The sequence below is a fragment of the Brachypodium distachyon genome, chromosome 5 (assembly GCF_000005505.3).
Source record: "Brachypodium distachyon strain Bd21 chromosome 5, Brachypodium_distachyon_v3.0, whole genome shotgun sequence".
NCBI lineage: Eukaryota > Viridiplantae > Streptophyta > Magnoliopsida > Poales > Poaceae > Brachypodium > Brachypodium distachyon.
The window spans coordinates 27,480,911-27,548,222 of NC_016135.3; the positions used below are offsets into that span (position 1 = coordinate 27,480,911).

Below are 67,312 nucleotides of genomic sequence, written 5' to 3' on the forward strand. Positions count from 1 at the left end.
AAGCCCGTCGGGCTTCCGGTGCCGGCCCGGCCCGATAGTGCTTTGGTGCTGTGCCTGGGCCTCCAGGTGGCCACTTGGGGCCGACCCGGCACGGCCCCTTTATTGTCGGGCTTCGGGGGCCCGGGCTAGGCCCGTTTAATTTGTGCCGGGCCGGCCCGATAGCCACCTATAGTGGGGATTGAGAGATGGACACCTCGTCCGGTCGGCCCAGTTGATCTATGAAGCCCACATGGCCCGATTAACGTGAGGTTTTCAAATTTTTTTCTAAGAGCAGCAGCTCTATAGAACAAAACCAAATAAATTACAGAAACCACCACATTAGAGATTATATTATAAAAAAAACCACACTAGAGATTAGGGTTTCACATAGCGTAACCTCCCTCTTGCTAGCGTCTAAGCCCGTTTCTGACAGGTATGGCCCACTGTCGGGTCAGCGTGTCCAGCTCGGCCTCCAGCGTGTTCTTTTTTTTTCTTGCTCCCTACCCAGCCTCCTTCTCTGGCGAGGATGCCGAGCTCGAGCCGCCTCCTCCCTCGCCCCATCGTTCCGGCCCTAAGCACCTCCGCGTAGCCCCGCCTCTAGCCCTCTACAGCGCCTCCTCCTCCCTGCTCCCCGCGCGCTGTTGCTCCGCGCGCCGCTGTTCGCCCACGCGCCACTGCTCCGCTAGCCCACCGCTCCGCGTGCCACAGCTCCTCGCGTGCCGCCACTCGCGCCGCGCGCCACTGCTCTGCTAGCCCGCAGCTTCGCGCGCCGCTCGTGCCGCTGCTCCCTGCGCGTGACTGCTCTGCCGCTCCTTCGCTGCTCTCCGACGGCCATGGCAGTGAGAGCCCATCGACCTTCAGATTGGAAAGAGAGAGAGAGAGAGTGCAGTGAGGAAGAAGAGATAGTTGCCACTTTGGCTTGACAGGTGGACCCGCCTCATTAGAAAGGGGCTTAGACGCTAGCGATCAAGGGGTTAGGCTAATCCAGTGGTTTTTAGAAACTAAAACGTAAACCGGTACCTATGTGAAACCCTAGCCCCTAATGTGGTGGTTTTTTGTAATTTACTCGACAAAAGCTCACAAACGAACGGCCAGATTTCGTCCAATATATAGATTCGATGGCCGAGATCGTTTATGGCGTGAGAGGGCTGGAGAGGGGCTCAATTTTATTGTCCTAAATTAGTATACTTCCTGCTATGGAGAGTATAGCAAACCAATCAATCAATCAAAACCCCATAGAGCTGTTGGAATTTAGGACAAGGCCCAAGGCTCAAACTAAATTAAATTCCTGGAAAATCTCAAAAGCCCATTATTGATTAAATATTGATCGAAAATCCCAAGGCCCAACGTTGGTTAAATATTGATCGAAAATACCTAATTATTCAACAATCCAAAAACCTTATACGTGTAGGCAATTTTGATGGCTCAATTTGTTGCTGCGTTGAAACCACCTGTGTTTACTGGACCGCACTTTAAGAGGTGGCAGTATAAATGTCATATGTGGCTCGTGGCTATGGGCACATATTGGACGGTTGAAAGGGCATTTCTCTCTTAAGTGGTTTTGGTGGGGATGACAACGTGTTTTGTTATCTAATCGTGTGCTAAGCATTTCAGAGTTTATAAAGAACTTGGCACAAGATGATTCGTGGACCCTCTAAAAGGAAAGAAGCTTAATGGTGTTTGCGGCTTTTTCGGTTGATTTGAGTCGTAGGACATCCGTAATATTAAGAGGGAATCCACAAGGGAAGGTAACGGGTGAATCAATTTCACATACACATCTACACAAAATTGCACCCACTAAAAAGCCTACCCAAAAAGTGAGGGGAGAATCCAAACCTAAAAAACCTGGTCTGAGTGCCAGAACTTCCCAGGTGGCGGAAGTTCCGCCAGAACTTCCGGCGGAACCTCCGGGTGTGCTCTCGGGTAGGAAAATCCGAAATTGTGGAAGTTCCGGCTATTTTGCGGAACTTCCGGTCTGGTGGAAGTTCCGGTGTTCCACCGGAAGTTCCAGCCTGACACAGCCCAATGCATAACGGCTCGATTTTGGAGACCACATATTTATACCACTTCGTCCCCAACGAGCCAAAAGACCGAGCAAGCAGCCAAGAACACCACCTCTCACCCCAAGAACACCAAAAGCCTAAATCTCCAAGATCTCCCTCCCTAGCCACTCTCAACTCTTGATTCTTTGAGGATTGGAGGAGAAGATCTTGATCTAGGGTTTCACCAAGCCAAAAGTTGATTCCGCTTGTTTCGTTTGTGGATTTCATTTCTCTTAGGCATTTGGGAGCCCTAGACGGAAGCAGTCACCTTGAGCTCTCCGTTGGTGTGAGGAACTCGGGGATTGGATTGGGAGCCTCCAATTGAGTTGTAGAGCTAGCCCCAGTCAAGTTTGTAAGGGTTTGAACTTCGCCCCCAAGGAAGCCACTAGTAGAGTTCACCTCACCTTTGTGGTGTTGTGAGAGGAGAATAGAGTGAACCTTTGTGGCGCTTCTATCTTTGTGGTAGGGCACTCCTCCAAACGGAGACGTACACCTACCCCAATTGGTGGAACTTCGGTGAAAATCTTCGTCTATCGTGTGGTATCATTTTTACCCTTTACATTCTTACTATCCTCTTGGTTCGGCTATTGCACTTCACACTAGAGTTGCATTACCTTTAGAGAATCTAGCAAACCCTAGGATTAAGTGTTTGTATCTTTTTAGAAAAGAAAAGGTAAAAGTAAAATTTGCTAGTCGCCTATTCACCCCCCCCCCCTCTAGCCGACCATACCGATCTTTCAGCGGTGCAACACGGGAAGACTCAAACAGTTGCTCCTCGGCAGTTGTATAATGAGGCTTGTGTTGTAGTCGTCGGTGCGATCATAAGTGTGTTGGGAGATAAGCTCGTTGATACTTATCTGCACATTCAGGATCCCAAAGAGTTTTGGGATGTGCTCGATGCAAAACTCGGCGCATCTGACGCTGGCAGTGAGGGTTGCAAACCGATCTGTAGTCGAACAAACTCATGAGCTACTGATTATGGTTTGAGCAATTCAAGTGCCCACTACCCGACAAATTTATTGCCGGGGGCATCATCGCCAAGCTTCCTCCCTCGTGGGGGAACTTTGCTACTTCTCTGAAACACGAGAGACATGAAATCTCTGTGGAGAACCTGATTGGGGCTCTTGATGTTGAGAAGAAGGCGAGAGCAAAAGATGCTGGCCCCAAAAGTAACTCCGGAGAGGGTACGTCCACTGCCAAGATGGTTCAGAGGAACAACCACAACCACAACAACAGTAACAACAAGGGAAAGGGATTCAGCATTGGTGGTCGCAAGAACACTACCACTTTCAAGAAGAAGAAGAAAGGTGGCAACAAGGACAAGTATCTTTGCTTTGTGTACGGAGGACTCTGCCACTAGGCGAGTAACTGTAAGGATCGCAAAGGAGGACAGATACGGCAAAAGTTTGCCAATCTGACTGTTAGCAACAATGATAATGCAGGCGGGTACGGTAATTTATTTACTGTATTTTCTATATGTCAATCCACCGACTGGTGGGTTGATACGGTGCAACTAATCATGTGTGTGTGCTGATATTTCCTTGTTTTCTTCGTAACAGGCCATCAGATCCTCAGTGATGATGGGGAACGGCACCCATGCTTCTGTTCATGGTGTTGGCTCGGTGGATCTGAAATTTACTTCGGGAAAGATCGTGCAGCTGAGAAGAATCTTGTTAGTGGATCCCTCCTTTGCAATGACGGATTTAAGTTAGTGTTTGAGTCCAATAAAGTTATTGTGTCTAAGTATGGACAATTTATTGGTAAAGGTTATGAGTGCGGAGGCTTGTTCCGCTTATCCATTTAGGATTTTTGTAATAAGATCGTGAACAACGTCAATTCTTTTAATAATGAGTCTAATGTTTGGCATTCACGACTTTGTCACATTAATTTTGGTTGCATGACGTGGTTAGCAAATCTGTGTTTAATCTCTAACATCACGGTGGCTTAAGGTTCGAAGTGCCAAGCTTGTGTGCAAGCGAAGCAGCCTCGCAAGCCTCGCAAGGCTGCGGAGGAGAGGAACCTAGTACCGTTATAGCTCCTATATTTTGATCTTTGCGAGATCAACGGTGTATTAACCAAAGGTGGAAAACGTTACTTCATGACTTTCATTGATGATGCGACTAGATTTTGCTATGTGTATTTATTAATATCAAAAGATGAAGCATTGCATTATTTTAAGATCAATAAAGCTTACGTTCCGCGGTGGAGAATATTTCTCCAGTGAGTTTAATTCATTTTGTGAGGAACATGGAATCGTACATGAGAGGACGCCTTCCTATTCGCCCCAGTCAAACGGGGTTGCTGAGAAAAAAAACCGCACACTGACTAACTTGGTTAACGCCATGTTAGACACCGCGGGTTTATCCAAGACATGGTGGGGGAGGCTCTATTGACTTCGTGTCATGTCCTAAATCATGTTCCCACAAAACATAAAGAGATTACCCCATACGAGCTATGGGAAAAGAAGAGACTCACACTTTTTTACTTACAGACTTAGGATTGTTCGGCGAAAGTCAATGTGTCAATCACCAAGAAACGTAAGCTTGGACCAAAAACCGTTGATTGTGTATTTCTTGGCTACGCTCTTCGAAGTGTCGGGTATACATTCTTGGTTGTAAATTCTGGACTTCTGTCCTCGGCCTTTTGGTTCAAGTCAAGGAGCATTCTCATCTTCCCCATATATATCATGCCCTTCGTTTCGGCCGTTTTGGTTCGAATTGAGTAATCTATTTACTTTCTTTATGATATCACGCCCTTAGGTTCGACCTTTTGGTTCGGATCAAGGAAATTTGCATAGTCTCATGTCATATATTTTTGGATACCTTTGTTTTGGCCTTCGCGGTTCAGAACAAGGATAATACATTTTGCATACCTTCGTTTTGGCCTTCATGGTTCAGAACAAGGATCATACATTTCCCATACCTTCGTTTTGGCCTTCGCGGTTCAGAACAAGGATAATGTTCGGGGAAACACCTAAATTAATATGTTAAACAAAAATCTTAATATACGCTCTGCACATGGATTTTTCATGAATTCCATGATATGAGCCATTAAAATCTTGAAATTACAAGTCGAAACTCTGCGCATGGGTTCTTCACGAATTCCATGATATGAGCCATTAAAATCCTAAAATTATAAATCGAAACTCTGCGCATGGGTCTTCGCGAATTCCATGATATGAGACATAAAAATCCTAAAATTATAACTCGATGCTCTTCGCATGCGTTCTCAACAAGCATTACATGATACGAGCTTTAAATTGCCACAATAATAAATCATGTCCTTATAGCCAAGGATGATCAAGTTATCCTCGGCTTCAAAACTGCAATGTGCAAATTAATTATATTAGCGTGGGTTTTAGTCCGGGCGATATACCTAATAGGATTGCATATAGTCTGTTTGGGCTTAAATATAGCTAGCCTCAACCTGATCATTACTAAACATGATGCATGCGAATTCATTTGCACCTCGTCCAAATTAAATTATATGCCTCTTTCATTTGGGCGCACGTATGATAAAAATGAATTGCAATTAGGAACATAACCTATGTCGCTTGCACCAACAATTACATAGTGCATTTAATAGTTTATTTCACATACTCGTGCCCTGCGCATGGGTTGCCGTCGAAATTCCATGATATGAGGCCGATGCTAAATTATAAGTTACGCTCTACGCGTGGCTTTTCCAAGAAGTAAAATGAATAAAGAAAGTCAGCAAAATATATATTATAAGATACCAAATATATTGATTAAAATATATCTCATAAACCATCACTTTGATTATGATACTCGTAGGCATCATAGCGATACATGTGTCACTAAGCTATGTCAAATATGCATACCCAATATCTACATCTACATCTACACCTAATAATAAAGAGAGGAGTGTTTCCTTGGTCGTCATCCGTGAGGCATATTTACGTTTTGCCCCTTCCGTTCTTCAAGATTCAACTCCCAACGCTAGCCGCCGCCTCCCCCCGGCCTAACTGCACCCCCCCCCCCCCCACTCCCCACCCACACGCCGCATCGTCTTTGTCCTCCTTTCTCAGCCCCCCCCCCCCCCCCGCTCCCAGCTCCCCGACGCAGAGGGGATTGAACTCCTGGACCTCCCCTCGAGGCCTCGACCTCTTGTACCTCCCGTGGACCTCCCCTCGACAACCAGCCGGACTCGCGACGGGTTGGAGGAACTAAGTGGCTGCGGCGGCATGGGGGCGGGCTCAGCGGCAGTGGCCGCACATGTGGTCGCGCGGCAGTGGTGCAAGGCGTCGGTGCTACAGGCAGTGACGTGTGCATGGGCAGAGGAGGAGATCGTTAGGTAGAGATTTTTTCTGCTTATTATTGTAAGTTCTACGCAGTCAAAATACGTTCGGGGAAATTATGATTTCAGTAATATAATAAAAGGAACCCGTCGCGACTCGGCGTGCTGGGTACTCCCTCCGTCCAATTTTAGGCATAGATCTATTACATATATCGCTAGACGCTTTTTAGGCATAGATACATCAATATTTGAGCAAATTTGAGTCACTTAATATGGGACGGATGGAGTACTATTATATAAATATAGGGTTAACATCGTGAGCTCCAGACTTAGCCAAAAATATAAATTCGCACTTGATATCATACTGCAAATGAAATACAGAAATAAGTTCCATAATACAAATATATGTTCCAAAATTTTAAACACAATCACATGAACAAAACTTCAAGTTTCCCCCAACAGGCGTCTGAGGAGGGCTCAATTTTTTATTTTTTTGTAATAGTCATAGCCATGTGTTCTAATCCTTTAGAAATGTTGGAATTCTTAATCAGGGGTTTTCTTGCAAGAGATGTAATTAACATAGTTTTTATGTAAATGTAAGAATTCTGGAAGTAAGGAGCCTGCAATGTTTGATATTATTTGTCTCATTTTACATTCATGCATTTTATATTTATTTTTATTCAATCTGTATCTATAAGGTGGACTCGTAGTATTTCCTCGTCCTATTTTCCCGTCATCAAGCCCCTAGATGGGCATGGGCAATTTCAGGAAGCGGCTGGCCGAGTTGTACATGGAGGTGGCCCGGATCCTAGACTCCACATTCGAGTACGGATTAGAATCAGAAACGAAAATAATTGAAGAAGATCCGTTTCCTGATGATGATAAGAAGGAGATGAACAGGGGTAAATCAGCCGAGCAAGTAGCTGAAGAGGAGAAGGAGATGGCCGCCGAAGAGGAGCTCTTCAATTCGTACCGTGGATACTGGCAATCTTCATGGGGAGGCAGTAGCCAGTGCGGATCTTTCACAGATATGAGTGAGTAGTAAACATGCATGCTTACTAGTCAAGCTTACTTTGATTAATTTGTCACATGTTAGATTCCTAATGCAAACTTCACTTTGGTGCCCACTGCAGCGCAGGTGAGTCCCATGTACTTTACGCACTTGACACCTGAATGCATCCCAGAGATCGCTGGCGCGATCGCCTCAGCCACCTTGCAGATCTTCAACATCAAACTTGCAGAAATAAAAGGTGGACTCCAATGGCCATTGTCTCTCTATGGCGTGGTTGCTGTGCGAGGCTCCGTGGATCACAATCGTAACCTTCTCTTCTCCTGTGGTAGGTATATATGCTAGTATGTTAATTTGTACTGCATTATTCTTTTGGGATCTTACTGCACAAACACTAGCATGTCAGTAGTTATATTTATCTGAGAATCATTCTATCCTAGATTTTTGTTATGTTCTTCATGTGGTAGCATTGTGTCGATCTTTCCCCCTAGAATTAGAGTATTTTTAAATTCTTCCAGGATTTCTGGTAGTAACGGGGTTAACACTTGCAGGATCGAGTTTTGTGCTTGACTGGCCCATCTCGTGCAATCGTCATTACGGAACCTGTTGAACTTGAAATCCAACTAATAGTGAAAGGTAGAACAATGTCTCAAGATAGAGCACTGATCAGGCGTATGTACTGTTGCAGAGGAGGACCTGAGTCTGGTGTATTTACCATTTCCCTTGAGAACTGCTTCTGCAAAACAGAGTTATGCATGGAGCAAGTTGAAGAAACTGTCCAGGCCACTATTGTGGGTATCCATGTCAAAAATGGGTCATGGCCTTTTGAATATGGTGGTCAAGTGGCTTGCTCCTCACCTTCACGGACACCCATGTTCGTTGGTGATGAAGTCACTTATATTACTGATGATTCCCCATCTGTGAAAGTTGTGTTGCTTGCATCTCGCGGTGGAACATTGCCCAAGAATTCAGCCGGTTACCTTTGTCTGTCAAGGCATGTCGTTTCTGTAGAAATTAAAGGAAGCCTGAAATTTTTCATAGAAGCTTACACACAATCCGGTGATACCGCCGCATGTGGTGAGGTTTGCTTCACGCCCAAAGCTCACGGTATAAGCCGGTGTACATGTTTCCTTGGTTAGAGAGGGGTGGAGGTGGAGATCACTGTTGCTTGGTCTCTTCTTGTTTCAAGTAAGCAGTATATTGCGGCACAGGGAAGTGTCTTTGAATGTTCTGATGCTGTGGAACGATCGCTCGCTCGGATGGGACGGTGAATTTGTTATGAAGCTGATGCTACAAAGAGAGGCGCAACAAGCCATCTCTTTTGTTTTATTTATTTATTTATCTACCATTTGGTTTAGTATAAGCTATTGTCAGGGGCAACTATTTGTGCATGGACTTTAATATATAAGTGATGTTATTATACAGGAATTTCTAAGTTATGGTTGTCTCTCTTGTGACGAGTGTTTTCTTTTCTTTCATCATCTATCATATTTTGTGTCGACTTTGTTCTGCTACTCTGGTAGCATGCAAGTAGACAAGCCAGCAGTGAGATGGATTTGCTGGTTACATTTGGAGCTTGGTTCTTCTTCTTCCTCTATCTGTTCATTGTCATGTCATACAGGCTTCTCAAACGCCGACCGTTTCCAATGGAAGCACTAGTTTGGGGATATCATATCTTTTGAGTAAATTTCGCAAAACTACGGTTTTTTGGGTAGTTGTGTCGCTGAAACGAAAAATCTTTCGCAGAACCACACTTTTTGAGTCAAAAAGTTTTCTCAGTCGGCCCGAAACCGGATGGTTTCGCGGTTTTGCTTGATTTTTTTGAGTGCATAATTGGTTTGAGGACAGGTAACTTGTCTTAACATGACAAGCCAGAGTATATGAAATCATTCCGTTCTCTAAAAGCATTGTATAACTTTGACAAATTTGCTTTTTCTTTTTGCTTTCTTTGAGGCATGCAATGCGCTTAAGACTATAGGCATAGACCAGCTTGTATTGAAATTTGAAAGCCACAACAGAACTTGTCAAAATCGCAGTTCCAGTGAGACTAAAATGGGTGAATCCACACTGTCAAAAACATTACTGCAGTTGGTTCAGATCACTCGACGAAACACCAAATGCAGAACCTCACTGGAGATCAATCACTGGCCCTTCCAGTGAGCCAAATGCAGAACCTCTTCTTGGTCATTGAGCGAAGCTCCAACGATGTAACACTCTGGTGCTCTAGATGCTCCTCTGCCCCTTCCAGAACTCTTCTGAACGACTGGGCCATTATGCTTGGTCACCTTGCCTCTCGTATGTAATTTTCTGCTGCTTCTCCGTCTCGCTTGTAATTAAGGGGGGTATGTTTCCCCCACTCTCCTTATTGTACAGTTTGGTTTTTCAATAAAGTTGTGCAGGCTGGCTATAGCCCGCCGTAGTTCGGGTAAAAAAAAATCAATCATTGGCCACCACGGCAGTAGAATGGAGGGTGAACGCATCGCGTAGGGGACAGAAGATCCCGTGATGTCGATTGTCCAAAAGTGCCTCCAGAAATATCCCCACGCGTCGCGTCTCATAGAAGAGACAGACACGTCCCAAAAAATTCAAATGTACTGGAAATGCAGCATGGAGATTTGAATTGACACCGTCGGTTGTATTTTTGCTGTCCTATGAGGCATTCATGGTGATCGAGACTCGATCGGAGGGGCGGATCGATGCACAGGTAGGGCCTACCTCAAGGCCGGCTCAGGAAACCGCCAGAGCCACCACCCCGCAACTTAATTTGATGATATATTCATGTTGTTGCATGCAGACGGGGAAGCTGGCGACGTACGTACGGTGCCATCGAAGCAGAGGACGCCGCGGTGTTCCAGGTTGCGTCGTCCACGGGCCACCTGGCAACTCGACGGTGAAGCTAGCAGTTGTGCAAGAACACCGTCATGACCTGATGACCATCTGGCACTGCCAGGTCGTCGACGTTCAAACGCCTCGCCCGTTCGGAACGAAACCGTCATGATGCTCGGCAGGGCAGGTGATTTATCATCGATCCCTCATGTTTGCTCCTTGCCATCTTTGAACATGTCATGCATAGTGGTAGGTAGTGGGGAGACCATCCTTAAAATGTTTAGGCTTTTAGCCAGGTGATTTATATATCATCAATCCCTCCCCCTCATGCTGACATGGTCGCGCCTGGGGTAGGTAGGGATTGACGACACTGGTGGCGACACGCAAGGGACAGTGGCGGCACCACACCAAGTTGCTTATCTATCTGAATACATCAACCCGCGGTACGTCCATGGATTTCTTACATACATTGATCGATCGGCAAAGTTGTGGGTTAATTAGGGTTATACCTTCTTGGGGACGGAGAGAGTATAAGGGACGATGAGCTCCGAGTGTCAGTAGCTAGCTTGCAGCTGGGACTACAGTTCAGCCAGCGGGCTCGAGCCTGTACTGCTGTGTACTGTGTTGGTCTACTTTTCGAGTGAGCTCGGGGTATTTATACACGGGACAGTGAGGTTCTGCATTTGGTGTTTCGTCGTGCTTTTAAAAAAAAAAATGCAAACTTGCGTTAACTAGTAGACGAAGCCATATCGCTTGCCACCAAAGAGATTACATCAGCATGGGCACCCTTTACAAGTAGAAAGGTTCCCGGGGTAAGAGATCTGCCAACATTGACTAGTTTGTGGGCAACACTATTACAAGTTCTACTACACGAGCTAACAGAGACAATGGTAAAGTGGTTTCGAAGAAGATGTTTGGTTTCTTCAATGATCAGAGCTGTAGCAGATAAATTAGCTGTGCGAGACAGCAAAGCATCCTTCGGCAGAGTGCAGTCAATCTCCAGAATCACCTTGTGGAAACCTTTCGAGATGGCCATCCTAATGGCCCCCATCGCTGCAGCAGCCTCCTCCATGAATGGATTCAACGCAAATGACGAATTTTTCACTGGACTTGAGACTACTGTACATAAATAGCCTCACTTCATCCTCTCACATTAAGATGCCGCAACGGCTGAATCGAAGAGGATCAGGATTTTGATTTTCAAAATAGCACCGGAATTTGGAAATTTATCTAAACTGTTTTGATCCTTACAAATGCATAACCTATTGTACAGTATTAGGAACCTTTGCAGATGTAAATGAAAGTACAGAAGATTTACCTAATATACATATACATCAATAGATGCACATGCAGAATTCAGCCTACTAAAAACTTCATAAGTCGCAATTAATAGCCAAGCAGTTTTTTTATGAAACAGGGCTTTCATTCATTAAACAGCAGTGGGATATTCATGCTGAATACAACTTGTTAAAAACACCGGCACCTGGGACTCCCAGGCACACTCCGATTCAGATATAGATGCAAATTTAGCAGTAAGATGTGCTGCAGTATTTGCCTAACGGCTTACAAAACAGATCTCAAAGGAGACAAAATCCCTAGTAATCTTCTCCATTTGGATTAGTATCGGCAAGATAGCTGATCTGTTCTTCTTCCTTGTCTTCCAGAGCTCAGTGAACACCTAGATTTGACCTTCGAAGCCTCAATAGACCCACACAACAACACCCAACACGGCAAGCTAGTGCTTCTGCTGTTTAGGATCAGCGATATGCTCATAGCAGATTGATTTAGCGCAAACAAATGAGCCATTTTTGTCCCTGGCCACACAGCCCGAGGACCTCAAGAGTAGATTCACATCAAAACCAGCATCCACATTCGTTTTGAGAACATCAGCAGGAGGTGGTTGCCAAGTCGAGGACCTTTTGTTTGGATTTGGAGATTTCAGAGATCTTGTGCTCGATATGAGATCACGTACTTGCTGTACCAACAGCCCATCTGCAAAGTTTATCAATACATGGAGAGGGGATTCTCCTTTGCCCCGAGGCGACGTTGAGCGAGAGGATAACCCCATCGCTGGCGACGGCGGGGATGGGGCCGATCATCTCCACCACGTCTGCCTCAAACCCCATCTGTCCTCGCTTGGCGAGCCACTGTACCAGACGAACGGAGGCAACAGGTGGAGTCGGGGGAGCAGGGACGGCAGGACCTCGGGGCGTGAGGGAACACAGGGCGGCAGGGAGCAGGAGGTGCGGCAGGACCATAGGGCGGTGTCGGGGTAGACGACAGTTCCGTTCCACCGTCTAGAGGAGGACGGCCGTGCCAGTGGCTGGAGATCGATCGAGCGGCTGGCAGCTCGGACCGGTGAGGCAGTCGGAGGAGAAGGGGGAAGCGGGAACTCGAGGCGACAGGACCTCAGGGCGGCGTCGGGGAACATAGCGGTTCCGTTCCACCGGCCAGAGGAGTGCGGCCGCGCCATTGGTTGGAGATCGATCGAGCGGTGGCGGCGGCGTCGATCTAGAGGGGCAGGGAGCTCGGAGGGGTGGCGGTTCCGGGACTCAGCGGTTCGTGGTTGGCTGCTCTGGACACAAGATGGGCCTCGGTGGGCTGGACGTGATGGGCCAACATATTAGATGGAATAAATTTGGAAATTAGAACGGAAATTAGATTAAAATTAGAAAAAATAAATGCTGACGTGGATAGCCTGCATGTGCAGTTTGCTAAATTAACTGCATTTAGTGGGTTTCAACTTTATATAATTTATAGATATATACGACGAGGAATAATTTAATCCCTGGCCCCGGGGTGTAGAAAAAAGCGGCACCGCCCAGGGCCCTGCTGTCTGCCTTCCATGCTCTCTTTTTTAATTAATTGATCGAGAGCATGTATAATATACACGGAGTGCATCTTTTTGAACGTACTTGTGATCGATTCATTTGCACCGCCTCGAAAGGATCATTAAATTCTCTGGATCCAAAAGTTACCCGTGATAATGATAGGGTGTGGCCGCCATATCGAATTTGTAAAAAAAGAAAAATGCAACACCAAATTTCACATTGCATTTGTAATTTGTTTGGTGCGGCATGCATATATGCGTTGGCGTTTTAATTAAATTCTACGAGCTCGATAGTAAAGTAAAAAACACCAGTCACATTTTGATCAGTCAAAAGGATGGATCGTTCGCGCAGGGGTGATGAGAATGGTTGACGAACGACACGGACGAGCACGTGCGTGTGTGTCCTACGTGGGTCTTGCCGAAAGTGCGATTTCTGTATTGAGACTTGCACTCCTGGTGGTCTTGTGGCCACGCACTCAACTCCCGTTTACACGTACTCGTCGATCCCGTTTTGCACGAGCTGGAGAAACAAGCTTATTACTAGTTAAAGCACACTTGTGGGCCGCCGCTTTCGATCGCTGCCTTGTGATGCGCGATGTGTGTATATTGCTTGCTCAGCCACAGCACTAAACGTGCTCACGATCATATATACATGCATGTTAATTACGATTGGGGTCATCAGCTGAAACTTAATTGAGATAGGAATCGATGGGCATAATCTAGAGTTTTTCGATCGATGATGAATTATTAATGATCACTTTGGTGCAAGGCCGGTACGGGGAAGTGGAGAACGTACGTACAGGAGTAGAAATAAACACGCATGCAGATGGATAGGAATACCTAGTTTTTCGATCGATGATGAAGTAAGAAGGCAGACATTTTTAGCCGAGAGCAGCAGCGAGACGACGACGACGACGGCGACAGCGGTGGCCCCGCGGCGTAGAAAAAAGCGGCACCACCGCCCCCTGCTGTCTACTAGCTTGCTTCCCTGCTCGATCTCTTTTTTAGCTTCTTCTCGCTTTCTCCCTGCGATGGAGCGCGCGCGACGTACGTACGTGAGATACGTACCCATTGTCCATTGACCGCGGAATAATTTCCAACCATGTATTCGTGGATGAGTCGATTGATCACCGTGGTAGCTCGTACTAAGCGGACGGACGCATAAGGTATATCTGTATGTGCATGCATGCACGGTGTATTTTGGTTAATTGCTACTCCACTCCACCTCACATGCAGTTGCAAACTAATCCCTTCGATCCTAAATTCTTATTTCAAATTTGTTCAAATATGAATGTATATATCTATTCTTAAAACCTAAAACATAATGCGCTGACGTTTTTTATCTGGCTGATTCGTGTGCACGGACGCAATTGGTCCAACGCTGACTCGCGTTCCAGTTAGTGCTAGTTGGGCGTGCGGAGGGTGCAGCTGATGTGGTCAGCTTTCTTTGTACCAGTCCATTTTAAAGGTTTAAAATGTTTTCTGATCAAATCGTCAGTCCGATTTATATTCCGTTTTCACCGGTTGCCTCGTATCGACAGTAGCTTTAAATTTAGATCCGATTTTGATATGTTTTGCCAAACTTTTTTTCGACACTTAAGTTACCAATCGATAATGCGAAAATTACCATCTTACTTTGAAAAAGTTGCCATGTCGTAATAGGGTGGCAACTTCATTAATTATTGGCGGGTAACTTTTATGCATAAGTTATCATTCTATTTGTACGAAGTTGCCATGTGGTAACTTGATATCGACAGAGTGTCAACTTCATATATTATCGGGTGGTAACTTTTGAGATTGATTTTTTCCGTCGAACATACCAATATGCATGAAGTTATCACACGGTAATTTGTTCCTAACTTGGTGATACTTTTGTATATTATTCGATGGTAACTTCAGTGGACAAATTACCAGCCTATTTTGTTTGAACTTACCACATGGTTATCTGTTACTAACACGATGGTAACTTCATGCATTATTGGCTGATAACTTGTAGGCCGAAAAAAAATGTTGTACCAACATATCAACATGTGATCTAGTTTTGAAGATCTAGTCGAGACAAACCTAACCGTAAAAATGGATCATAAAACAGGTACACATTTTCAGAGATAATACATTTTGAAATTTGAAATCTCAAAAAATTTAGATGATGTCATCACATTTGTCCACTAATGCATGCATGCAGACAGTCACCATGTTGCCTTGAGTGTACGCGCGGGATGAGATATGCGGCCACGGTCGCGCATTAGCACATTCCAAAAAACGTTTAGATACATGTAATATTTCGACAGTACCGGGCCTCGACATAGAAGCTACACTCGTGCGTTTTAGTACGTCCTCTGCTTGCGTAGGCTCGCAACCGAACTCTGATCCAGGCCGGCCGGCATCAGGGATTCAGGATCCTGAGCTCCATGCATGCGTGTGTGATTCCATTGTTCCACACATACCCGGCCTCGACAGTCGACACTAGAAGCTACTCCTGCGTTTTACTCTACGCAGGCTCGCAACCGAACTCTCCAGTCCCGGCCGCGGCCGTTTTATTTTCCTCGGTAAAAGCAACGGCTCAGAGCCAGAGGGAGAATGCTACAAGCTCCATGCGTGTGTGTACCCGTCACCGCGAACGTCGGCGGCGGGCGGCTGGCCGGTGATGAGATAGATATGAGATCACGGAATTGATCGAGGAACACAACGGGCCATGGGCGGCTAGGCTACAGCTACAGCTGACCGGCCGCCAAGCCGATCGCGTCTACAACTCTGCATCCGTTGCTCGCTGCCCGTGCTAGCAACTAGCACATGTCAGTTTTCACGTGACGCCATCGAGAGTCGCGACTGGAGTGGTGGTCGAGGAACTGAAGCAAACTTTGCGCACACGGAGAGCATCTTAATTCTTGGTCGTTTCATTCTGTTGAGCCGTGGGCTCCACCGCCGGCGCCGGCTTCTATATATAGGCCCCCCCCAACTGGACGGCACGAGCTACCAGCTGCTAGCTAGCCCACGACCAACTGCTCCCGTCGACTCCACCATCAGCTGATTGCCGCCGCCGCCCATCCAGCTCGGACTGACCGCTACGTCTCTCTCACTCTCACTTGCTCCTTGCTTTGGTCCTAAGCTAGCTCCTCCTTTCGAGACACGACCACTGCACACGCACGCGCAGGCCCGTTTTAAGCCTCCATCGACCGGCATGCGCTAGCTCTGCTCTGCTCCCACGCCAAAATTGACCAACCAAATGGCTCCCGATGCAGCAGCCACCGGCAAGCTCCCTGATCAGGCCCCGCCGCTGCTCGCGCAGGTCAGTCAGTCAGTCACTGAGTATGCAAGTCACTAATTAAGCATGCATCCGTGGTGCCAGATCATCGGCTGATAGCTTGTTGTTTGCTTTGGGTTTATAGGGAGATCATCATCAGGCCGGCGCCGGGAACGGCAACGGCAAGCAGCAGCAGCTGGTGGAGTGCCCGCGGTGCGGTTCGGGGAACACAAAGTTCTGCTACTACAACAACTACAGCACCGCGCAGCCGCGCCACTTCTGCCGCGCCTGCCGACGCTACTGGACCCACGGCGGATCCCTCCGCAACGTCCCCGTCGGCGGCGCATGCCGACGCCGAGATGCCGCCGCCTCTGGCAACGCCAACAAGCGCCGCAGGGCCAGCTCCTCTGACTCCGGCTACCCGTCGTCGTCCTCCGCCGAGCCGCCATCGTCCGCGGCGCAGGACCAGCTCCCGCCGCCAGCCTTAACGTTCCCGTTCCTCAGCGACGGCACCGCTTTCTTCTTACCGCCGCCGCCGCAGTACGATATCAGCCTCGGCGCTGGCTCCGCTGCGGCGGCGTTCTCGTGGCCGCTCTACGACGGCGGGCTCGGGGCGGCGCCGTGGGATGATGGCACGCTCTCCGGCGCTGCCGCCGGTGCGGCGACGGGAGCGTGGGGGAACGTCGACGAGTTCACTGGCCTCGACCTCAGCTGGCCGCCAGCGTCCGGCAACTGACGTACTCCACATCACAATGATCACATCAGCCGGTCGATCTCGCCGGCCGGTGCGTTTTGAGGCTCCCTGTTTTAGTGTTGCGGCCTTGAATTCTTGATCTCGATCAGATAGTGCTGAAGCTGAATTTACCTTTGCCATGCGGTTTGTGCTATGTCTTCGTTCTGAGCTAGGATCGTTCGTACCTTCGTACGCAGCTCAATCCTCTCCTGTGACTTCACTGTTGTGGTGTGGTGACTACTGTTAGAACCAAAGGAAGAACCACGCATGACCTGATCTGTGCAGTGAAAATTACAGTTAATAATAAAAGTTTGTTCCAGAGCATATCTACTGTCACAGCCACATCAGATTAGTTAGACAAGGCTGTAAAATGCTCAACAGCACTGTTGGTCTAGGAAAAGGGAACATCAATTGGCTGGTAAAACAAAAGGGAATGACACAGGATATGCTGTTATGAAGTGACCGTATCTGTCTTGTATAAGGATAGAACCAAAATATGAACAAATAAAGGTATTGGCACAATTACAGAGCGAGCCTTGTATCAATAATAGAAAGAAAAAATAGTGTGGTCTTTGGAGTGATCTTAATTTTCAGCCACCCAAGCGGACGACAAAACAGAGAAAACTTTGAACTGTAAGAATCCTAGGTGAACTGGTGAAGAACTAAAGATATCTATACAGTAATCAAACCAGGGGACAGCTCTGCACTCTCACTATCTTTACACTTGGACTGGGAAGCCGAAATTCTGGAACACCCTGATTTCGCCTCCCCGTCCAGCCGTGACAATCACCAGACCCCACGCGGACCGGCGCTGCACATCCATAGCTCCAATGCAAAGATCGGATGAGCCTTGACCGGGACTGCTCTTGGCAGACGGTAATTTCTCGTCTAGCCAGGATGGGGATACTGCCTCTACTGGATGACTGCTTGTGCTTGCACCACCTTCGCAAACTGGGTTCTCGGTGTACGTGTTAGCAGTTCCATTCGCTTCTTGCTCATTGTTTTCTACAGGGGCTTCAGGGGCAGGGTTCACTGCAACATCCGAATCACTGTGTCTGCTGCTACGAGACCCAAACGATCCGCGGGCTTCAGCACCAGGCCATGTGATAGCCACAGTTACATCATGACAGTGAAAATGTTCATATGAGTTGGTTACATCAACTGAGCTCCTGCTTCTGCTCGGATGGGAACTATTGTCATGTCTCCAGACATACACATGAGAGTCCTCACTGGCACAGACTACATATTTCCCATTTGGAGCTACAGAAGCTGAGATTTGGCTACTTGTATTGCGGAATCCTGATGGGAAGAATAAACACAGAGTAAATGCAAAGGCCTAACACGTGTATATTGCTAACCACATAGACAAATATCATATTCCCTAACAGGTTCAGGACAAATCAAATTACATAGAACTACATGGTTCACATGCTCTAGAGTTGGGCAAAATAACACTGATTTTGATCAGCAAACATGTCATAAACAATCTACAATGAGAGGAGAATGAAACATTACCTTTAAATTTGTGGACAAGCTCATCGCCATTAACAACACGGATCCTTGAATCTGCAGAAGTAATCAAGACTTCCAAGGAGCTTCCTGGAGCAAACTGGTACATGAAATACAGATACTTAGGTCAGCTGTATCGGAGGAATCGGGTTAAAAAAAAATAGACCAAATCTCGAAAAGGCTAGGCATGTGTTAGGTTTCCTAAAATTGCATGTACTGCACAATTAGGTACCTGGAAGCCAGTTATCTTCTTCTGGCCAGACTTCTTTTTTCTGATTCTCAAATCTATCTGACTTTTGTACTGAAGCTTCTTTTCTGCAATCGTCAAGGAAATGGAGAAATTCGTTACTCAAGGAAATGGAACACTATAAGTTACTACATAGTACATCTTTTATCAGGCTACTATTACATGATTGTAATTACTAACATAAATGGATGCATTTAACTATGGGTAGAGTGGCATACCAGTTGTATCAAATAAATGGCAGCTTCCCTTGTGAGATCCTACCATTGCAACCTTTGAAAGTAACAGATAAATGTAACATAAGCTCATTTAGTTTCATGTTCAGTGCATATGTTCACCAATATCAGAAAAATAAACTACCTGTCCATCAGGTGAATAACATGCAGCAGTAACCATCTCATGAAGATCGTTCCAATCCTCAATCTTCCGATCATGGACATTCCAAATGCGAACTTTCTCATCCAGTGACCCACTAATGAAGAAGTTATCATCTACAGGATTGAACTGAATGCAAGTGACTGCAACAAATTGAGTGCACAGGAGGAAGTCAATTGTCTGGTTGCTCCAAAGATATTTAGTCACTAGCAAAATAGGTATTAGATGGAAAATGATCCTGCAAGTAGACTGACCATAGTCTGTGTGTGAGAATGTCTTCAAACAGGTACTTGTGGTAATGTCCCACAGCTTAACAGTTTTGTCCATTGAGGATGAAAGCAAGTACTACATGAGAACCAACAACTGGTTAGTGCCTGAACACATGCTTAGCCTTTTGCTGGAAGAGACCGTTATTTTGTGGCCTTTGCCAAAACACACCGCCGGAATGTGTCTTTGCCCAGTACCATTACAATATACATATGGTGCACATATCGAAACCAAGTCGCTTTATAAATGTAGCTGTGGTTGTTTACATGAGAAAATTGGAAAAGGATAGCATGTGAAACACCTGTAGAACATGTGCATGAATGCCAAAGAAAGCTCAAGTAGACACAGAAGGTCGATTTGCTGCTCGTGCATTTGAACACTACAGGGAACAAATAGATAGTAAAGGCAGCAAGGCTGTCGTTTATGACTATGCCATTTCCCTGGCTTGTCAGGTTATGAACTACAATCATATATTGTACGCCGCATTTGGGATTTGTAAACCACATATAACTGTAAGCATTTTTCTTCAGGGCAGACATTAACGTACCATTTTCAAACCATGTTTGCAAAGATTAGTGTTCTTCACCAAATTACCAGTTTGCAGCACATGAACATGCTATTCGATTTCCAAGTCCTAACCACATTTAATTAGGCCAAAAAAAACTATTCTAACAATCTTTACATCTGCAGTCTAAAATATGAGGATTAACTATGAATAGTGTTTTGATTCAAATGTTAGCATTACTTTCTGTTCTGGAGAAGATGGCTGTGCAATTTTGATTCAAATGTTTCAGGATATCTAACAAGGTGCCAAAAATTATGATTGAGTAGTTGGGTATTCAATCAAATGTCACAAGTCTGTACCTGAGATTTGGACCACGATAGATCAAGAACGTCAGCAGCGTGCCCCAGGAGCGAGCAAACTGGCTTTTCTCTGAACCCAAACACACACTCAGGCACAACTAGATGATCAGAACCAACGGACTTCCGGCTGCTTTGCACCCTTGGTCTCCTCTTCTTCTCGACATATCCCTTGTCTGCAGAGTTCAGTGCCAATGTTGCCACCTCCGGCGACCCATTCCCAACAACTGCAACAAACGGGCTGGAGCCACCGCCACTCTCCCTTGTGACTGTACCTTCCCCAAGCAACTCCCCCTTTCTCTCGCCCTCCGAGACCCCCCACACATGGATCACACGGTCCTCCCCGGCGCTCGCAAGGTATCGTCCATCCAAGCTGAAGTTGATGCACCACACAGAGCCAGAGTGGGCAGCCAATTCCTGTGTCATGAACATTCCGGTGAGTTCCTTGCACGCCTTGCCATACTGCCGCACCCTGACCCTCCCAGCATTGCGCGACCCGCCGTTGCCGTCCAGACTGTCGTCGGTGGCGGAGCTCAGGCGCCGCGCTTCCCGCTCTTTCCTCTCCTTCTCCTTGTCCCTAACGTCGGTGCTGCGGCGCCCGTAGGCGACACTGCCAGCCAGGTGTCTGATGCCGCGCAGCCACCCTCCAGGCTTCCTGCGGGGTTTCGAAGCTGGGGCGGCGTTGTCGGAGGCGGAGGAGGACGTCGCGGTGGTCGCCCGGCGCATGAGTTCGTGGACGATCGGGGAGCGGCCGACGCAGAACTCGAACTCCTCGAGGGTGAGCTGCCGGCCGGTGCCGACCTCCCGGACGACCTCCTCGTGCACCTCCGCAAGCTCGAACTCGGTTCCGTCGTCCAGGTTCCGGATCCGGCATTGCTCCCCGCCGCCGCCGCTCGGGTTCCGCGCCAGCGGCGGCTTCCCATGCGCGGCGGATCTCGGCTCCTCCACCGCAGGCGGCGGCAGGGGCAGCAGTGGCGAGGCGGGGGGAGAAGGGGAACGCGGCGGCGGCGAAGGAGGGGAGGAGAGGCGTGGGGAGTAGGGCTGCAGGGACCCGGAGGGGGAGAGGCCGAGGCGGTTGAGCAGGAGCCGGCGTCGCTCCTCCACGGACGTGGGCTCGGAGATCCAGACGTCGTACGCGGAGTCGGCCGCGTGCTGATGGTGGTTGTTCCCGCGAGAGCGGCGGCGGCGGTGGACGTCGCTGGCAGCGTCGTCGTCGGAGGCGGAGGTGGAGGAGCAGGAGGAGGAGAGGATCCGATCCAGCGACTCGTAGAACTCATCCTCCCCCTCCACACCCTCCCCCGCCGGATCCACCGTCGCCGCCTCCGGCATTGCCCCCAGCAGAAGCAGAATCGCCCTCCCTTCCCCTGCTCCCCACACACACGCCGCGCGACAAAGCCGGAGTCCGCCCGAACGGAAATGGCGGTTTTATACCAGGAAGGAGGTTCCCGGTTCCGCGCGCGCGCTTCCGCCTCAGCCCGCTGCGTGCGGGGCGCGTCGTCCGGCACCAGCTGGGGGAAACAGCGACATGGACGGGGAGCACGAGCTAGCACCGCGGCGGCATTTGGGTTTCGGAGTCTCCGCTATGTTGGGGGACGGACGAGAAGAAGACTCGAAGCGAGCGCGGCGGTGTTGGTGCTGCTGCTGGACCTGAGGAGGCCGAGACTGCCGTGTTGTTGGCCTGCCTTTGCCTTTTTGCCTTTGCCTTTGCCTTTGCCTGGCCACCAACAAGACAACAACAACCCAACAACCGCCCAAATGACCTAAATCGAGGGAGGGATATACGTGTACTGCACACCTGAGAATGACCGGTGGGGACCCTGGTTTTCAAGCAATGGAGATGTTCCCTGGTTTTAATATGACAATAAAACCTTGTTTTGTATTTTTAGACTCAAAATCACCGCTTTTATTGCTCGGATGATATAGTTTCTGAATGCGGAATTGCCGGCAGAAAATCAGGGACTAAATCACAGTTTAAGTGGTGCGTGCCCTCGTCTAAATGGAATGAGACAAGGTCTCCTTGGTCTGTTCTTGAAAAGAAAAACTGGTTTGTCAAATCTTGAGTCGAAGCATTGTGATGGGGTGATTTTGTAGAGTACGCATGGTCAACTTATTTGGAATCGAGAGCATGTAGTAGCTTAATTTATTTTCGGAATTTTTTTTCAAAAAAATTTATGTTCGGAATTCAAAATGAATTTCATAATACTAGACCCAAATGATGGGTGCCAAATGGTCTGTCAGATTCTTTTCTTCCGTCCTTCTAGCAGAGTATGGTGATTCGGGACATACTACTTCATTTATACATAGAGCCTGTTGCAATGCGGTTTGTGTATTTCAGTGTGCATATGTTGTTGGAGATAGATAAAGCTAGGATAGACACATACGTACGGTTTGATCGATCGATCGAAATAGATGGCTAACTGGTTAAGTCAAGTGTGGATGCGGCAACGTCGTCGTGCGTGTCTGACGCCGTGTCGTGCGTGGCTAAAGCATATCCAAACTATGCAGCTGGACTTTGCTTGTCGCCGGATATTGCTGTATGCTACATTCAGTTTGCAAGCCAGCTGCCTGCCGTCTGCCATGGTTTTACAGAATGCCAGAAAGCGAAGAAATTAAAACCTGGATCGAATGTCATGGTTTTACAATATGCTGGACAATTTCGTGCTCTTCATCGATCGTTCGATATGGATCACACGAATAATTAACGGAACTGGAAGAGTACGTACGTCGGGGTCACGTTGCAATCGAGCTTCATTTCTTGTGCTTTTCTACAGGTTAAAAGTCAATGGCATGGAGCTGGGTCTATAGCACGTACGGTGGTGCGCTGCCTGATCCATCAACCCAACCCAGCGAGCGCCAATGGGGCTAGTCCTGGATCTCATCCCGTCTTTATCGCCTGACGAGAAACAAAACAAAACAAAAACAGGGTTCATCGGAGAGTCCAGGGCCAGCTAATAACTAAGCATGTTTAGTACACCCCTCCTACTCTATCTTGTTAAATAACCCATGGCCAGCACAGCAAACCACACGGCAGAATTACAAAATGCACAGAGGCTGTAGCTAGCTAGCTACGCACACGTTCAAGATACTTGCCTGTCTTGATTACCTGTTTAATAATCTTTCCACAAGAAGGCTTGATCGATTAGTGCAACTAATGTTTTCAATCCGGGATCTCTTCCCTTTCCATTATTAACAAAACGAAAATAGAAAAGTGTCTCGTGCTCACACAGCAGCAAAAGAACGAGGGGATGGGGAGGGGATTAGAAACTACGTGACCAGAGCCTGCAAACAGGACATGATCGCCGCAACTAATTAGACTATGTATTATTGTTTGTACTTCCTCCAGATGATAATAATCATCATTGGAATAAATCAGCGACGCTTGTTACGGATCGGAAACGCTAAAACGGAAGGAATCCAAACCAAGAGGAAGAGGGGATCCAGTAATCAGCCGTGCGCGTAGACTGGCCTGGTTAAGTTAATCGCAATGCTAATGCTAGCTTGGCTGTCGGTATACGATCTCTGTCCAGGACTATACGATCGAACATATCGATTCTGTCTCTGCACGATTGCATATCTCTCCCGGAGATCTTTCTTGAGTAATCAACTCTCTTTTTTCTTAGCGAGAGGAAGTATTAGCTAGAACAACTTTCTTTTTCTTTTATTTTTTGGCGGGGGACTACCAATTAGTAGAATACTTTTTTTTAGGAATATAATAACTTGATGCAAGTTGCATGCATGTGTTGGCGTCCAAGTCAAGCACAAGACAAAGACACCCAATGATTAGCTGACATGCATGCATGATGCATGTATTGCGAGTAACTCCCGTGATCAATACGTAGGGTATATATACTGTTGCTGCAAATAAGATTAAACAAGCCGAACCAGGGATTACGTACCGGTACGTAGACCGTAGTGATCATTTATCTGTCCGTGTACTTATTTATTTTTTGCTCAGGATCGACTTTTTTTTTCTTTGATAGCATTGCTCAGGATCGAGCTAATTGTAGGCTGTTCAGTGTTCATTACGTAGATTTAACGAAATAGCCGAATGCTACATAGTTTTTTATTTTTTTTTGAGATTTTTTTTTGAGGGGACATAAAAAAAATCTGGTTTCCCCACTTATCAACCACTCGGCCCGACCCACCAGGCGGCCCAGCCCAATAGGAAAAAGAAAATCTCCTTAACAGCCCGTCCTTTTCCTCATGTGAGGCCCATCCTATCTGGATTCCCCTCCCAACGACCCGTCTTCCGATCTCCCGGCGGCCAGCGGCACACCGAACCGAACATTTGGAAAACCGGATTTTCTGGCAGTTTCGAATTATACTGAAAACCCGAGGAACCGGATCGGTCTAACGCCATTTCCTGCTCCTGCTGTCCTGCTCTCTGCTTCGACCTCACCTCCGTCCGGCCCGCCGGGTCTTCCCCATCATCCGAGGCGCGGCCGGAGCTGGAGCACCGAAGGTAGATTCCTCTTGCGGACGCAGGCGGGAGCCCATGGCGTGGATCTGGATGGTCGCGGTGCCCGGAGCCGTGCTCCTGTGGGCGGTTTCTCTGGGGCGGATCCTCTCCTCCCCCGCGCCCTACTGCCTGCCTGCAAGCGCTCGCTTCCTGCCCCCTCTCCGCGGTGACAGGAGGAGCAGGCACGTGCTCCTGGTCCTCGCCCACCCCGACGACGAGTCCATGTACGTACGTTCCCTCCCCCTTGGTGGGTGTCATGCACGACGGGTGCTCGACGAAATTCTTAGGTCGATTCCTTCGTATGTGATGCCGTTGTGTTGTGTTACCAATGCAGGTTTTTCACTCCGACTATTCTTTTCCTCAAGTCAAAAGGTCACAACGTTCACATTTTGTGCGTGTCTCTGGGTAAGACTGCTGCTACCCTTTGGTCCTGAAAGTCCCTGTTTTGTGTGTATGTCCAGGAGCAATCATGTGTCCATCCATCCATTCATTCGACCAAAATACAACGTACGCATCATCCAAGGACTGATTTCTGTGGAGAAAAACTTTGTGAAGTACTGGCATTACTGCCGTCTGTTGGGAGGGACGCACCATCTATTTTTCCACCCTAGAGTATATAGGAAACTGCGATCCATTTTCTCTGCGCGGGAGCACTTAGACAAGGATATATCTGCATCACCTGAGTAACTTATTCGACCATCCAATTTCAAAGTAGCATGTACTATTTCCGATCCTAAATTGTTGTCATTGTTTTAGTTTAAATTTGCACTAAAACAACGACAAGAATTTGGGATCGGAGGGAGTATCTGTTATGCATTGACAACAATAGACATGGTGATGGTGGCTGATCACAAGCAACGGTTATTGGCAAATTACCGGCAACATATCTCTGGGAGCACAGTTTTCGTTTATGTACGCCTGATAGGTCCCTTTGAGTAACAGATCATCAAAATAGGCTACATTCTGGTATCAAATGGTTATTATTATTTCTAGCTTACTCTAATGCTGCACAATGCGCCGCACATTTTGCCACTAGAAATAGGTTTCTCTAGCTTATAAATTATAATGCAAATACAGCAGTACCTGTGTGCATACTAGAGCATCATGCTCTCTTCTTTTGCCTTATAAACATCTGTCATGTGTTAATTTAATCTTTCTGAGTGGTTAAATGTTTTTACAGGTAATGCTGATGGTCTTGGAAATATTCGTAAAGAAGAACTCTTCAAAGCCTGTGCTACTCTTAATGTACTCAAGTCCTAAACTGCTCCGTAGTACCCTTTGGAGAGCAAGTTTTTGTTCAGCTCCTGACAGGGCTTTCATAATTGTAGATTCCAGCTGAGCAAGTTAAAGTTTTGGACCATCAAAAGTTGCAGGTTTTTTATTTTGCACCCTTTTTTCATACTTCAGATACAAACATATAGTGATAGACTGATAGTTGAGCATACCCAATGTATATTGTATCACTGCAGGATGGATTCCACGAGAAATGGGATCATGGACTATTAGTAGAACTTACCATGGAGCAGATCCAACTATGGGATATCGACACGGTAATGGCTTCGTCCCTGTTCTCGCATGAATTCGCAATCATAATGTTAGGTGTTCCTTGATTTTGCACCATATTTGAAATCATCAAACTGAAGGAACGATATGCGAATGTGTTGATCTGTATTATATGTAACATAAGAAGTTTGAGGAGTATGTACCACCACAGCACTGTCACTTTATGTACTGTAATTGAATCTTACTACTTCAGCAGATATGGCTTGTTTAAAGGAAGTTTTAACAACCTATTGCTAGTTCTACTTGTTCCAGAGCAATCTAACACAACACATTTTGCTGCAAACAGTTATTAGTATATCATATGATTGTGCAATTCAAATGCTTATCTCCTTATTCTGGACATCTAAAATATTTCATGACGTTTTAGATCGTGACCTTTGATTCCTGTGGAGTATCAGGTCATCCGAATCACCGTGATGTTTATCATGGCGTAAGGTCAGTCAACTTCTTAAACACCTTAGTCAGTAGTCACCATATACTGTTATTGTGAACTTTGTCAGCACAAGCTTCTACCGCATCAACACTCTTATCAAATCACCCATGTTGCCGAAGCTTTTTCTTTGAATAGCAGGGCACAGCTTATTGTGCTGGCATTGTATCACCTAAACTTTTATGTAATTGTAAATCCTAGTAATGCTAATACCAGAAGTCATTGCCCCTCCCTGTTCCCATCGCCCCACCCCATGCATACTTATCATTTATCAATGGCCTTTTACTCTGCGACTCCTTCCCCTACATGCATATATGAGTTAATTTTGATAAGGCAGTGCAGTAGAATAATCAGATTCATTCTTGTGTTGCCAACTTGCCATAAAATATAAGCGTATTGCATGGTTACACTTTTACCTTTCACACAATGCTGTTACAGTTTGGATGTCCATATGAGTGACATCAAAGTTCTGATTTCTATCTGGTTGTATTGGGCTGTGCTCATTCTGCCGCTAGTATGACTGAACTATATTTTGTAGTCTGTTGTACTTGAGTCTAAACAGCATAATTTTTCATCTCAACAGCAAGCTTCTTCATGAGAACCAGCAAGGAAACATTGAAGCATGGGAACTTGTAAGGTTCTTCCTGAGAGTCTTGATTACCCTCCATTCCATTCTACAGTCTCTAAGAGCATAAACATACTTTGTTGATTATCTTTATGGTGTGCTTAAAGAAATTTATCTCGTTATTTCCTTAGGCCTGGCTTGGTGCTATGGGCACTTGAGCTAGTTACACTGGATGGCATCTGACGCGGGATAATAAATTAATTATGATCTTATGCACAGTTTTGAACAATATGACATGTGAAAAATCTAGGCCGTCTCTACTGCACAAATTGCTATAGCCTCTCTACCCTTTATCTAAGTTGTGCGGATGTACTATATAGTCCATTGGACTTCTTTTCTTGGATAAAACTAGTGCGTAAGAGGTAACACTGTTGATTCTTGTTTCCTTGGAAATGTAGGTAAGCCTGAACATTTTCCGCAAATACAGTGGTCCAGTTGACATCTGGCTATCTTCATTGACCTCCTCAAGCTCGAAGCAACCAACGTATTGTGTAGTTAACTGTAGCCCATCCCGAACCTTTGAGGCAATGGCTGCACACAGAAGTCAGTGGGTTTGGTAAGTAGAATCAGTCTTCTCTTCATTGACAAGTCATTTCTGTTGTCTCGTTTAGAAACTCCCACCTCAACAGAATGATGAAGGTCAATTGGTAACCTTTATCAAGTGAAAGAAGTTTCTAGCTATATGTGTAGACACTAGCAAGCATCCCTTTCAAGAAATGAGCATTGCCAAATAAATACTGAACTGTTTCACTAGATTATTATTGTTAGACTTGTGCCTTTGTTTAGGACACATTATTTGACTTATACAGGTTGGCAACCTGGCATTATATAACCCGCTGCATCCTGCAATACTTATTTTTAACAACTAAAATAATGTCACACCCAGCTTTCAAGGAAGTTCCTATTGTCAATGTCAAAATCCTCACTGTTGTTAGTTTCTGCAGCCATGCATTATAACCAATAAAATCAACGTATTCATTTTGTTCTTCTAGGTTCAGGAGATTGTTCGTGAGGCTCTCAAGTTACACATACATAAACATGCTCCGAAAAATCTAGCATTTGATGCCGTGTCAAAGAAGCAGCGCCAATGCGTCAGTATAAAGAAGCTTCTTCTGAAGAACAAGACAACTGTGTTGGGCGTGCTCCCACTGGATTAGATGAAATCAAGGATACACAGCTTTTATTGTGGTGACGTACAGCAATTTAGGAATTGGTGTTGTATCTACATGTTGTATTAACTTAGTTTGTTGCATACAGTAGTGCTCATAGAGTGATACTGAAACTTGTGATCCCAAACTGATGGCTCTTGGCAGAAGTCTTTTGTTTAGTACCTTTCCGTTTCACAGATGCTTCTGCCACTAAGGCCTCATGCATCCATCTTGTATTTGCAATCTTTTTCCAAAATTTTATATTCCAAAAGTGACAAACTCAAAGTTATGGCGAAAATAATTTGGGTTCTTCCAATCTTGGAAATGTACACCATGATTAGTACTACGTATTTCCTTTGAATTATTTTTAATTTAGTTTTGCGGAGCCAAACTCATCAGATGAAGACCAGATAATAATGCTAGTACTGTATTTAACGCATACCAGTATGTGCAGAACACCGTTCGTTCAAAGGGCTAATACGTAACATGTCCCATTTTTTTTCTTTTCTAAAATGCAACTTTTGGACGCACTGTTTTTTTTACAAATAGAGGGCATTCCCTCCGGTTTCATTAAAGGAAACCATGTGTCTCTTAATACAACTTAAATAATTTGCATCAAAATGAAATAATAAGAGACAAAAGCAGCGAGCTACCCCCCAGCCTCTTGCACTCTGTAAACCTAAGATGGCATTAACAACTACCACCTCTACTACACACACTCACACCGGCAACATCTTGATAGCCAACGTTGAGGATCGATCAGAAACTTTTCACACAGTGCCCCTCCGCACAGCCTGAAACAACAAGTCAGCCGGAGAGTAACTGGCGCCCATCCTTGTGCACGATTAAAGGCGTCAACCGAGACTTGCCACAACCGGTGTGCGAGCAGCTGCGAAGCAATTCCTGTAGAAAACCTTTCTATAAGCCAGCCCAAGAATCAACAGTCGAGCAAATAGTAAACATAACTGAGGATCAATTGTTTGGCCAAACACTACGAAAACAAGCATTGTTTTGAGTTTTCCAAATAATCCACGGAATTGCAACTACTCCAACCAACACTAGCTTGCCAAAACCACTTCATTCTTACTAAAGTGCAGCAGCCAAGTATCAAATAGCTCTTGTACAAATAACAGTGAGTAATCAGAAGCCCAAAGCTGCTTTTGCACAACATGCCAAACAAATCTAGCTAAAGAGCTGCAGGAGAAGAGCGGATCGATGAATCAATGCTTCCCTGACTTGCGCAGAAAGAAAGTATCCATCGCCCTCCCACCCCGGATCCAACAAAACATCCCCGTTAAAAAAATATTCTACCTACTAACCATAAAAAGATCTTCCTCTTCAAAGGCACTTTTAATTCTCCATATGAAATTATGAGGATATGGAACTTTGAGATCTTCTTCAGTGCCTTACATAAAGAACAACCAAAAAGAGATCTCTAGCATCCAATTTTCAAAACAACTTATACTTCCTATCACTTGAAAAAACTTAACATGCATCAGACTAGTCCAGATGAGAAACTCCTTGCCTAGGTACAACCTGAGACAAGGCATTCCCCTACAATACAGCAGATAGAAATTCCACACCCACTTGCACAACAGATAGAAATTGTAAAACTACTAAAACAGTAACCCTCAGACCCCCTGATCCTTTGGTTGACCTACAGCCAGCCAAATCACAAGGTGAATCAAATACAGGCATGACTAGCTTAAAGAGACAAAGCATAAACTAAAATTCTACCACTTTCTAACTCAAGGGGCTCACTGTGAAACTTACAAAAATACCATGGAACTCAAGGGGCTCATACGGAACATGTCCCATTTGAAAACGCGGTCCCCAACTCCGGACGGCTGGCGCCTTCGAGACCAAATCGCGTTTCGTCCTCTTCTTCCTTCCTTGGATCTTCTTCTTCTCGGAGGAGGACGGTGAAGCTAGCATGGGGCAACAGCGGCGTCCTCGCCTCCCTCAACTCCGTGCTCCTCGGCTACGGTAACGGCCCGGATGGTTAATTACTCCACTTCTTGCCGAATTAATCGCGTTGACTTCTTAGTTCTCACCCCGCCGAATTGAATTGCTTCGTTGACTTGCTTAGAATCTCGTTGCTTCTCCTTCTTCGTTGGAAGAGTAACCCCCGATGGTTCAGCCTTGAGCATTCTCCTCGTGCAGGAATTGTACTGCAGTTAACAGCCGTGTGAGCTCTTAGTTTCAGAAGGTACAGAAGAGATTAACAGTAGTTGTTAGAGCAGGAATGACAACAATGATCTACTTACATCACACTGAATAATTAACAGTTAGAGCAGCAAGTAAAACCTTGACGTAATTTCTCTGGAGCAGTGAATGAAACAGGACAGGACTCTCTGTTCTACAAAATTCAGCTGACACGGCGATGCCCTTCTCACTGTGCATCAATGTCCTCCTCCTCCTCTACCAAGCTACTAAAAATCATGGATGCAAAGGACGCCCGGGCGACTCCGAGGTAAGCGGAAATTCTCATCCCTCGTCGTGCACCAGATGCTCCTCGTCGCCGATCCCGAGCTCCACCTCGCTGCCTCCGCCATTACCGCCGCCGAAGAGCGACTCGATCTGCTCCAGCGTCTTCCCGCTCGTCTCCGGCACGAACCAGTGGACAAACGCCACGGAGAGGGCCGAGATGGCGGCGAAAGCGGCGAAGGCGCCGGCGACGGAGACGGCGCCGCAGATGGAGAGGAAGGACATGGCGACGGCGCCGCTGGTGAGCCGGTTGACGGCGAGCCCGAGCGCCACCGCTTGCGCGCGCAGCCGCAGCGGGTAGATCTCGGAGCTCAGCACCATGTTCACCGGCCCGATCCCCACCGAGAAGAACGCCACGAAGCCGCACACCGTCACGATGGCCACCGCGATCCCCACCCCGCCGCTCGCCATTGACGGCACCGAGAGCGCGGCGGCGAGCGCGGCCAGGCACGCCGTGATGCCGGCCGTGCTAATGTACAGCAGCGGCTTCCTTCCCACGCGGTCGATCAGAGCGATGGCGAACACGATGAACGCCGTCTTGGAGACCCCGACGGCGACCGTGGCGGCGAGCAGCGCGCTCTCGGAGGTGATCCCGGCGTCGCGGAAGATGGTAGGGCTGTAGTACACCAGCGCGTCGATCCCCGTGGCCTGCTGGAAGAACATCACGCCCAAGCCCACCACCATCATCCTCCGGACCGCCGGCGACGGCCGCGCGAGCTCCCTCCACACCGCCGCCTTCTCCCCGCCGGAATCCATGGCGGCCGCCTCCTCGATCTCCGCCAGCCTCTCATCGGCCTCCCCCTCCGTCTCCGTGACCTTCAACAGAACCGCGAGAGCTTCGGGGGCTCTGCTCTGCATCACGAGCCACCGCGGCGACTCGGGGATGACGGCGAGAGCGTAGGCGACGGAGAGCGACGGGAGGATCCCGGCGGCGAGCATGACGCGCCAGCCGAGGTGGGCCGGGAGCCCCGAGAAGGCGAGGTTGGAGACGTAGCCCAGCAGGATGCCGAGGCTGATGAAGATCTCCGGGAAGGACGCCATGGCCCCCCGTTGACTCGCTGGGGAGATCTCGGAGATGTAGACGGGGGCAACCATGAGCCCGAACCCGATGCCGACGCCGGCGAGGAGACGCCCGGCCATGAGGACGGAGAAGGACGGGGCGAGAGTCATGATGAGGGCCCCTGCCTGGAACACGGCGGCGGCGAGGCCGATGGTGCGCTTCCGGCCGACGGCGTCCGAGGTCCGGCCGGCGGCCAGGCTGCCCAGGAGGGAGATGAAGCTGAGGCAGCCCACGAGGATCTCCTGCTGCACCGAGTTTATGCCCAGGTCCTTCTGGATGAAGATGATGCAGCCGCTCATCACGCCCACGTCTGGAGCACCAAAGCAAGAAATCGAAAGCTCAGCTCCGGTTACCAAATCCGCCTCCAAGATTCAGAAAACGCCATTGAATGAGCTCGGCAGAGCTCAGCTCACCGTAGCCGAGGAGGACGTGGTTGAGGGACGCGAAGACGGAGCAGGCGAGCACGTATCTCCTCGCGCCGCCGCCGCCGCCGCCGCGAACGCCGACGCCTCCGTCGCCGGCGCCGGCGTGATCCTGATGGAGCACGTCGTCCATGCGCACGTACCTGCTGCCGCTCTTCATCCCCAAGAACCCCGGCGCCGTGCCGACCGCCGCGGCGGCGCCAGGAAGCCCCATGGCTGGCTGTCTAGTACTGTACTAACTCAGCGTCCTGTTCTGAGATTCAGGGTGGGGAGAGCAGCGGCCATGGATCTGACGGAGGGAGAATGAATCAAGGAAGCGTGGTTGTATACTTGTTTAGGACCAAGTCGGCGGCGAAAGAGGCATTTTTATATGGTTCCGGTGCTTTTCAGATTTGGTGTCTGCTCAGCTCAGTTCATCAGTTGCCTGACTAATTGGGAGTCGCCAGGAATCTTCATCAGGATCGCCAGCGTGTGACATAGTTGAGGTGAGACATTGTCTATGCCTGTGATTCTTTTCCACGCTGTATCATAACTAGAAAGTGTGATTTTGAGTCAGAGTAAAATACATAACTAGTACATAAACTCGGCAAAAATGAACAATTTAGTCCACGAATTTGGAAAACGCACACTTAAACCCCTAAACTGGGACTACTGTATCACTTTAGTCCAAAAACAGTTCGGCGAGGCTTAAACACGCCATGTGGCCACCACGTCGGCTTCGGCCTGGACCGTGGGTTGCTACTCGATTTTCTTAAGATTTTTTTTGTAAAATCATCATGCCCGAGCCGCCTGCGAGGGACAAGGTGGCCGCGCCCAGACAGGGATCCTGGGGCCCTGAGAACCACGTCATTGCCGCAGCCGCCTCGCCTAAGATTGCTATCAAGTCCACAACGTTCAATTTTGACGAGATGACGCCGGTGAAGGGGTCGCCAAAGCCGACGTGGCGGTCACGTAGCGTGTTTAAGTCTCGCCGAACCGTTTTTGGACTAAAGTGACACAGTAGTCTCAGTTTAGGGGTTTAAGTGTGAGTTTTTTGAGTTCGTGGACTAAAGTGTTCATTTTTGCCGAGTTCATGGACTAGTGGTGTATCTTACTCTTTGAGTTATCTTTGGAAAATTTAACAGTGTTGCTAATTCTAAGACAGGCAGAAATTGTTCTGAAGCCCTTCTTTCTGTTTAAAAAAATGGTAATACTGCCGACAATGAATTGAAATTGACATGAATGTTTGAGTAGAAGCAGACTTAAACGATCACGATCGTACTTAAAGATTAAGCTGTGCACAGAGTTATTTTTCTTCCTCTAACATTGCAACGCACAAGCACTATACTTGTTTATCTCATTTCTTTCTCTTTTACTCCCTCCGTCACTAATTGTTGCAGGGATGGAGGGAGCATATGCCACCTTTGCTTACTAGGATAAATGCATCGTCACTAGTCGTGTCACTCCTCAGACTCAGAGATGGCAACGAATTGCTAGTGTGTGTATACGACGCGTAAGCTATCTTCATGGAAAACATAGATATACACTCATTAGTCCGTCATGTCAGAGTGATCACATCATTAGTGTGTCAACTTGTCGGGGAGAACAGTTTAGCGCATCACCTTGTAAAACCATGCACTAGAATATCTAGATATTTGAACTGCGACACGACAAATTCCATCAAAAAGGATCAAAACAGATAATCGGCAGTACCAATGTTCCATGGTGTCCTAATGTAAAATGTGCCATCTAAGAATTAAAATATATGCGTGGCATCCTACTCAATGATTTTTTTTTAAAATATAGTACTTCTCCGGTCAGAATTACTTGTCACTAATTATCTGTAATATCAGAAATACGTGGCATCCTACTCACTGATTATAGTACTTGGATGTATCTAGACATGAAGAAAGCCGGGATTACGATAATCCACCGCAATGCCAAACGAAGCCTTAATACGACGCAAGATATTATACAAGGTAAGATCAACGCTTACACCAATATATGTAGGTTATATGTTACAAATTTGATATTCTTGGAAAGGTTTTTAAAATATGAATCCAATGACATAGTTTTTGTAGCACAAAACCCTCAAATCGTTAGTCTAATTGTTGATCAAAGTAAATCTTGAAATGCGTGCATGTCTTTGTGAAAATGAGAAAGTAAGATACCCTTCATCACACGAGCTGACGGTTTCTCGTGGACGGAGATGTATACTTTACCTGACTTTGGATGGCTGACATGTCAGCCATCCAGGTGACGTTACGTCACTGAATCCAGGTCCCTCGCGGACACCCTTCACATGGTCGCTTCGGGAACACTGCATTTTGAAAAAAGAAAAGAAAACGAGACTCAAAAGTCGCAATTTCTTAACGCCGACCAGGCAAAAAAAATCATGGATAAATCTGAAAAAAATATTACACTCTGAAATAAAAAGCTCACGGCGGAGGAAGCGAAGCACGCACCGTCCAAAAAACCCAAATCCAAACAGCACACCACAAAACGGCCGCAGCACACGTCACAGGCGCACCACACCAGCCCACCGTCCCCAAAACCTCCGCCTCTCTCCCTCCCACCACCACCACCATGGACTCCTTCTTCGCCGACGGCGGCTCCGACGAGCTCCAGCGCACGGCGTCCCACCCCTTCGACGACGACTCCACCTCCGCCGCCGCCGCATCCGGCGGCGAAGCCGAAGGGTACTCGTCCTTCGCGGCCGCCGGGTTCTCCTCCTTCATCGACCCGGAGGCCGCCGAGTTCCAGGGGGAGGACGTGGACGAGGAGATCGACGCGGAGTCCGACGGCGGCGGCGTCCCGGTCCCGGTCCGCCACGTCTCCGGGGGTTACTCGCCTTCGCCCTTCCTTCCCGACGACTCGGACGATTTCGGCGGGCCCGTCCTGCCTCCGCCCGCCGAGATGGGCAGGGAGGAAGGCGCCGCCCTCCGCGAGTGGCGCAGGTCTGCACCGTACCGCCCCGCCCCCCGATCCGTTTAATCCCTGTGCCGTTTATTTTTTTGGGGGGATACTCCTGCTTCTGCTGCCGGAGCTAGGGTTCCGTCGCCTTGCAGTTAGATCTAACTATTTTGCGCTGATACCGTGTCGCCGGATGTTCAGTTAATTCAGTAACGCGGAGGTGGTAAACTTAGCAGCGATTTTCGTATAGGAACCCTTGGTTTTCAGTTTGCTGGATTTGGTTAAGGATGGAACTGGAAATTGTCGTTTGGGACTAGGGAGTCGTGAGTAGTGGATTGTGTTCCCTCGTGTGGATTTTATCTCCACTTTTAGCTCGTTGAACTGAATATGCTAGTTGCTGATCATGTGCAGTTGCTGATAGTTCAGGCTTTGGCAGTTTACATAGTTAAGTTGGCATTCTGCTGATTGATGAACTTAGAATAAGTATTTGCATGGTCGTTGTAGCAGGTTGCTGGATGTGCATTCAACTATTCGTATGGTCACCTGTTCAGTTCCTTAAGAGTAACTCAGTGGATTAATTTTTTGGTTGGCGATGACGCAAGTGCACTATTGGGACATACCGTATCATTAAGTATGTTAGGCTTGTGGAACTACCTCATATGTTACTGACCCCGTTGGGTAGTTTGGTGATATCATGCTCAGAACCTCATGTGGATTTGGTGTACATATCATCTCTTTCAGATGCTTATGTCGGTACTTTACATTCTTTTAAATTCAGTTTGCTGTGCCAGATCACAAATCACCTAATAAGCCCCATAAGGAACGTCATGAAACAGGAGGGAACAAAAAGGATCAGTAAGGCATCTAGGGTGCTTGTTTGTGGGCATGCATTATTTGTGCTTCTGGAATGTTTGCGTTTCCTGGCACAATCTTGTATCTGCACCATTTCATGTATTTTTATCTGTTGCATACCTATCACTAACTCAATTTTTTTTTCGTTTATGACGGTAAGATATCAGTTCTAGAATTGATGAAATTGTTTGTGCTGTTTCGTGATTGTGTCAAATTATGCTCTGTATGATCTGGATATTGTGATGTCAGTAGTTATGCTTTCTTTTTGCTGACATGGTCGATTTAGTTATCATAAGGAAACCCAGTAAACTAATTTTGCAAGGTGCTTAGATAATGGCCATGTGATGAGTCCTGGTTTATGTACCCTGATAGCTGGCCTACAACAGCATTCTATAGAATCGAATGGCATCATTCTTTAATTTAATTTTTTGTATGGTGTACATTCTGCTTTGTGTATGAGCTATATGACCTGAACGGTATCACTGGTTTTAGGCGGAATGCTTTAGAGCTCGAGGAAAAAGAAAGAAAGGAGAAGGAGCTGCGGGCCCAGATTATTGCAGAAGCTGAAGAGTTCAAGATAGCTTTCTATGAGAAGAGGATACAGACCTGTGAGACAAATAAGGTCCATAGCAGAGAAAGAGAGAAGGTATTTGGGGGGGGGGGGGGTGTGCATAATTTCCGACTCTTTACTATATCCTGTAAGCAAGTCTACATTGAGCACTGAAGCCTTATGTTGTGCTGCAGATTTTCGTAGAAAACCAGGAGAAATTCCATGCTAGTGCAGACAAGCAGTACTGGAAGTCAATCTCGGAGCTCATCCCACATGAAATTGCTACCATTGAGAAGCGGGGCAAGAAAGATAAGGACAAGAAGCCATCCATTGCTGTCATCCAGGGCCCTAAACCTGGCAAGCCCACCGACCTCTCTCGGATGCGTCAGGTCTTAGTGAAGCTGAAGCATGCTCCACCACCGCACATGCTGCAACCTCCACCAGCGCCTGTTGCTGCAGCTGCCGGCGCTAAGGATGCCGCGAAAGACGGCATGCCAGCCCCAGCAAATGGAACCAAGCAACCGGCAGAGAGCAAAGAAACGCCTACCAATGGCCCCGTGGAGGTGGAGAAGGAGCAGCCTGCAGCGTCAGAATAACCATATGAATAGTCGTTTCTCTTTACAGAAACACCAGAACCTTAACTATGCTTTAGATGGGAACGCCTTTTATTTCCAATACCCAGAGTGTCGTCTATCCTGTAGTGATCTTTTTGTAGAGATTTGCATCAGGATGGCTGCTATGTATCAATCAGCTCTGAACATTCAGCTTAGTGTTACACCAACTGCACTGTTTTACTGTCTTCTCCTGGTCCAGAATCCAGATATTTTGTCTGGATATATCATGATCTTGAATCAAAACTGAGAAGTTAATTGAAATGATCACATGACTCTGGAAAAGCAGATCTACTTTTGAGTTACTTCAAACTGTCCAAACAGGCAGCAATCTTGCATTGCCCTGGCATGAATAGCTAGTCTATTATTTACAAGGTCTAGTTGCCGCATAAGCTGAACGAGTGAAACAACAACAAACCAAAAGAAGACACACTGCACATCTAAATATGTGCCCTCTATGTACCCTCATTCTACAAGTCTACATAATGCGAGTGAACAAAGAAGATCACCCCTCTCCCTAGTGCTTTGTTTCACCTTGGGCTCATCTCAGTCACCGTCTGCGGCACGACCGTGCTGAACATGTCCGATTCCTCTGCCGCCGAGTTCTTGAACCTCGAACCGCTGGACGCCGTTGCCTTGGAATCGGAGCTCTTGTACTCGTTGATGTAGCCTGGCGCCGTTAGCTCGCTCTCGTTGATCCGGATGGGCTTGGAAAGCATCTTCAACACCTGCGGCATCGACGGTCGCCGTGCCGCTGCTGCCTGCGTGCAGAAGAGCGCTACCTTGATGTACCGGATGGCCTCCTCTTCAGGGTAATCCCGAATGTCTGGATCAACTAGTTCTGTGAGGTTCCCTGCTTCGTAGAGCTCCCAAGCCTGTTGTAAATGTTCAGAGTTAGACAGGCATAAATTCAGGGAGACGCTGCAAGCTTAATTCGCCATAGAATCCTAGTAAATTTTTTACTAGACACTGCTGTTATTTTGATTTCTGAAGTCGTATTACATATTTTACTTTGAGGAAGGCATAAGCAGATGGCAAGAAGAAAATGATAGTATGTTTGACCTTCTCTAGAAGAAGCTTATCATCAGCCAGTAGACTCCTTGAACCACTCTTGCCGCTTATGATCTCGATTACAAGGACCCCGAAGCTGTATATGTCTGCTTTCTTGGTTAATTGGCCATGCCATGCATATTCAGGCGCAAGATAACCTCTGCAAGTAACCCAACAATTAGGAGTTACTCCAAGGTAGGATGACAATAACATAACTATGGAGCAAGCCTAGTGGACAAAAAAGTGAAGCTGATAATGGAAGCAACTTTCTGATTAAAAGAACAGCAACACTCACGTTGTTCCAGCTACACGAGTACTGATGTGGGTAATATTATCAGGAAATAATTTGGCCAGACCGAAGTCCCCAATCTTGGGGATGTAATTTTTGTCCATGAGTATATTGCTAGCCTTGATATCTCTGTGTACAATTGGTGATGCGATCTCTTCATGAAGGTACGCAAGACCTCTAGCAACACCAGTGCATATGGCTGATCTTATGCTCCAAGTGAAATTAGCGGGTTCACTGTTAGAACCTATAGAACACAAGGTTAATTATTAAGGCACATAGAAAATATTATTTGTCATGTAGTGACATCATAATAACAGATTCATACCCAAAAGTGCACGGTCAAGGCTGCTGTTTTCTAGATACTCATACACCAAAATTCGATGATCTCCTTCGACGCAACAGCCAATTAATTCAACGAGGTTAGGATGCTTCACATTGCTGATAACATCAATTTCTGTCAAAAATTCTCTGGTGCCCTGTCTGGATTCAGCAGAAAGAACTTTCACCGCAACATCTCGTCTGTTCCTAATGGTTCCCTGAAACATACGTGTACTGATGAGCCATGAAAGAACTTGTAGACTGGAGTAAACAAGTTACAGAGGTCATTACCCACCATGGATTCGCCCTCAATTCCAACACATAGAGATATGAATTTTTTTACCTTATATACCGTCCCAAAGCCACCTCGTCCGACTTTATTGCTGCGGTTGAAGTTGTCTGTTGCTGATCTCAACTCAGAATAAGAGAATAGCCTTATGTTCTTTTCAGCTGAAATGCCTGAAAAACAGTAACATTTGATAAGGATGTTTCATCAATGAAATCACAGATAACATCCCTTTTGTCAAAGGAAAAGAAAGTGTCAAGTTTAAAATCAATAAATGGGCTTCACATTCTGGCTTATTCAGATCTGTATTTAGCTTCTGTTATGGTATTATTACAGCCAAATCTGATTAACTTGTACTAGGGACCATGTGCTTCTAGTTCTACGCTTCATTTTGACTAAATGCATCATAATTCATAACTAGCACAATTTTATCAGCTGGGACGACAACACAACGCAGCAAATTTTGTGACACGAATAGAATTCTTACCGCCAATGCTATGAGAATAAGAATTCTCCTGTTCCCTGGATCTTCTTTTCAGAGGAAAATTCTCCCTGGATCTTGGAATACAACACCAGCTCATATCCTCACTTGGTATGGTAGCCTTGAAATACTCTACATGCAGCGCAGGAATTTATCTTCAGGAGCACCGCACTCTGCAGCAATACATCCCACGGAAACTACTTAAGAGAGTTGTAGACAAAGCTCAGTCAGGCAAAATTGTAAAAAAAAAAAAAGTCAGCAGTTGAGATTAGACACCAAAGGCTGAACTTTTATCACCCGTAAATCCCCAAAGACTGGTTTGGAGCAGTTCAGGGAGTAGCATGAATTCTCAAATCTAGCACTGACAATCAGTAGAGCACAGACTGGAGCTCTACTAAATTACAGTACCCATCTTGGACTTCTTGGTTGCCCCAACCAAACACTCGTATAAAGCACAGAACTTCCCGTGTCCGGGCTGCAACTCCAAGAAACTTTGGGTCCCAGCAACACGGATAATCCAGCCAGCGCAAGTCATCTTTGGCCAGCAACGAGTCATCTTCGGCGGAATCCAGGTTTTTGGGGTTTCCCCTTTGTCTGAAGAACACGGGCAGCGTCGAAGCCGGTACCCGGTAGGCGGTAGCAATCACCACAGGCACACGGCATCGAAACCAAGCAAGCAAGTCTGGCACGCAAAGGGAGGCAGAGCAGAAACCATGGAACAAAAGTCTACAGATAACACTCTATCCTCCCTTCAAAAATACACTCCATGGATTTGAAGCAGAGAAGGATGCAGGAACCAGTAACTAGCAGGGGAGGGCTGCAACTACTTGTTTAGAAGAACACATGGGGGAAGAAGAAGATCAAGAACAAAAGAAAAAACTTGGAGGGATAGGAAGTGCGAAAGAAGACAGTTGGGTACTAGTACTACCTGAAGCAGCCGGCGATTGGTGCCCAGCTGATCTCTCTGCTCTTCTTTCCCGGGTCAGATCGACATGAGAAGAGAAAGAGGACAGGCAGGCGGCGGCGAGCTCGAAGAAGAAGAAGAAGCGAAGAAGGTGGTTGGGGTTCTTCTTGGGATGAATTATGTAGATTTCTGTGGCCGGCAGGTTGGTTCGGAGCAGATTCAGCTCAGCAGCTTGGGTCGAGTAGACGGACACAAGCAATAAAGACGGAACAGCAGCAGAAGAAAGGAAACCAAGAGTAGCACCGAGGAGGCTGGGTATGAGCACGCTGAAATGTCTTTGTCTTTTCAGAGAGGCGCTGAAATTTCTTGTTTTTGGAAGAGAGAGAGAAGAAGACAAAAGAAATGTGTGAAATGGAATTAGTATAAGTAAGAAAAGGAAGGCAAGCAATGAAGGAAGGCAGGCGGGATTGATTAGAAGGAGTCGCCGGTGTGATTATGTCAGTGGTTGGAGTGGAGTGGCTTTGCTTGCTCGCTTTTGACCGGTGCAGGGGTAAGCACGGTTGATTTCGTGGTTAGTTACTTAACCACTCATCCGTCGCATCGCATGTCAAAGCATGATCAAGCAAGCAAGCAGCACCATCCTGAAAATGATTTTGATGCACCCGTCGCTGACTGACAGGCGCCGAAAACGAAACCGATTCTGCTACAGAAACTAGTATATACTTATACTTACAAGGAAAAATGACCGTGCGTTGCAACGGGAGGAAAAAGATCTATGTCATGAAGATTACGCAGTAAATTTGCGTTAGTGCAGTTAAAGGTGTGTCACCAAAATCAGCCCGCCAATTCAGCTGGGCCACTTGATATATGTCGTCTCCACCGCACCCCACTCCACAAAGGTCTTCTAAACCGTTATAGTTAGTATTGACAGATGATTTAAGCTTCATTCTTCTCGCCGGAGAATTTTAGTGTATGGCAGCATATCACTCTTGAAATTTGTGCAATGCAATCTTGTTAATGACATGACCATCTCAAACTATCGGCTTGATGCATATGCAAACCAAATTAATCAGATGCATTTCCACAATCAGGCTTAGAATCCAAGAGTGAATCTGCATTTCCCAAAGATGCTTCTCAAAACAGCAGCATACCAAAATGTGGCTTTCTTTTTGCTATTCGCTGTTTCTTGTTGTTGCTCTCTTGTCTGATGTTTTGTGTATCTTGAGCATTCTGCTCTTGACAAGCTTGTCCTTGTCAAAAACCTTGTAAATTCCAACTCTTATTTATGAAATCGGTGCGAGTCCTGTAACTTCATTCATGCAACCAAATCATGCACCTGAAGCTTAATTTGGTAAATGCTCAAGTACTGCATCTGAAAAATGCTAAATTAAGACAAGAACAGTACTATCCCTAGTAATCCTAGTTAGTTGCACGGAACCTGAAGAAAACTGGACACACACTTAAGACACAGCTAATAATAAAATCGACAATGAATGAATTAATGTTCTTGCAGGCCCTTTGGCAAGAATTTTGATCAACATTAGTTGATAATCTGTTAGGATCAGCATCAGGCGCAGGAGAAGAAATCGTCGTACCCCTCGAGCTGATTCGTAAAACCTGTGATAGATGCAATCACCTGATCAGCAGGCCCTGACAAAGCTGGGGCCACTGATGTTCCAGCAACCAAACCAGACCCTGAAAGAATGTCTTTAATAGTGCCACTAATGCCAAGAAGAAGAAGTGTTTTGGCGGCCAACAGGTATCCACTTGCACACGTTGAGAGAAGACGGATCAAACCCTAAGGATGGCCAATCCAAACTTAACAAGATTTGAAAAAGAACGAAAGTAAACAACAGGGAAGAATAACAAAACATAGTCGTGTATACCGTATATGTCGATGTACTCAGCGGTGTCTGGCCAGCTAAGTTGCTGATGGATACCAAGCTAGCAGCTTGTGCAACCAACCCATGATTGCACAACTCATCCAACTTTTCTGGATAGTAAGCAAAAGCCTCTGCAATGCGTGTTAAACAAACAGAAGCATGCTCTAGAACCTGGAATGTGCATAAACAAAAGTTGAAACAAATGTATGCCCCGGTAGCGATTGCAATTGTTTGACAATAAAAAAAATCATAGGTAGGAGGCTTGGACTTCAAAGGCACCCAGGGGCGGACGCAGGACAAATCGAGTGGGGGCACCTATGTTTAGGGAAATCATGCTAATGTAGTATTAAATGCCTAAATATAACACAAAGTCTAGACAGACTATCATTGTAGTGAACTAACCTTTATTGACAAGTGAGAAAAATGACACTGAGATAGCATAATATGACATCATGTAAATTAATGCGGACTGGAGACAAATTGCAGTTGCTTCCCAAGTAATAGTGTTACCTGTGGAGAGAAAATATGAGTTAAGTAGTACTAGCTATGTAAACAGATTACTAATGACAGTAAACAAAGAAAGGGAATAAGCTACGTTACACTGCATTCTTCCCACGACGATTTTTCATCTCGTGGAATTCATCGACTATCACTTCATTGGTGATTGTGTCTAGCATACCCTTTTCTACAAAGCAAATCAGGCTATGGCTCATATAGTCATCCCCAATTTTGCTCCGCAAAGCATTCTTCACAATCTTCATAGATGAAAAACATCTCTCGATGGTTGCAGTGGCAACAGGAAGAGTAAGTGCTAGTTTCAAAGCCCTGTAGCCCAGATAATAGGAAAGATGCTTCCTTGTATCCACCATCAGTTTAGCTAAATCAACTATGCTTTCCAAGGTAGCAAACCGTGTATCATGGAGTACATTATCTATGTACAGGTCCAGTTCATGCTCAAGAGTCACCATATCCATGTCACTAAAATCATTTGGGTAAAATGTCGCTAATTTCATCAACTTCTCCTTGTCAAAACAGCTAAATAAATCACTCGGGCTCAAAGCAGATATGCATATAAGCAAGTCGGAATTCACCTCATTGAATCTGTCATGGAACTCTTTTCCTAATAGATCCAAAACAGCAAAGTAACAATCTATACGAAAGTGATGCTCATTGTTAATGCCGGTCTTTTGTCTTGGCTTGCTTGGATTCACATATTCTTTTTCCATGTCCAACACGGAAATGTCATGCTTATTGCAGAAACAGTATACCTTGTTCAAAAGAGAATCCCAGCCCTCATCAGTTTTAAGCTTTTCCAACTCTCGCTTGGTGGATTCCACATCTGAAACTGCATTCAAAATGTCTTTGTCCTTTCTCTGTAATGTTTTTGACAGCCCATTTGTCAAAACTAAAATCATCATCATCATATGTAAACAGAATACAAATTCAAATGACTGAAAATATTTTAATAGGCCATTAGCTTGCCGTCTCTTAATTCCATCGGTGCCATCTTCCTGAACATATTCTAGAACTTTAACAACTGAAGGAAACATCTTTGACAAGCCCACCAATGTTTTATAATAAGAGTTCCATCGAGTGTCACCTGGTCTTTGAAGAGCAAGTTCTTGGTTCAGTCTGGTTCCTGTAGCAATATCTCCACTTCCAATTGCTTTCCTCACTTCTTCTTGGTGACTCTCTCGAAGTATGTCCTTTCTTTTGCAAGATGAACCAACCACAGTCAACAAAAGTGATATCATATCAAAGAAATCCCCAACGTCATTTTTTAAGCTTATGAGCAAAACAATGTGTATAATATGCAGAGCTGTTCTCTCTCAAAATTTTAACTTTCAAATCATTAAATTCACCTGACATGTTACTTGCGCCATCATAACCTTGGCCTCTCACTTGGTTTAGACTCAAACCAAATTTTGCAAGTATAAAATCAATGGAAGACTTGAGATAAGAGGCTGTTGTCTCCTCTACATGAGCAACACCAACGAAACTTTCATTTAATACTCCACTTTTATTGACATATCGAAGAACCACTGCCATTTGTTCTTTGTCCAAAACATCTCGACACTCATCAACCAACAAGCTGAACACACCACCATTGCCAATTTCTTCCCTTATAATGTCCAATATTTTTCTTGCAAAGCACTCTGTAATATCTTTTTGAATTGATGGAGACAACATTTGATTATTATGGGGAGCATTCTTAAATGCCTTGGCAATAACATCACTCTATTTGATACTATAATCCATCATCTCTCGATAATTTCCTTTATTTTCAGACTCCTTTGATTCATCATGTCCATGAAAAGGTTGTCCCTGATGCAGCAAGTACCGGGAAACATCAATTGCAGCATTTAAACGAATGAGATGCTCATTTTTCTCAATTTGGCTCTGTTTATGCAAAGCTGCAGGGATTGACTGATCCTTTTTCATTAGATCCTCACAACCTTTGAGTGCCCTGTTATGAAAACTATTACGGTCACCAACATGAGTCACCAATCGCTCTGTCTTATTCCATGAGTTGAACCCATCTACTACAAATGCATCATGACCATGGTGATTGTCTTTGATGCTGTTCCTAAACAAATAGCAGCAAAAACAAAAGGCTTTTTTCTCATTGGGGTCGTACTCTAGCCAATTAGCATACTTCTCATACCAATCTGGATTGAAGCGCCTCATCTTCTTATTTTTGCCAAATGGGGTATATGCAAACTCACAATCACGAGGCTGAAAAGGTCCCCAACATAAGTACTTCCTCCTTATCTCTTCCTGCTGATTGGGGTGATAATCTGACATCCTCTTCCTTTTACTTGGATCTCTCGGAAGCTTGTTTAAGTCAATTAGTTCAGGCACTCCAGAATTCCTTTTCAAAAATGTTTCCATTATCTCCCTGCCAAATAAATAAAACATTTACTATAAATGACCATCTAATAGATTCTGCAGACAAGAAAAGAAATCTGTAAAATAGATTGATGACAACCGATAACCTTGATTTGGGGACAACTGACGGAAGAAATTGGGGACAACGTGAGCAGCCGGCGCCTGGCAATTAGCTTGGCGCCTCCGCCCTCCGGTGATGGGCGTCGCCGTGTCGGGCGATTGGCCTGGCGGCGTTTATGGCTTTGTTTCGTATACGAACCGTCGTACCACGAAGTCGAAGCGTCAGCCGTCAGGCAGAGAAGAAGCAGCGAAACGCATGTTGGTATACACATGCACGTACCTAGCTGGATTGTCCATGGGCCGTGAGTCAGGTCCAATTTGTGCAAATAGGCAACAGGGAGAGATGGACTGGGGGCATACGTATTACTTGACTGGGGGCATACGAAGCAGGGAACGGAACACCTATAAGGGAAACGAAAAATTGACTGGGGGCCTGGGACCCCAATCACGTCAACGTGCGTCCGCCCCTGAAGGCACCTTAGAGTCATGGTGGTGTAGGAGATTAGCGAGCAAGGGTACAGCTTCCATGACAAACTCAGATGCATCAGATAGCAGTTTCCTGCAAATATTAGCAGCAGTAGACAATGCTATTCTCTAGAAGCATGTCCACCAAGGAGACAAATATTAGCAGCAGTAGCCGATGGGAGGACGTCGACGAGGTTGGAGAGGGCGTGGGCAGCAAGCAGCATGACATCAGGCTGGCGCCGCCAGCAGCCTCCTCACAGCCGAGCAGTCCGACAAGCAAGGGCACAAAGGCGTCGACCTGGAAGGCGGCAAGCGAGTCCTCGGTGCCGATGGAGATGGAGAGCATCTCGCAGAGCTGCATGAGGGAGCTGAGCTGACGTGGGTCGTCGCCCTCGGCCTGCAGGCCGGCAAGGATCCTCTTGAGCTGGGCGGAGTTGGTGGAGGGGGATGCGGGGGCTGCTGCAGTGGCGGAGCCCGACGTCCAAACACTGCTTTGGTTTGCCGCCGCCGGCCGAGGCGCCGTCTCATCTTCTGCCCGGCCATGAATGCCCTCCAGTGAGGCCACGAACTTGTCCACGTCCTTGTCGGCTTCAACAGGGGAACTTCTTGTCCTGCAAGACCGTGAAGAAGCGGCGCCCCAGCACCGCGCTTGCGCCGGCCCACTCGATGTGGAGATTGGGGAGGGATTCTCGCCGAAGCTCGTGGCGCTGCTGCAGGAAGCGAAGAAGATGCCGCCGCCAACGGCGATGGTAGGATCCCTCAACGCCGCCAACGAAGATACCACCTGCGCGTCTCCTCTTCTTCCCTGCACTGCTACGCCCGCCCAACGCCGCCTGTTAGGCCCGCCGCCATCGGGAGACGAGAGAACCGGGCGGAGATGGATCGGGAGAGTCTGGGGAGATCGATCCGAAGGAGATTGGATTCGGGGAGAGATGGATCGGTAGATGCTAGGCGAGAGGGACGGGGAGAGAGAGACAGAAGGGGAAGGGAGGAACAGAGGGGATTTTTTTTCACGAAGGGGTACGTGCCGGGACGTGGGGAAGAAGGGGTGCTTGACAGACGACGAAAACGCGTGGTGAAGGAAACGGTCCGAAGGAGTACAGGACGGGATGTGAGGTAGAAGGGGTGCTTGACAAACGACGAAAACGTGTGGTGAAGAGAACGATGCGTATTTATCAGATAGGCATAGATTGTATAGGAACACTGGCTAGCATAGTACTATTAGTCGTGATTAGTTTTTAATACGGTATCTGTATCCCGGCCGTATTACGAAGCTTAATAATAGTACAGTAGTAGTATAAATCGAGATTGTGTGACCAGGTTGTTGCGTTGTGCTGATGCACGCACATACACGCCCTGTACGTATCGCGAGTCGCCTCTAGGATGCTTGCTGCATGGCGTGTCCGTATGTGTGCGTGGGCATGGGGAGCCGGTCGTATACTAACCTTGTCCGACCGCGTGAGTGCGTGGCTCCATCTCTATTCTACGAACGCCTAGGGAGGGGATTTTTGGGAACTTGCGGCAGCAGGTCAGCTGAAGACGGAGCCAAGGACATCGACCAGGGAGCAGGTCAGCTGAAGACGGAGCCAAGGACATCGACCAGGTTCTTCTTTTCTTCAGTCATACTTCCTCCGTTTCACAAAGGTAAGAGTATATTATTTCGTTAAGACGAATTTTTGATCAAAAATTACTCTATTAATATGTAAGTTATATGAAACAAAACCATAATCATTAGCAAGAACTTTTAAATACGAATCCATTGATATAAATTTCATGTATAAAAAAACACATATCAATAGAGTTTTTATTGGTCAAGGTCTTGTTTTAACGAAACAAAATACGCGAATATTTGTGAAATGAAGGGAGTAATTCATAAAGCGTCGTACGGACGCATACTTAATTAATTATACTTCTTCCGATCCTAAATTTTGGTCATGGTTTTTTAATATAAATTCATAAAGCGTCCTTATGTAATTTCGTGTAGGGGAGTCATCCATGTAAGTGTTTGCCTTCTCTTTCTCTCGTTTTTCTTTTCTGCCGAATTCATGGAGGTTCTTTTCAGACGCCCGCTAGCCTCCGGCTGGCTGATCTGCCGCTAGGGTACTTTGATTCGTGGCAGAAGAAACCCAACGGGTCATCCATCAATCCATCCATACTCCATCAGTCAGTCAGGTCAACCCACGGAATATGGGTGCGTTATTTTCGATTTTTAGAACCGCTTTTCCCTGCAAGCTGCTCTCATCTAGCATCTTGGAGAAAGCTGCATCACAAATTTAGTTAGATTTTCAAAATAGTTTAGACCAAACTAGTTTGGTAGTCTAATCAAATTTAGGTGACGACCTCTTCAAGAAGCTGGGGAAGGACAGCTTCTTTGAGAAGCCGGTCCAGTAAGCCGAAAAGAAATGGCACTATGTCCGTCCGTCCATGCGTTTTGTCTGGTGGCTTTGCGTCCGACGCAGCTGTTGTACACTGGTTCCCGATTTCTGTTTTACACGCCGGCCGGCCGTGTGGAAACCGCAGCTAGCCGCTTCCTTTTCCGACCGAAAGGGATCCACGAATGGAACTCCATCCATCCATCCATCCATCCATCGATATGTGTTACGGTTCGACGCGACCGGACAGCGAGTTTCACACGCCTTTCACCGCAGCAATCTGTCCGCTGGCGACTTTGCTTTACATACACAATTAACCAGCATTTTTCGTTATCGACCATCTGACTCGTCCATACGTTTTCCAAACTAAAAAACATACTTCTTCCGTCCAACAAACGAGTGAGCAGTTGTTTTGCATACACAATTTACCAGCATTTATCGTTGTCGACGATGACTCGTCCATACTTTTTTCAAAACTAAAAACATATTCCGTCCAACAAACGAGGAGAGAGCAGTTGTTTTGCGATTATGCAACTGAGCAGCAGACAATTCGAATGTGACGATTATTATTTGCTTTTGTTTTTGCACGCAGTTGCTATCGAGTTAGCGTCAAATGCATTTTTAATACTTTTCGCCGTCGTTAGTTAGCTGTGTGCGTCCAGCTACAAGTCCCTGCTGCATGTGTTGTTTGGTTCCTTCCCATCAATCGCCCTCCGTATATACGAGTGCTTCTCCCATCATTAAGTACGGGCACTGCTATATGTATATAGTGGGGTATACACTTACACAGGATATCTTCATGGTCAAAATTTCACGGCGGCGTGCTGGAACTAGCACGAGGAATAATAACGCTAGCCTAGATACGGTACAATGTTCCGACTTAATTGCAAAAGCTGACTTCAGGAGGTGTTTTATTTTTATTTTTCTCTTCAAAGAAATGTCTTCGCTATCAGTACTGTGTTACCATGATTGGAGAATGTCTACATGCTGTGAATTTAATATTTTCATGGTGCAATTAATGGGGTGTTACCATGACATAGTTAACCTTCTTGTACATGTGAATTTTGTTACTCTACTAAGAATGTCTACATGTGATTTTTTTTACTAAGAATGTCTAATGTGAAAAAATTACTAAGAACATCAAGTTCACTAAGAATGTCTACATGTAATTTTTTTTTACTTTGGGACTACATCAAGTGCTTAATTACTTTGGTTAGTTAACTTGAAGATTCTACTGCTTTTTTTCATATGTCATGTACTAGAAAGGAGCTTGGTTAATTAACTAACTAACTGACTAACTAATTATCTTGTCGATCACGACGTGCGGAAAGGTCTGGTGTAAACTTGTCTGAAGGCAACATATACTCCGTTCGTCGATGAGTAGCTTCCAGTGTCTTAATTTGCGCACAACACAAGTGACATGGGCCACATGGCAATCCTTTCTGCCATACTGAAGTGCTATAGCAACGGGCACATTCGATGATGCTTCAGTTTCCAGACTTTCAGTGTCGCAGAAACCAAAAGATGAAAAGAGTGATGGACATTCGTCCAACTCAGCAGCTGCTAGCATCCCTGCCCCATGGGTACGTCGTTGACTTCGTTGTAAACTCTCCAACTTCCCTTCCTGTGAGAGCTACGGGTAGTAGATATTCCCAAATCCTGGTGTGTGTGTGTGTGTGTCTCCCTGCTAATTCCCCAAACATCTGGCCACCGTTCAGAGTAGGGATTTCTGTCTTTCGTTTTGGGAGGGGATGTTTTTCTTGACACGTGGTTGGTTGGCCTTGGAACCCATTGCAAAGATGTCATGCAAGTCAGGCATAGGCGTGTATGGTCAGTTACTATCACAGCACTAGCTAGATAAAATGGATTATTCTGCTAGATCTCTCTCAAGTCTTAACTGAACTTTGGAAACAAACATCAGGTGTCAGCGCCCATGCAATAACTTTCTCTGCTTAGTCGCGTCGCACAACAGACTAAATTTTTTAATCTTTCTTTCTGGGTTTTCAGAGAAAACGCCACAATTTCCTTGTCTGGTCAAGTAAACGGCTTCCTTTGTTTACCGGTTGTTACAGCGGTGCGGGTGAAACCGAGACAGGAGAGTTGGTGGCGGAAGAAAGCCAAAATGCGATGGAGAGTTATAGATCAGATGCTCGTAATATATTTTGCTGTAAATATGCACTAAGTGTATAGTTTGAACTCGTAGAACTAGGCAACGCAAGCCCGACGACCATTTCTCACGTGTAGAAGCATTCTCCCATCATTTGGCAGGCGATCGACAGATTATTGCTAGACAGACAATTCGCCAGGCAAATTTCTGTTGATTCACGCGTTGACATGTAGGCACACACATATCCGTAGCATCTTGGTCAGCCAGCCTAGCTAGTTTCTGAAATCAAACAATTAACGAACATAGGCAGGCCACGAACGATCAACATTTACGCACGTTAGATGATGCGGCTCGTTTTTGGGCTTACGTTTGCTTCCTGCCGGTGAACTGAAGAACAGGTCAAGCGTCAAACAAAATGGTCTGAAAAAACCGGCGCGCGATCTCCTGCTACATATACTAATCTTTCTTTAACAAATCTGTCTACGCATCGACGTAATCTAATCCTACTATTAATTGGACTTTGCAACGCAGGGAGGGTCTCTGGTGGAAGCGTGGAACGACTCTTTGTTGGTCTTTCACACGACAGGAGCAAGCAAGCAAAGCAATGCAGACTCATCAAGCAAATCCATCGGAAGGGAAGGAAGACGACGATGAACATCGTCTATGATGGGCCTGGGCCAGAAGCGGGCCGAAACGGCGCGGGCGTGGCCCATCCGTGTAGATGGTCGGTCAACCCAACCGTTCGCAATCTGCGTCACGGGCCAGACAGAGGTAAGAAGAGGCGAGTGGCAGAATGTGGCCGTAGGATCCACTGGCACCTTCCTCCCGTACGTGATGTAGCTCCGACATCTTTTGTTTTGAACGGTCGACTCTCCAAACTTCAGACTTCAGAAAGAAATAATTTGACCAGCTGACAATCCATTGCCATGCCAATATTTTTTGTGAGTAAGGAGTATGTATGCACCACATCTTGTGAGAAGGAATCTGTAACAAGAGATGAATGAATAACAGTAAAATCTTGCCTGCAAATTCAGCATAATATCCCAATTACCTCTTCTACCTCGAACAGGACCTGAAAGTTCCCTGCAGTCTACAGTATCGCCAAAATACGAGACGAACCTAAGATTTGAGCAAGCACGCAGTCAACAGTAAGGCTGTGAACCGAAACCTTCTCAGCGGCAGAAGAACCAAGACACAAAAACGGCAGACGGTTAAACCTAGACCTACTGCTAGATAACAGCGTCAATCAGCATGCAGCTTAAGCTAGTTACGGGTTGCACCGGGCTCCTCCACCTTGCGGATGCAGACCTCGACGACACGGTCGGCCTCGTTGCCCGGAAGCTTGTCGGGGATCATCAGGAACACGTCGGCGCCCTCGCCGATGCCGTACCGCAGCGAGGTGTTCCACACGGTGGACGAAATCTGCAGCCGGTGACGCCCCCCACCTGCCTCTGCCGTCGCCGGCAACTTGAGCTCGTAGGTGAGCTCCTGCTTGCAGGCGTTGTCGGGGCGGATGCAGACCATGGAGAGCGCGGAGCCGCAGGCCTCACGGGAGGCGATGATGTGGAAGAGCTCGCCGTAGTCGTCGCAGCGGAAGACGGTCTCCGGCGCGAGAGCCGCGTGGATCTGGAAGCTCTCGCCGTAGCGGAACGGCACCACGTCCCAGCTGTGGACGGCGGCGAGGTGGGACTGGAGCGCGTAGGTCGGGCCGGCGAAGCCGCAGCGTGGCGCCGGGCAGAAGCAAGGCTCGTGGTGGCAGGCGCGCTCGTGGGCGCGCATCTCGCGCTGCGGCAGGAACTCCTCGCACCCGAACTCCTGGTTGCGGCACGCGAAGCTGATCGTGGCCACGAAGCCCTCCACGGCGCGGCTGCGCGCCACGGGCTCCGTGCAGCGGCTGCACCGGCCGGCCCCGATCTCGCGCCGGCACCTCGAGCACGTCAGGTGCCCCGCCGAGCACTGCACGAAGGATCGATGGATGCTTTGTCAAAACTCAAAACAGAGTATATTGTTCGAGATGCTTTGTCAAAACTCAAAACTCAAACGAAGTGCCGAGCACTGCACGTCAGGTGAAGATGCTCACCTCGTAGACCCGCGAGGAGAGCATGCGGCGGCAGGCCCGGCAGGTGAAGAGCTGGTCGTAGTCGCCGATGCAGACGCTGTACTCGCCGGCGCCGCGCCCTTGCTCGCCTCTCTCCCTGTACGAATGTGGCCTCCAGACTTGCCCCCCATTCCCGTCGGCCTCTTCTTCTGACGCGCTCTGGCTATCGCGGCTGCGGCTGCGGCTGTAGCGGTCGCGGCTCCGGCTACGGCTCTGGCTGCGGGCGGGCGGAACCGGCGAGCGAGAGGGCGAGCGGGAAGGGGACCGCGCCGGGGAACGCGACTGGGAGCGCGGGGAGGACGGCGAGGGCGAAGGAAGACCGCCGCTCCTCGGCTGCTTGGCGGAGGGGCTGAGGCCGTCGTCCGCCGCGGAGTCCGATGGCATCCAGACGCGCTTCGCTCCGATTCCGCTGGTGCTCATCTCAGGCGCCACGCCGTACCGGATTACGTTCTCCTGCGGATCGTGCACGCAAAACAAAAAACCCCGTCAGAATCCCATCACATCACATCCATGAATCGAGGGGAGGAAGCCACCGGTGAAGGACGTCACCTTACCAGGGCTTGAAGACGACGGATCTGGCGGCGGCGGCGGCGTAGGCGCGTGGGAGGGGCTTTGGAGCGGAGAAGGAAGGGGGTCACCGAGGCGAGGTGCGGCGAGCGAGAGAGGAGTTGGGGGAGAACGGCGAGCGTTGGAGTGGCGGGAGATTTACCACTCCCCGGGGCGGGGCGGGGCGGCGCGGCTGTAGGACACTTGGGGAAGAAGTAGAACGGCCAAGTTTTTGGGGATTCGTTTTTTGAGGGAACCAAGGGTTCTTCTTCTGTTGCATTTTATAGCAGGAGTACCAAGGAATGGGAGTAACTCGAGGCCCATGCTAGCGCGTGACCAAATGGATAATCGCCCACGAAGGCCTGACACAAAATGTCAGAAAACAAAATCCTGACCAATGTACTTGAAACAATTTCCTCTCAACATGAAAATCGATTTGCAGATCAAATGTTTGGAAAGACACCAAATCCACTGGAAAAACTACAGGCTTCAGCAAGCAATATTCAAAACCATGAAAGCATGCCAATTTTTTGGGAGATTTTCATGTTTGTTTCTGTTTCCAGAGCTTATTAAGTGACATTCTATTACATGTGCTTTTTAGGTATAAATACATTCATATTAAAACAAATTTGAGTCACTTAATATGAGAGTGAGGAAGCAGCAAAACAATCATTTGACGATGCAGCTTCTCAAGTACAGGTAAGGCGGATTACTATTACTACGTAGAGTATCCAGAAGTCACCTAATTTAACCTTTGTTTATTTTCGTGTGTCGAGGTACGAATGTTTCGTTCAGTAGATAGAACAAGCATCAGAAATTCTGCATACATTGCTGTCTATCTAGAGTGTCTGTAATGTATCCTTAATCGCATAAACATGAGAGTAGAAGAGCTACAATATCAGTACAAGTAAACAAATTAGTGCCGTGACCATTGGCATTCAGAGATGGGCATCAGTCAAATGTCCCTCAGTAGTTAGCTTGTTGTGCCAACTGTTCCTTGAGAACTCCTGCCATTTCCATAACTAAATGGTGCCCCGCACGTTGTTGCGGAAATTTTTAGTTAGCATACGTGAGTGAAATTGAGTAGCAACGAAAGAGTATTCAAAATTAAAAATACATATGAAATTGTATGATAGATTCTTTGCTTAGTGAGGATAGCTATAAAAAATAGCATGCATGTGCAAAAAATATGAGTTCTCCACTAAATTGGTGTGAAAATATTAATGACATGCATGATGATGTGGCATGTTTACATGTGGAGAGAAATCAAGTAGTGGGATGCTCCTACTTAGATATAGAAGATTACCTGCTCCCATGCTGTAACCCACTGACATTACATATCAAGAAAGCAAGAGAGAGAGAGAAATTGCCCTAGAGAATCATCTGGTACAAGCATTTGTGAATCAGAATCAATAATTGGTGCTGGCATGCAGAAATGCACCACATTGCAAGGGCAGATCAAAAGGAAGCTGCTGATCTCCAAAGCTTATCTGAATTTACTCTATCAAATCAAACAAACATGTGCTACATATAGCTGACAGTTCCTGCAGTGACGTGCACAAGACCTATATATGTATTGCCGCCAGTTCAGTGATCCAGGAGCACCAACAATTCCTATCTCAACCAATAACGAAATCCATGGAAGACTAAGCAAACCAACATGAAGTTCAGTTTACCTCGGCATTGGGCAATGAACTGAAATCTACTAGCAGAAGAAACTCAACTCGCGACCGATAAGGCACTAATCCTAAAACCAGAGAGTATCACCATCAATCTACCTATCTAGGGCATGAAATCTATGCACCGGTGTCCTCCTTACGGACGCACACCTCGACGACGTAGTCATTCATGGCGCATAGCAGGTCCTTGGGGACCAACAGGAACACCTTGTCCTTCTCCCCCAGCCCTTTCCGCAGCGACGTCCTCCGCACCACGGACTGTAATTGCAGCTGGTGCTGTCCCCTGACGTTCCCTGGTGGTGCCTTCAGCTCGTACGTGAACTCCTGCTCGCGGGCATTATCGCAGCGGAGGCAAATCATGGACATGGCGATTCCGCGACCCTCACCAACGCTGTCGATGAGGAAGAGCTCACTGTCATCCTTACTGTGATAGATTGTCGATTTGTGGGCAGAGGCTATGAAGCTCTCGCCGTATCGGAACTTGATCACGCGCCAGTGGTGGAAGCCAGTGAGGTGGGCCTCGACAGCGTTTGTCGGGCCGGCAAAGCCACAGCGATCCACGGGGCAGTAGCAGGGCTCGTGGCGGCAGGATTGCTCATGCACGTGAACCTCGTGTTGCGGGAGGAAGGTCGTGCAGCCGTACTCTTTGTTGCGGCAGGAGAAGCTGATGCGGCCGAGGAACTCCTCGACGATGCGGTTGCGCGCATACCCATTGCTCGCGCCACAGCTGCTGCACCGGTTGTCCCCGAATTCGATGTGGCACCTTGAACAGGTGACATGGGAGAAAGGACACTGCAGGGCATGAAACACACACATCAGGAACACATCGAGTTGTTATTAATCACACAGGTTACGAATACGCGCTATGAATTGCAAGCGAACCTCACCTGGTAGACCGGCGGGGTGAGCAAGCGGTGGCAGGACCGGCAGGTGAAGAGGCGGTCGTAGTCATCGATGCGGACGCTGAACTCGCCGCCATGGCCTCGCTCGCCCGACTGTCTGCACGAGTGCGGCCTCCAGACAGCCCGCCCTTGCGCGTCGTTCCCATCCGACCCGCGGCTGCGGCTAAGGCTGCGATCTTCGCCGTCGGCATCGTCGTAGCTGCGCGGCCTCCGCGACCACGAGCGGCAGGGAGACGGCGAGGGCGAGCGGTACGGCGAGGGCGACGGCGAGGACGACCGGCGGTATGGCGAGGGCGACCGCGAACTCTCCGTGTCCGTCGGCGACGACCGCATGCGCTTCACCGATCTCATCTCCATCCCCCCTCCGCCTACGTTCCTGCAGATCGAGCACGATAAAGCCTTCCATCACGATCTTGACCAGCAAAACAAGATGACAACAACAAAACGTAGACCTTCTAATTCCACCGCGACCATCAAAACCTTCTAATTCTACGGCGTCCATTGAAGAGATCACTCCAAACCCTTACTTGCGCTTGCAGATCCGGCTGCGGCGGCGATGGCAAGGCGGGAGGGCCTGGCTTCCAACGGTGGCCGACGAAGGCTGGTGTGGCGGGCGGAAGGGGCGCGAGCCGCCACCCTCGCTCGCCGGCGGCGCGGAATCGGGGAAGAGACGAGAGGGGATCGCGATTTGGGGGAAGAAGGGGCAGCAGCAAGGAGGAAGGAGGGCTTTTTGGTCCTGGTCGGTTAACGGCAATGCCGGATGCAGCCCACCTCTACAATACTCGGCCTTGGCCCATTTGGTCCATACCATTCGTTTTTTGTTTTTGTTTTTTGACTTATCTTCTCAGGTTCTTTTGTTAAGCACATTTCTGCCGTGTGCTATTACGGTGCAGCAATTGTTCGTCAAAAATAAATAACTAAACCAATACTGAGCACCAATGGAACAAGCAAAGTATTCCAATACGGAGGTAAGCTACAGGGCACCAAACACTTCCAATACTGAGCTACAAGCAAGCAAGCGAAGCCTTGTTATTCGTCGGCCATATCAGATCAGAATGTACACCACTGCAAACAGAGAAAACAAAAAAAAAACACAACAGGAAAGAAAATGAAGCTCCAAACACAGACGCTACTGTCGCCGTCGCCGGGGACGGCAAGCTAGCCGTGGCTTGCGAGTGAGAGAGAGATCAGAAGATTCAGACGGCGGCGTCACTCGTCCCAGGCGGCGGCCCAGTTGGCGTTGCTCCCGACGCGGGGCATGCTCGCCCCAACCTTGGCAAACGCATCCACCTTGAAGTTCGCTCCACACATCATCCCTTCGCTGTCCACCCTGGGCATCGCCATGAGCCGGTTCATGGGGTGCTCGAAGCTCTTGAGCCCGCCCTCGCTGTGGAACATACAGCCCGCCGGGAACGGCGCGTAGGACCTGCCGCAGCCGGCCTTGGCGGCGTCCCGGTCGTCGCAGATGACCACGGAGCCGTCCCCCGCCACGCCCCAGTGCAGCGGCACGCCGCCGTCGGTGCTCTGCGCCGCGAACACGGCGCCGGCGGCGCCCGTGGTGGCGGCGGGTTTGGTGTCGAAGAGGACGAAGGCGAAGGAGCCCGAGAGGTCCTTGAGGACCTGGTCGGCGGGGTAAGGGCCCCTGTCGCGGAGCGTGCGGTAGGCCTCGGTGACGAGGAGGGCTTCGTTGGTGGTGCGGCCGGAGATGCCGTACTGCCGCGCCAGGCTGCTCAGGTTGTCCAGGTGGCCCGTGAAGACGCAGTAGATCCCGTCCAGCCCGCAGAACATCCTGCATAGAGAGGAACGAAATTTGAGATCTCGAGAGAGGAAGAGGAAGAGGCATTCGATTTGATTTGGGGGATTTTGGGGTACCTTTGGGGGGTGGAGGAGACGCAGGCGAGGGCGGCGCCGCCGGCGAAGGAGACGGAGAAGGCGGCGGAAGGGTGGGCGGAGTGGAAGTCGCGGAGGATCTCGTCGGGGTTCTTGCTGGGCTTCTGAGCTGCGGCGCGCGGGCTGTGGAGCTCCTGCGGCGCGTGCGCCACCTGCTTCTGGAAGATGGCCAACATATTTCCTGGATTGCTGCTCCTGATCAAGTCCTGAGCTGCTAATGTGGAGAATCGGAAGTCTAAACGAGACGAACGAAGCAATGGAACGGAATGGAGCTTTGGATTGAGATGTTCGTTGGTTTTTATAGGGGGCGAGCTTGGAGTGGTAGTTTAGGATTGCACGAAACGAAAGGAGATTTGGAAGCAAGCGTGCGAGGCAGTCAGTGCCGATCATGTGAAGGAAGTAAGGTAGCTGGATTTGGAAATTGGAATAGATAAGATCATCCGTCAGGAGCTGTCAGTAGCTGACGGTGATGTGACACCGGTACTAGTAGACCAGTGGGTGGTAGTATTAATTAACTAAGATTAACTAATCAGCCGGCGATTCCCGGCTATCCATGTGCAAGCTGCCGCACGCGTTTCGCTGAGCATACTAGTGAATTGTTACACCTTAATTTTTTGACACGAGGCAACGACACGTTTCAGTTTTTTTTTTCCTCCGAGTATCTTCAGCTGAAATTAGTGAAGAGTAGCTCGGCTGGTGCTATTCTGCGTGTTCACGTGGTCCATCAGAAACCATTCACGATAGTATCGTCTTGTAGCTGCAGATAGCTGGATAATTTTCGTTTCTCCACCCTCAAGGTGGGAATTAGAGAGAGGTAGAGCTAACACTAGCGGTCGAGATAATCGCAAAAACACCGCAGATACACTGTCTTGTCTTGGCTTTGTCCGTGACTCCGTGGGCGCCATCCATCCGCCGTTAGTATTTGGGAAGCGGCAGCCGGTTTACTTCACGTGGTTCACTGGCACCTGTCACACCTGTCTGTGTGCTTGAGAGGTGGGCCACCGGCCGCTGACAGGTCTGGCCCGATGGCGCGTGCGCTTGGTGGGGCCCACGGGGGCCCGTGATCCGAGAAGGGATAAGGCCGGCACGACGGCATGGTCGCTGAGACCACGTCACGGTGCGTTGGACTGACTCTGCAGGGGATAAGGCAAAACGTACGACGTACTACTGTAATTAGTTACAGCCTGCAGGCAGGCGTGTCCGTTCCGTCCCCGCCGTTGCGGCAAACGTACCGTACTACGTGGTCACGTGTCCGGCTCGACCACCCGGTCAGCTTTCGCTTTTACCTATTTTTAACGTTTCCAGTACAAAAACTACAACTACGTGCCTTACGTGTACCGGTAAACGGTGCGAAAGGCTGCAGAGGGTGTTACCGGTGACTCAGCGTCTCGGCCTGCATGCTGTCGGTGGCGCCAATCTTGGACAGAAAATTCAGGGCAATCTCTCTTGGAGCTCGAACTTTACAAAGCTAGTCGTGCTATGTACAGATCTTGCACGACTAATATTAGGAGTGGGGACAGGCCGTCAGGGAGGGCGAATTTAGTACGGTCAGGGGGGGGAAAATCCCTCTACGTATTTTTCTCGGAGAAAAGTACTGTAGATCCATCTGCGCATGTGTATTTTATAGGTTGGTCGCTGTCTGTCAGGTTTCGATATCGTTGCCGGTTTGTCAATTCCATACCCTCATGTATTGATCCTCCGTTTGGCCACATCTGTCGCCATATTGGTTTGCATATAGGACCTGGCGGACCCTGTTGGTTTGTTTCGTCTTCATTTGGCCATCTGGCACATGTTCCATGCTACCGATAGATTTTTCGCCGTCTCGAAGGTTATCTGCTCAAGTACTGGAGTAGATGGTGAGACAGCCTATACGATCTTGGGCATGCATGTGGCCATATGGGTGTGGTGCCGGGTCAGCTAGCTAGGAGGAGTCGACGGAGAAATGAGTCAGCTTGCGTGTTATGTTGTGGGAGAATCTAGAGTGTGCCACATCGATCCCGGGCGCCTACCCGGCCCCCTTTTCTAACGCATCGATCGTGTGTCGCTTTAGCTGAAGCATTGCCGCCACAAAGAAATGGCGCACTGTCCTAGGCTTCAGGATAGGCATATTGGCTGCCTCTCATATCAAAAAAAGAAGAAGAGAAAAATAGCCTTACAGGTTGGTGTCCTTGCTTGTGTAATTTAAGTACTGTTCTTTGTACAATTTAATTTGTTCAAGCCTAGGCTCATGCTTTTATCTCACTTTTATAAGCATTGTGCTTCTATTCTGCTCTAAAACTCTGGTTGGAATGTGTCGTTGACATGCCATTTGTTCAGTCAGGCCAGCTGGCTCCTTTTCTTCTCTCTGTTTGCTGAAGAAATGGACACCGACACATCCCATGAATAGAATCCCTGTTCGTCTTGGCTTCGACCGCGCTTCTATATATACATGAGTGATCCTCTTATCCAGCGAAATGCTTTCCTGGCTTATTATTTTCATGTTTTGTAGGATAAAGAGCATTTCGTATCTGGACTTAAAAGCCCGCAGGATTATTTCTGTACCTCACTGAAACAAGACTGGCCTGTAGTTGTTGCGCAAATTGACATGCCTACATACGGTGGCAACAAACCAAAAAAAGAAAAGAAAAGACATGCCTACATACAACTGATGGAACACAGAAACCAACTTCCTAGTGGCCTGGGAGCATAGCAAATGAAGTTTCCAACAAAAGCTAAAGCTCATCAGGTTCCCAGCAGACAGTGCAAAAATGAATGTATATTCTGCGGTAGCAAGTAGCACTCTCATGCTACAGAGAATAACTTGCAAATTGCTCATGTTGCACAATATGGCAGCTGAAAAATCAAAACAAGAAATAATTCACACAATCTTATAGCAGAAAACCAAACCATAAGTACTTCACAGCACATTAAGTTATAAATTATAGTCGACTTACAAATAGTTGGCATCTTACATAACCGATCCATACACAGATAGTTGGCAATCTGAAGCTTATTGGAAAGTTCATTTCTCGTCCCTCAAAAACTATCCGTACTTTTTTCATCCCTCAACTTTCAAACCGGACACTTTTAGTCCTTAAGGCTATCTGAAGCGGTTTGTCTAGCCACATGTCCGGTTTGCACTTAATCCCGTGAACGCCGAGGCCGTTAAAATTGGCCGTCGTCGTGCTCTGGATCTCGTCCAAGTATTGGTTGTACTTTTCCTCCACCTGCATCATCCATATCTTGATTGGAAAAAAAATAAGTAAAAAAACTATACAAAAACCAAACACGTGGCTAGGAAAATCACTTCGGATGGACCGAGAGACTAAAAGTGTCCGGTTTTGAAAATTGAGGGACGAAAAAAATACCAAATTTTTTTGAGGAATGAAAAGCTAACTTTCCGACAAGTTGAGGACGAAAAAAATACTTTTCTGTGTACACATAGCTGATGGATACACAGCTACACAGAAACCATCTTTCCGGTGGCCTGAGAGTAGCAAATAAAGTTTCCAACAAAAGCTACAGCTCAGGTAGTGAATGTATCTTTTGCGAAAGCAAGTAGTACTATAATGCTACAGAGAATAACATACAGATTGCGCATGTTGCGAAATAGGTCAGCTGAAAACTCAAAACAAAAAATAATACACTGTTATAGCAGACAATCAAAACACATCCTTATAGCAGAACATAACTTACAAATTGCGAAAGCAAGCAAGCGGTACTCTCATGCTACAGAGAATAACTTGCAAATTGCGCATGTTGCACAATAGGGCAGCTGAAAAATCAAAACAAGAACTAATTCATACATCCTTATAGCAGAAAACCAAACCATAAGTACCTCACAGCACATTAAGTTGTAAATCATAGTCCACTTACAAATAGTTGGCATCTTACATAACCGATCCATACACAGATAGTTGGGACATCTTAATATATAGTACATAGCTGATGGATACACAGATACTTAAAAACAGACCCCTGGCAAACATAAGTGACTAGATAATTGGGCACCATCAAAACAAATACTCCTCTCACAAAAGAAATGTCTTGCTCCCCACAAGGACTGACCAAGCAACAGTAATCTCTACCGTAGAGTCACCAATAACACATACAGCTTGACTTATATTCTAATGTTTGGGCCTGAACTTAACATAACCTTGCGCTGCGACATTACCAGACTGCGAGTAGGCTTGCACGATGATTTTCAAGCATTCTTTATATCCAGCAGCAGCAGGATGGGTTTTCTGTAATTCTACAGAGACAACACGTCTTGACAAAAGAAGGGATGCATCTAACGACATTGGCATTTCTCCAGTACCATCACGATCATGCCAATCAAGCAATACAACTGGCCTCGCCGGGTCATCTATAACCTCTGCAACGGCGCCTTGAGTATCTATGAGCGCAATTTCACGGAGCGGCGAGAAGCAGGTAACCCGGCCTCCATGCTTGAAAGTGCATGGATCGTCTTCGTATTCGGCATCAACAACGTGGACACTCAGGATAGTGGCCTGGACTGTTGCATAAAGTTTCTCAAAGCTTATCTCCGCCGTGCAACGGCAGTTGTCAAAGACAGCGGTAGATGGATGACCAGTGTAACCATCACAGTACTGGTATGTGCGATTCATCAACACACTGTCTCGAGACTTTGTTCTGCCCTTAACTTTTAGTTGGACTTCAAAGAACACCGGATTGTCCGTCACAATTGCCCGAGATGGGCCAATCAGGTGCAGAAAAGGATCCTGCAATTAAGCATCACTTTCATTATAAACAATTGCAATGAACTAGTAACAAGCAATTTAGTTGCACCCGCAACGAGGGAACAAGAAGAGGTAAAATGAAGAGAAAATTGAATACCATACTTGCGTCAATGGTGAGTTCTTGGCAATTACTCCTATACCGAGAGAAGAGAATGTTGCGGTTGCGATCCACTCTGTCCCGCCCAGTAACCTCGCCGTACACATGGAGTGGCCAGTTCAAGCTTTCGCATTTTATGGCAGCAATTTTGATGGAGTAGATCTGCAAGACGCTCCCAGTGGCACCAGTAAGACCTCGGATCTGTTTATCCGTGAAATGCGTAAATTGCATGGGACACAATGTGGCTGCAGCAACCAAATTAAGTGAAGGTTAGGGACACTCTTACCATGAATCACTTCTTGAAATTAACATGGACTACTCACAGTAAGAGAAAGAAGCTATAATATAAATTTGAGTGAGATAAATATAGGCAAAGAGATGCATGTTGGAGTAATATATATATGTCGATCTACTTACTCCTGTCCTTGAAGGAACCCAAAGCCCTGAGGGCGGTGGCTTGCCATTCCCAATCTCTACGGTATTCCTCGAAGAGCCTCTCCTCCTGATCCATCTCCTCCTTGGCTGATTCTGTTAACTCGGCAGTCTCCTCCTCCTTGATCAGCTCCTCGACCTTGATCAGCTCCTGAGGTTGGTAAGGGATCAGCCACCCCCTCAGTCTTCTCTCCTCATCTTGAAACTTGCGGACCTCACGCATCTGGTCAGCCACCGCCTCCTTCAAGGCAATACTCAGCTTCTCAGTGGGGTAGATTTCGGAACTGCAGTCTGGCCGGATCATATCCTGCTGATACTCTGACACCTCCTCGGAGTTGAACTGGGAATTGCTGGGTGGTTGGATTTCACTCGGCCGTTCAGAACTGCAGCTCCCCCGGTTCATCTCCTGACCATACGCGTACTTGATGGCCTCCCCCTTCACGAACTCCAAAAACAGTCGCTTCAAAACAGCGGGAGACCGCCTCTTCAAGAAAGTATTCCATGGCGTGCATCTTAGCAGTCGTCCTCCCCTCGTCTTCTCCCACGACGCTAATCCAATCCCTCCGTAACTGGCGCGCGATCTCATTGATAGAGATATCCGTACACTTACCGAGCTCTCGGAATTTGGGACCCATCTCCATCTCATCACCTGTCCTCGCCTTGCCTTCTTCCCCGGCGCTTTTCCCTCCTCTCTGCATCTGTCGCACCGCCTGGTCGATTGAGATGGAAACACTGCGATTAGGCGGCTGGATCTCCATCCTCACCTCGCGATCTTTCTTGACGCCACCCGCCATAGCCCTATATCTCTCTCTACTTTGGGGTTCAGACGCCGCGACCGTCGCCTCCGAGTATCCTAGGTTAGGGTTTCTAGGAAACGGTGGGGGTGTGATTTTCCTTTTGCTTTTTTTTTTCAGACCCTTTTGCTTCTTTTTATAACACGGCGGAGGTGTGATGCTCGGTTATTTACGTTTCCGTCTCACGCTCAGCCCCGCCCGGCCCGGCCCAGCAGGCGCCGCCTCCACTCGCCACGGCCCGGCAATGATTCTTCCACTTATTTTCTGAGGACGCGCGTCCCTTTTGTCCTCGTACAAAACGCATGCCCAACGTTCGTTCCGCGTCCATTTTTTTAGTGCATGGCCGTTAGTCCTGGCCATCGGGCTTAGTATTTTTTTTTTGGCAGGCACGAGGCATGCGAAAAAGCACCGCCCATAGCATGCTATGGCACGGCTCGTTCCAAATCGTGCTGGGCCAGTCACGAAGCTCACCACGTGTCAGGCTTTTTTAGGGATGTCGGCCTATGGGCTGGCATGGGCACGGCATGGAAATAGGCGGGACGAGCACGGCACAGGAACGAGCCTGGCACAAAATAATTGGAACAGCACGGCACGAAGGCCTGAAAATGTTCGGCACGAGGCACGGGTTTTTCTGATTTTTTCTCAATTTTTTCCTTCAAAAATGATCGGAACAAGCCAAAACAGCCCAAACTGGCCAAAACACCCCCCACCTCGGAACTTCCTGCTTTCGTGCCGACAGGCCAGCATGAAACCAATGCGTGCTAGGCTTTTTTCACCAGTCCCGTGGGCCTAACCGGCACGACACGAATTCGTTTTGTGTAAACCCGTGCCGGGCCGGGTCGAGTCGGGCCGTCGTCTTCTCGTGCTGGAGCCGTGCCGGGGTGGCCCGATGGCCAGGATTATGGGTGCGTTTGGTTGCCCGGTGAGCAAAAGTGAATAAGGATAGCCATGGATCACCTGGATAGGGATATCCCTGTCATGTGTTTGTTTGATTAAGTTGGATGAGACCGATTCCTGTTTGGTTTAGATCGATGAGAGATGGATGGCATTGTAATGAAAATGGGAAAATTGCAAATTTCAATATGATTTTAGATCAATCAACACATAATCTATTGCTATGGATTATAATTCGTATACCAACATGTCAATTAGGTACAAAAAAAATTCATAGAAAATTGTTGGTACAAAATCATCCCAAATCTACAAATTCCCAAATCCACAAAGGTTTTTTTTTCAGTCAGCCATGGCCTGCAACGCCATCTTTGCATCCGCCCGCATCCAGCGGCAGCCGGGACGCGGCGGCCGCGGACGAGGAGCCAGGCGGCGGAGGCGGAGGGCGACGAGCATGCCCGCGTCAAAGATGAAGAGGAGGCACTGGATGACGGCCTCCGTGGGGAACTCGTGCACGATGGACTCCGTGGGGAACTCGTCGAGGATCTCCCGCAGGAGCATCCCGTCGCTCATGTACATGGAGCAGAGGCGAGCGGCACACATCTCCCGGAATAGCTGGTTCACAACGGTGGGGGATAACTTCTTCAGGAGTTCCACGTATTCCATCTCCATCTCAGGAGTGATCGACGTCGTCGTCCTCACCTCGCCTTCTTCTTCTTCTTCTTCCCCGTGGACGTCGATGTCTTTCCCAAGCCCTTGGAATTTCAGATCGATCGCGTCATTTGTCCTCCCCTCACCTTGTTCCCCGGAGCCTTTGCCCACTCTCTTGGGTTTCAGCCGCCGCCGCCGCTTCTCTTCTCAATGAACATGAACAAACATCAGAGTCTAGTTGGGCTAATTTTCCAATGGACCCTCCAGAATTTGGCCCATTGTGCTATATCAGGTAGACGTGCAATCCATATCATTAAGCCTTGATCAGTTCCCGATTTTTTTTGCAGGTAACCTTGATCAGTTGCGGATGCATCCGAGTAATCACGATCTAAGAGAAGACTAAACCCTAACGTTTTTGAAGAAAGCTTTGATCTCCAACCGTTCCCCTCGTCTCTGACAGCCGATCTGGCGTTCAGAGCTTGTTTTTTTCTTATTAGCTTTGTGTGTTCTTCGTGATGGCATTTTGATGTGGAGACGATGGCATCTAGAAGATTATTATCTTGGCTCTTTCCTCATTTTGGTGTAGGCGTTGCTCCCTGCTCAATGGAGTCAGTGGTTACAATGCTCATCTTTTCGTGTTTTGGTCTTTTTTCTTATCGATTCATCGACGAAGCAGCGGTTTCACGGCTTGCCTTGTAAGGGGTGTGTCCCCGGCCATGGTGCCTTCAACGATTTTAGGTTCCACTGTTTGAGATGGACAACTCATGCGGCTTCTTAGAACCTATAAGGTTAGTCCAGCTTGTGTAAGGATGTTGTTTTGCAATTTCGTCACTGAATATCTGGAAGAATATGAAGATGCAAAGGATGGATCTAGCTGTCTTTATTTTGAAGAATCATGATGAAGCTTTCCGTCTCATGGAGGATCTTTGTTATTTTTGTTTTTCTCAATTGTATCGATCTACTGTACTTTCTTTTATGAAATAAAGCCAGATCGTTCTAAAGAAAAGTTATTGATGCATCCATGGGTTGGGTTGGTCTGGACTCAGATTAATCTATTATTATTTTGAAGAAAAAAACATGGATACTAGCAATAGAAGAAACAAATAATGCAGACGATACTGCGTGTTAAACAAACACAAAGAGGTGGACATATAGTGTGTACTAGTCCTTTCTAGGGGTATAGTGAGGTACAAACAAACAAATATCATAATATCATGGGCGGCACTATGCTATGCAATGCAAAAAATCGGACGATTTCTTTACGGTTGAACAAGAATTTCATCGCCACAACTAGACTTGGGCTTTTTGTTGAGCGCACTAAGCACTATATATCTCCATTGCCCTCACCTTCACCTGGTGATATTCCTCGACGCCACTTGCAATAGCCTCCGCCTATCCTAGATCAGGTCATGTGTTGTGTTATCCGAATTTGTTGTATTGTATTGAGTTGTTATCTTTCTTAAATACCTCAAAATGTCAATTAGACATACTTTCATTAATTTTTAATCATTTTGTAAAGTTCTTATGACTGAAATAACTAATGTTGAGACTTTACTGCTTCTCCAAACAAAGCAAACAGCACACCAAATAACAATTTGTCAGTTGTAGTTGTAGTTTCTTATGACTGAAATAACTAATGTTGAGACTTTACTGTTTCTCCAAATAAAGCAAACAGCACACCAAATAACAATTTGTCGGTTGTAGTTGTAGTTTTGTCTTTTTCAACTGAAAATGAGATTATTATAATTTGGCATGAAAAAGTACTAAAAACAGTGGGAGCTTTTAGAGAAATGAGCCTGAATTTACCATGACGAGAGTATTAGAAAGTTGTCCTCGATGTTGTCTTCTTGAGGAAGCTCGAGTGATTTGGCACGCATCTCCCGGAACACTGGTTCAGGACGGCGGGGGATAACTTCTTCAGAATCTCCACGCGTTCTATCTCCATTTTAGGAGTGATCGACGTCGTCGTCCTCGCCTCGCTTCTCGATCAGTGGGGTAGATTTCGTTTGGCCAAATCATACCCTGCTGATCCTCTGACACCTCCTCGGAGTTGGATTGGGATTTGTTGGGTGGTTGGATCTCACGCAGCCGTCTAAAACTGCAGCTCCCCCGGTTCATCTCCTGATCATACGCCTGCTGCTTCTGGATGGTCGTCATCTCCTCGGCGTTGTCTTGGGCACGCTCGAGTGATTTGGCCGCCGCCGCCGCGTATGT

The 67,312-nt window shown here is 47.4% G+C and overlaps 10 protein-coding genes and 1 long non-coding RNA gene across 13 annotated transcripts; 4 read left to right on the plus strand and 7 right to left on the minus strand.

Annotated features, from left to right (window-relative positions):
- The first annotated feature begins 7,269 nt into the window (after positions 1–7,269).
- Positions 7,270–8,513, plus strand: LOC112269476. Its single transcript, XR_002961319.1, has 3 exons — positions 7,270–7,312; positions 7,412–7,615; positions 7,839–8,513. It is a non-coding gene; the product is annotated as an uncharacterized LOC112269476 (long non-coding RNA).
- Positions 8,514–15,924: 7,411 nt separating this feature from the next.
- LOC100825377 (dof zinc finger protein DOF1.7) lies at positions 15,925–17,244 on the plus strand. Its single transcript, XM_003580780.2, has 2 exons — positions 15,925–16,232; positions 16,333–17,244. The coding sequence occupies exons 1-2, from the start codon at positions 16,170–16,172 to the stop codon at positions 16,921–16,923; spliced, it is 654 nt and encodes a 217-aa protein (XP_003580828.1). The 5' UTR covers positions 15,925–16,169; the 3' UTR covers positions 16,924–17,244.
- A 122-nt stretch (positions 17,245–17,366) lies between these two features.
- Positions 17,367–21,885, minus strand: LOC100841789 (WD repeat-containing protein 44). Its single transcript, XM_003579436.4, has 7 exons — positions 20,180–21,885; positions 19,303–19,393; positions 19,034–19,191; positions 18,895–18,946; positions 18,662–18,744; positions 18,436–18,529; positions 17,367–18,219 (listed from the first exon to the last, which is right to left on the minus strand). Exons 1-7 carry the CDS (start codon positions 21,503–21,505, stop codon positions 17,639–17,641), a joined length of 2,385 nt encoding a protein of 794 aa, XP_003579484.1. The 5' UTR covers positions 21,506–21,885; the 3' UTR covers positions 17,367–17,638.
- A 2,598-nt stretch (positions 21,886–24,483) lies between these two features.
- LOC100825685 (probable N-acetylglucosaminyl-phosphatidylinositol de-N-acetylase) lies at positions 24,484–28,717 on the plus strand. Its single transcript, XM_003580781.4, has 9 exons — positions 24,484–24,859; positions 24,970–25,040; positions 25,816–25,880; positions 25,964–26,008; positions 26,105–26,185; positions 26,566–26,633; positions 27,212–27,260; positions 27,652–27,809; positions 28,246–28,717. The coding sequence occupies exons 1-9, from the start codon at positions 24,672–24,674 to the stop codon at positions 28,307–28,309; spliced, it is 789 nt and encodes a 262-aa protein (XP_003580829.1). The 5' UTR covers positions 24,484–24,671; the 3' UTR covers positions 28,310–28,717.
- A 1,130-nt stretch (positions 28,718–29,847) lies between these two features.
- On the minus strand, positions 29,848–32,763 carry LOC100842088 (probable polyol transporter 4). 2 transcript variants are annotated; one of them, XM_014895509.2, is made up of 3 exons: positions 32,362–32,763; positions 30,709–32,258; positions 29,848–30,572 (listed from the first exon to the last, which is right to left on the minus strand). In XM_014895509.2, the coding sequence occupies exons 1-2, from the start codon at positions 32,582–32,584 to the stop codon at positions 30,889–30,891; spliced, it is 1,593 nt and encodes a 530-aa protein (XP_014750995.1). In that variant the 5' UTR covers positions 32,585–32,763; the 3' UTR covers positions 29,848–30,572; positions 30,709–30,888. The 2 variants fall into 2 exon arrangements, with proteins under 2 accessions (XP_014750995.1, XP_010240616.1); XM_010242314.3 differs by having other exon boundaries at positions 30,669–32,258.
- Positions 32,764–34,812: 2,049 nt separating this feature from the next.
- LOC100825998 (clathrin light chain 1) lies at positions 34,813–37,539 on the plus strand. Its single transcript, XM_003580782.4, has 3 exons — positions 34,813–35,306; positions 36,607–36,760; positions 36,859–37,539. Exons 1-3 carry the CDS (start codon positions 34,936–34,938, stop codon positions 37,258–37,260), a joined length of 927 nt encoding a protein of 308 aa, XP_003580830.1. The 5' UTR covers positions 34,813–34,935; the 3' UTR covers positions 37,261–37,539.
- Positions 37,519–40,996, minus strand: LOC100826311 (cold-responsive protein kinase 1). The gene is made up of 7 exons (XM_003580783.4): positions 40,628–40,996; positions 39,706–39,872; positions 39,276–39,391; positions 38,940–39,150; positions 38,621–38,858; positions 38,338–38,485; positions 37,519–38,150 (listed from the first exon to the last, which is right to left on the minus strand). The coding sequence occupies exons 2-7, from the start codon at positions 39,797–39,799 to the stop codon at positions 37,806–37,808; spliced, it is 1,152 nt and encodes a 383-aa protein (XP_003580831.1). The 5' UTR covers positions 39,800–39,872; positions 40,628–40,996; the 3' UTR covers positions 37,519–37,805.
- Positions 40,997–51,355: 10,359 nt separating this feature from the next.
- Positions 51,356–53,732, minus strand: LOC100842702 (putative E3 ubiquitin-protein ligase SINA-like 9). Of its 2 annotated transcripts, none has more exons than XM_010242315.2 (3): positions 53,032–53,732; positions 52,460–52,930; positions 51,356–52,335 (listed from the first exon to the last, which is right to left on the minus strand). In XM_010242315.2, exons 2-3 carry the CDS (start codon positions 52,895–52,897, stop codon positions 51,643–51,645), a joined length of 1,131 nt encoding a protein of 376 aa, XP_010240617.1. In that variant the 5' UTR covers positions 52,898–52,930; positions 53,032–53,732; the 3' UTR covers positions 51,356–51,642. The 2 variants fall into 2 exon arrangements, with proteins under 2 accessions (XP_010240617.1, XP_024311280.1); XM_024455512.1 differs by having other exon boundaries at positions 53,027–53,732.
- Positions 53,733–54,483: 751 nt separating this feature from the next.
- On the minus strand, positions 54,484–56,361 carry LOC100843005 (putative E3 ubiquitin-protein ligase SINA-like 6). The gene is made up of 3 exons (XM_003579439.3): positions 56,132–56,361; positions 55,590–55,980; positions 54,484–55,494 (listed from the first exon to the last, which is right to left on the minus strand). The coding sequence occupies exons 2-3, from the start codon at positions 55,959–55,961 to the stop codon at positions 54,820–54,822; spliced, it is 1,047 nt and encodes a 348-aa protein (XP_003579487.1). The 5' UTR covers positions 55,962–55,980; positions 56,132–56,361; the 3' UTR covers positions 54,484–54,819.
- A 172-nt stretch (positions 56,362–56,533) lies between these two features.
- On the minus strand, positions 56,534–57,814 carry LOC100826937 (stem-specific protein TSJT1). The gene is made up of 2 exons (XM_024456012.1): positions 57,477–57,814; positions 56,534–57,393 (listed from the first exon to the last, which is right to left on the minus strand). The coding sequence occupies exons 1-2, from the start codon at positions 57,668–57,670 to the stop codon at positions 56,814–56,816; spliced, it is 774 nt and encodes a 257-aa protein (XP_024311780.1). The 5' UTR covers positions 57,671–57,814; the 3' UTR covers positions 56,534–56,813.
- Positions 57,815–61,258: 3,444 nt separating this feature from the next.
- Positions 61,259–63,644, minus strand: LOC112269430. The gene is made up of 3 exons (XM_024456157.1): positions 62,748–63,644; positions 62,336–62,575; positions 61,259–62,215 (listed from the first exon to the last, which is right to left on the minus strand). Exons 1-3 carry the CDS (start codon positions 63,406–63,408, stop codon positions 62,151–62,153), a joined length of 966 nt encoding a protein of 321 aa, XP_024311925.1. The 5' UTR covers positions 63,409–63,644; the 3' UTR covers positions 61,259–62,150.
- Between the last annotated feature and the right edge of the window lie 3,668 nt (positions 63,645–67,312).

Bases quoted from the DNA above. Each gene is read 5' to 3' on its own strand.
- LOC100825377 (XM_003580780.2), top strand. From the start codon at position 16,170: ATGGCTCCCGATGCAGCAGCCACCGGCAAGCTCCCTGATCAGGCCCCG. The intron at 16,233-16,332 runs GTCAGTCAGTCA...TTGGGTTTATAG, and splicing joins CCCCGCCGCTGCTCGCGCAG to GGAGATCATCATCAGGCCGG.
- LOC100841789 (XM_003579436.4), bottom strand. From the start codon at position 21,505: ATGCCGGAGGCGGCGACGGTGGATCCGGCGGGGGAGGGTGTGGAGGGG. The intron at 19,192-19,302 runs GTCAGTCTACTT...AATTTGTTGCAG, and splicing joins ATTCTCACACACAGACTATG to TCACTTGCATTCAGTTCAAT. The intron at 18,530-18,661 runs GTACCTAATTGT...TTCATGTACCAG, and splicing joins AGAAGATAACTGGCTTCCAG to TTTGCTCCAGGAAGCTCCTT.
- LOC100825685 (XM_003580781.4), top strand. From the start codon at position 24,672: ATGGCGTGGATCTGGATGGTCGCGGTGCCCGGAGCCGTGCTCCTGTGG. The intron at 26,009-26,104 runs GTTTTTTATTTT...GTATCACTGCAG, and splicing joins TGGACCATCAAAAGTTGCAG to GATGGATTCCACGAGAAATG. The intron at 27,810-28,245 runs GTAAGTAGAATC...TTGTTCTTCTAG, and splicing joins CACAGAAGTCAGTGGGTTTG to GTTCAGGAGATTGTTCGTGA.
- LOC100842088 (XM_014895509.2), bottom strand. From the start codon at position 32,584: ATGGGGCTTCCTGGCGCCGCCGCGGCGGTCGGCACGGCGCCGGGGTTC. The intron at 32,259-32,361 runs GTGAGCTGAGCT...TTGGTGCTCCAG, and splicing joins CCACGTCCTCCTCGGCTACG to ACGTGGGCGTGATGAGCGGC.
- LOC100825998 (XM_003580782.4), top strand. From the start codon at position 34,936: ATGGACTCCTTCTTCGCCGACGGCGGCTCCGACGAGCTCCAGCGCACG. The intron at 35,307-36,606 runs GTCTGCACCGTA...CACTGGTTTTAG, and splicing joins GCCCTCCGCGAGTGGCGCAG to GCGGAATGCTTTAGAGCTCG. The intron at 36,761-36,858 runs GTATTTGGGGGG...GTTGTGCTGCAG, and splicing joins ATAGCAGAGAAAGAGAGAAG to ATTTTCGTAGAAAACCAGGA.
- LOC100826311 (XM_003580783.4), bottom strand. From the start codon at position 39,799: ATGAGCTGGTGTTGTATTCCAAGATCCAGGGAGAATTTTCCTCTGAAA. The intron at 38,486-38,620 runs GTGAGTGTTGCT...GGTTACTTGCAG, and splicing joins ACTCGTGTAGCTGGAACAAC to AGGTTATCTTGCGCCTGAAT. The intron at 38,151-38,337 runs GTCAAACATACT...CATTTACAACAG, and splicing joins ATAAGCTTCTTCTAGAGAAG to GCTTGGGAGCTCTACGAAGC.
- LOC100842702 (XM_010242315.2), bottom strand. From the start codon at position 52,897: ATGAGCACCAGCGGAATCGGAGCGAAGCGCGTCTGGATGCCATCGGAC. The intron at 52,336-52,459 runs GTGAGCATCTTC...TCCTTCGTGCAG, and splicing joins TCTCCTCGCGGGTCTACGAG to TGCTCGGCGGGGCACCTGAC.
- LOC100843005 (XM_003579439.3), bottom strand. From the start codon at position 55,961: ATGGAGATGAGATCGGTGAAGCGCATGCGGTCGTCGCCGACGGACACG. The intron at 55,495-55,589 runs GTGAGGTTCGCT...CATGCCCTGCAG, and splicing joins TCACCCCGCCGGTCTACCAG to TGTCCTTTCTCCCATGTCAC.
- LOC100826937 (XM_024456012.1), bottom strand. From the start codon at position 57,670: ATGTTGGCCATCTTCCAGAAGCAGGTGGCGCACGCGCCGCAGGAGCTC. The intron at 57,394-57,476 runs GTACCCCAAAAT...CTCTCTATGCAG, and splicing joins GTCTCCTCCACCCCCCAAAG to GATGTTCTGCGGGCTGGACG.
- LOC112269430 (XM_024456157.1), bottom strand. From the start codon at position 63,408: ATGAGATGGAGATGGGTCCCAAATTCCGAGAGCTCGGTAAGTGTACGG. The intron at 62,576-62,747 runs GTAAGTAGATCG...TGGTTGCTGCAG, and splicing joins GGGTTCCTTCAAGGACAGGA to CCACATTGTGTCCCATGCAA. The intron at 62,216-62,335 runs GTATGGTATTCA...GCTTAATTGCAG, and splicing joins AGAACTCACCATTGACGCAA to GATCCTTTTCTGCACCTGAT.